The 72,089-nt window shown below is 39.3% G+C and overlaps 1 protein-coding gene across 2 annotated transcripts; it reads right to left on the bottom strand.

Annotated features, from left to right (window-relative positions):
* Positions 1–22,055: 22,055 nt before the first annotated feature.
* On the bottom strand, positions 22,056–64,435 carry PCDH9 (protocadherin 9). 2 transcript variants are annotated; one of them, XM_088457360.1, is made up of 3 exons: positions 63,415–64,435; positions 59,614–62,779; positions 22,056–22,963 (listed from the first exon to the last, which is right to left on the bottom strand). In XM_088457360.1, exons 2-3 carry the CDS (start codon positions 62,644–62,646, stop codon positions 22,943–22,945), a joined length of 3,054 nt encoding a protein of 1,017 aa, XP_088313486.1. In that variant the 5' UTR covers positions 62,647–62,779; positions 63,415–64,435; the 3' UTR covers positions 22,056–22,942. The 2 variants fall into 2 exon arrangements, with proteins under 2 accessions (XP_088313486.1, XP_088313478.1); XM_088457352.1 differs by lacking the exon at positions 22,056–22,963 and having other exon boundaries at positions 59,034–62,779.
* Positions 64,436–72,089: the final 7,654 nt, after the last annotated feature.

Genomic DNA, 72,089 nt, shown 5'->3' with positions numbered 1-72,089 from the left:
ATTTGTGACTATACTCGTACAGCATATCACAGTTTTAACTGAGATGCTATATTTAACTGATTTACAGTATGTTCCCTACTAATGTTTAAATGGTTTTACCCAGAACAGATGGAACTCTCTTATGATAGCAAGTGAAATAAACCTAGCTGTATTACATTACACAGGTTAAATTAGGTAAATGTAGCAAAAAATAAATAAACAAAACCAATCAATTACTGTTCCCATAGTTATATTGATCCGATTAATAAAACCCTTGGGAATTTATAAAAACTACAAGAAAGTTCACCAAAGTACAGGAAGACCAAACATGCATATGGTGGAGATGACCTATAAAATATGGTGATTATATTTTTAATATTTTTCGATTCCATTCGGGTAGATTTTATTCTTAATGTTTTTTTAGGGAGTCTATCTCTATTATTTAGGGTTCTCTATTATTAATAGAAAGTATGGTGGTCGCTCACATCAGCTTAATGATATTGTTCAGGTGCTTGTAAAGGGCGGGGTTTATACTGAACCACAGAAAAAAGAAGATTCCCTCCAGCACACTGCAGCAATATTAGCAAAAATACTTGAATCCTACATGATAATAGAAATTCAGACGTATTGGTTGCATACATTTGCAAATATATGATTAAGCGCCAGGCCAGCGTCAAGGCTCCTCTATACCGGCGTCCCTAACATTAAGGGGTTCACGTCTGAGGTGCAGAGCAGCCCAAAAGAACCCAGCCAAGGACCACTCAGAGGGCATCACACAAAAATTGGAAGAAAGGTGATAGTGAAGTGAAAAGTATAGATGTGTCAAGATAATCAATAAGTTACTGTATCAAAAATATACCCGAACACGACGAGTATACACCTAGCTCTCACTCGGTGTTACTAGTCTAAAGGGTTAGGCAGCAAGGTACTAGAGAGATACCCCTTGTATCTCACGGTCACTGTAATCAAGAAGTAGTATGTGTAAACATACAACAAAGTAGACCTGTGCCTGTAGTATAGCAAACATAATTGATAAATTAATGTCACATTAGTGGTATTGAATCTAGTTTAATAGTTGTATAAAGATAAAATTGTTAATAAATAAATAGATAGAGTTGGAGTACAACTGTATCTTTGCAAAGATAATTAGGGGCGCTGAGGTAGTGCGTGTAGTTGTCCCCAAACGTAATGTATATATAGATATATATATGAGGACAGTGATGACAGTGCATGAGAGTGACTGAGGTCTGCATGTCAGTATTTTTCCTGTCCAAATGGACAAAACGTCATCTGTGTGTCGAAACCAGGGGACCAAGTTTGCCCCGAGTTCATGCTCCGACTAGATGGTGATCTAACTCAACACGATGTGGATAGACGGCCGAGATGCGTAGGAGGATATCTACAAACTCTACTCCCCAGGACATTTCCAGCAAGAATGGGTAAGTTGAGCGCGCAGTCAGTTCCGTAGCCGGATCACCTCAGGCTTGCGGGGTCCGCCGACACCGCTGAGCCGGAAGTGACACCTGTTCCAGCGACTCTGCGGAGACCCATCGGCAGCGACCAGGTGCACACAGACTGGCGCTCACTGCGGCACATCCAGAGCCGGGTGCTACCTGGCTCACAGTGTCTCTAGATACTGTGTAGCCGGTAGCGGCCCAGGCTGGGAACCACACCATAGAGAGACGCCGTGTGTGAGCGCATGTGCATGCTTACTGAAAGCAGGTCTGGATCAGCAGCAGGAAGTAGACGCCGATGCAGGACTACTAAAGACAGGTGAGGCCTCATCTACTACAAAGGACTTTTTGCATTTTACTTTATTTATCCAATGGACGAGCAACTTTAGTAAGTGACAGGGACACCTGCCCTTACAAATTCTACTTATTTTCATATCCTGAAGTCTGTCAACACTGTCCTCATATATATATATATATATATATATATATATATCTATATATACATTACGTTTGGGGACAACTACACGCACTACCTCAGCACCCCTAATTATCTTTGCAAAGATACAGTTGTACTCCAACTCTATTTATCTATTTATTTATTAAGAATTTTATCTTTATACAACTATTAAACTAGATTCAATACCACTCATGTGACATTCATTTATCTTTAATTATTTTTGCTACACTACAGGCGCAGGTCTACTTTGTTGTATGTTTACACATACTACTTCTTGATTAAGATAATCAATAAGTGTTAATATAATAAGAAAGAATTAAAATTACATAAATAATAAACAAGCAAATGGAAAGGTGATGAAAAAATGTCTATGTGAAGTAAGTAGCGATGCCCTGAAAAAGGCCCAGCCGGAGCCACTCCAGGGGCCCCTTGCCCAAACGCTCACCCCAAAATAATTATAGCTACAAAATAGTAGCACCCACTCTGGGTCATATAATTACAATTCATGTACAGCATGATAACAGCACATGAGTCAGCTGAGAGCTGACTCACCTAGGAGGTACCCCAAAAACCTCCAAATGGCACTATACGGACCTAGCCTCGGACGTGAACCCCTTAATGTTAGGGACACCGGTTTAGAGGAGCCTTGACGCTGGCCCGGAGCTTAATCATATATTTGCAAATGTATGCAACCAATACCTCTGAATTTCTATTATCATGTAGGATTCAAGTATTTTTGCTAATATTGCTGCAGTGTGCTGGAGGGAATCTTCTTTTTTCTGTGGTTCTCTATTATTGCCAACACTGATAAACAGCACTGATAAACTGTATCTAAGAGTATATGAAATATCAACCTTAGTTTGATCTAGCATGAAATTGTATTCTTGTTTTGGAAAGAAAGGGAAGATTTCAGATAGCACTTGTTTTTAGTGTTGTCTACAGTGAACTGGATTCCAGGATGCTAAGTAAAAACCCCTTTCAGACAGAGAATTTGACCTGGGAATTGCCAGGGCAAGCCAAATCTTTTCTCTGTGTGAAAGGATCTACCTGGGTTCAAAATGCCAGGCTCTGACTCTGACACTCCCAGGGTTATTGCTAGGTCCGACCCAGGTTGCCTGCTATCTGAAATGGTTCAGACTCATCTTATTCAACCCAGGGTACAGTAAAAGTATCTCTTTGCTGGTTCAGGAGCGCTGACACCCACTTTTCATGACTCATATCTTTGTGAGTCTGTAAAAAAAGGTCCACTTTTAATGACTCACACATTTGGCAGGGTTGACACGGATTCTGTGTGAAAGGGGTCAAGCCAAAAAAAACCTGGGACCAAGTAGGGGTGTGAAAGGGGTTTTGGAGCTGTGGTCTAGATCAAACCAGTGTTCAAAAACCCAGGAAAAACAGCCGTGTTCAAAATCCCGGCTTCTGTCTGAAAGTGGTATAAGTAACATTTTATTGGTCACCTCCTATGTTATTAACAGCCTTACTCAGTGTATTGGGCTAGACATGATTTGTGTGACTACCATATTGAGTTAGAAATTGGATGGGCTATGAACAGAGGGCCTGATTCAGAGCTGAACGCTCTGACCAGAGCGCTCGCTCTGAATCAGGGCCCTCCTCCATGAAAATGGAGCGTCCTCCTGGATGCTCGCACAGCTGTGGGTGACCACCCACAGCTTATGCAAGCGTCCATGATGATGGTCGCGATGGTCAAGACCATCACGACCATCTGGCTTGCGACGGAGACCCTGCGGTAGGGTCTCACTGCTGCAAGCCCTGGAGTGATTTTGGCTCTATCAGAGCCAAAATCACTACCACTGACATCACTAGTGATGTCAGTGGGGCCGGCTTCAGATGGTAGGCGTTCCCATGGGAACGCCTCCATCTGGCAGCCACGCCCCCGGCACGCCCACCAAAGGGGGCGTGCTGTCAATCAACATCGACAGCACGCCCCCTTTGGTGTGAGACCCAGAGCGACGGAGAGCCCGTCGCTATCCAGGTCTCGTGCATGCGCATGACGGAGATCCCTCCATAGTGCGCATGCACAGTGGGGCAACATCGACCCGCTTGCGAGCATCCTGCACTCGCGAGCGGGTCTGAATGACCCCCAGAATGTCTTTATTTTGAATATACTGGGTATTTAATACAGTAGTAATGGATTGATAGTATGGGGGTTATGGAGAGATTTATTTATAAACAGACAGTGATGATCAAAATTGATCTCATTTTAAAACCATTTGCACCTTCTAAGCACAGTAAGCACATCCTTTACTGTTAGTTAGTGATAGTATGCGTGTGTATGTGTGTGTAGTCACACAGAAGGGTGGCACTCCAGAATTTATAGGTACAAATTTGTAGGTATATACACACACATATATCCTTCACCCCTCCATCCCTCTGTCCCCTCCCCATGCTCGTAGCCCACAAGCCACTCTGCCTAATCATTTAAGCCTTCCCCACCTCTCTCCCTCCTCACACCTCCCTCCCACCCCTTGTCATTACATCCAGCCTACAACAGGGGGCACATTGTGGGGTCAGTGATATGATGTCATCTAAGCTGCATGTGCCCAGTGTGTGTGTCTCAGCGCTGCACTATGTCTGTCACCCCACAAGGAATAGGGGGGAGAATAGTGGGAGACAGGAGGAATAGGGGAAGTTGGGAGGAATAGATGGTAGAATAGGGGAAGATTTGAGGAATAGTGAGGGAGGAGGGAATCGGTATGAAATCCCAATGCAGGAAGACCAGCAACTGAAAATCCTGACAGGTTAGTATTTTAACTGTTACTAACCCTACACCCCCAACCCTCCCTTAGGGTTGCCTAACCCTAACCTCCCCCCAAGTGCCTAAACCTAACCCCCCCTGTAAGTGCCTAAACCTAACCCCCCCTTCCCCGCAGCCTAAACTTAAGTCTCCCGGAAGGGTGCCTAACCCTAACCTCCCCCCGGGGGTGCCTAACCCTAACCCCCCCTTCCCGTAGCCTAACCCTAACCCTTCCTAGGGGGTGTCTAACCCTAAGTTGCCCCTGGGAGCCCCTAACGTAACCCTCCCCCCCTGCGGCTGTCTACGCCCACCACCCAGCTTACCTTCGTTCGATATGCCAGGCATCGGGCTCCCGGAGTAGGTAAAATGACAGTCGTTGGGATTTTGATGCCTGTTATTAGACCCCTGCCGGGATTAGAAAGTCAGGAAGCCAGCGGTCTGCATTTTGACCATCGGCTTCCTGACTGCATCCTGGGAGGAGAATAAAAGATGGGAGGAAGAGGGGGATAAGGATTGAAAAGTGGCAAGAATAGGGGGTGATGAGAGGAATAGGGATAAGAGAATAGGGGAAGGCAGGAGGAATAATGACAAGAATAGGGGGAGAAGGCTGGAATAATGGGAAATGGAAGGAAGAATTGTTTGAGATGGGAGGAATATAGGAAGAGAGATGGGAAGGCGGGGGGGAGGGGAAAGAGAAAGGAAACAACACATGCACAATAGCCAGCAACCCAGCATATTATGGGTCCAAAATACCAATATATATATATATATATATATATATATATATATATATGTATAGCTAATTTTCAGCAGGAACTCAGTTCCTGAACCCCTCATTGACTATGACATTATGTCCTGGGCCAAAATCTATTTTCCATAAGATAAGTTTTATTTTGTCCTTTCTGAGTGGCTTCTTTTCTAAATACCTCGTATATGTATTGTATATATAATATATAAAATTGTTTTTCCACCCCAGTAGCTCCACCCAGAGTTCCTGAACCCATTTTTTTATATATATATATATATATATATATATATATATATATATATATACTGTATTTATGACAGGCCTAACTCCTGCCAGCAGCAAGCTGTTGATAGACCACATGCCATCTGTAAGAAAGTAGCCCATTTTGACAGGAGCAATTAGAGTGTTCCCTGATTACATCAGGTGCCCAGGTACTCTCCTTACTTCTTTCCATATAGGTAGCAAGTTGTTACTCAAGGGATGCTCTGCCATCTGTTGCTGAAATAGGCTTTTATCATACATGCAACATACTACAAGTGGCCTGCTTGCCCTGACAGGAACTGATATCAGGGTGACCCATCAGTTTGGGTTGATCACTGAAACACATATGTATAGTAGAAACACATGGACAGGGAAGTTTGCCACCATTCTGAAATTTATTTATGCTAAATTACATTGGATTATCAAAAATATGTGGATGTGCCATTGTGCTGAAAAGTAGGGCATGTTTACCTATATATGTTGAATAAAAGCACTTTCTGAAGGGCTCCTTTAAAACAATTTTAAATTTGCGACATTGGATCTGAGATTTCTTTTCCTTTTTCAGCGTTCCCTGCATGATGTGGATTTATCTGATCCTCCAGAAGCTTCAATTTAATCCTTCACAAGCAAATTATTTCTTGCTTTGTATTTCTAGAACACATATTAAATTGCTCTTTCACAAACAATATACACAGTATTTGTCTGGTGGACTAGGTTACGTGACTGTTAACAGTTTATTCTATTGTATACAATGGTGATTATTACATAAGGGTTTAGCTAACATATTCTTTATAATTATTAGTAAATGATTTAATTTATACGCATTCACCCTTGAAATTCACACATTTTGTCTACTAATCCCTAGAGAACAACAAAAAGATAAAAAAAAAAAAATGTTACAAAACAATGGAGTGTTTTACAGCGTTTTATGCAGTAGTTCACGGTGAAACAATGGTATTTGACACCTGACAGACCTCTGAATTGCAGCATGAAATTGAACTTGTTTATGTGATATGAGTTATTCTACTTAGTTTTCACAGACATTGACATATTTCTAGATTATGTATTATATTTACATGCTCAGAATTGATATGCATGTAGACAAAGTTATGACAATCTAGTAAATGCTCCTTCCATATGCTTCTAATTGAACCTAAAAACAAATCATTTTGTTCAGGTATTTTAATGAACTCTTAGATAGAACTGACCATCTTGCAAATGATTCCAGATTTTTTGCATATGTTAATTAACCTACCATCACACTAGCCACCACATTTTAGACTAGACTTACAAAGTGGCTACTTGCAAGCCCCAGATTCTCCGTGGTTTTGAACCTCAATTTTAAAAATGCGCTGATATTAAATGCAAAACATGCCTGGTTTTGCATTTAATATTGCCTTTTTAAATTTTGTTTTCACAATCACTGAGAGTCAGTGGTTTAGAAAAGCTGCCCCTTATTAATTCTAGCTCTTCCTCTTTTAGGTTTTGTTCAAGCGCACTTATCATTGTTTAATAAAATGTTTTAAAAAACAAACCAATGTAGCTTCATTGGCGCAGTATTTGTTTTGTGAAACATTTTAAAATGGAGAGAAAACGTGGCATGTGTATACATTTGCCAAATATTTCTTGCTTTATTTGTGAACAATTTACAGTGAAGCCAAAATGTTGGTAAATCACTCAGAAGGTAATGCAAGCTTATTATGTTTATTATGTTTATTTTGGCTGCCATGTGGGTGATCAAGATAAAGGTAGGCACCACATATGTGCTGTACAGTATAACGTGCTCTGTAAGTCCTATGAAATGGATGAAAGGGAACAAGAAAAGTATAACTTTTGTGGTTCTAGTGGTCTGTGGAGAACCAACCAGTGACTTAGAAGATTGTCTTTTTCTGTCTAATGGTGTGTGCACACTAGACGACAGAGGAACGACTGTACGATTATAACATTGTAATCGTACAATCGTTCACCTTCCTGTGCAGTGGGATAATGTGCCTACACTGAATGATTTGTCGTTCAGTGCAGACACCCTCTTTCATCCCCGAACATGCCCAACCTGTCGTTATCGGCAGGTTGGCCTGCATGTCCAGACGATGATAGATGTCAAAAACGACCATCAGAAGCATGCATCACTGGTCATTTTTGACATTTTACTGGACGATTTATGAACAATTAATGAGCGATTGAATGATAATGATGTCGTAATCGTTCAGTCACTCATTTTAATCATCTAGTGTGTACGCACCTTAACAAAAACTAAAGGATTTTCAAAGAATATTCACATAAGCATTGAATATCTCCCGTCTACAGAACACTGCCACATACACATGAACTCCTTATTCCTGTTTCTCCATTAAACTGGGAGGCATTTACCATTCCAGAAGAAGAGCAATAGTCACCTGAGCACGCTGCTGGTACTCCTACGTCTTGCGAACCCAGCTGTAGTCCTGACCATGCCAAAAAAAATACACTTAATTGAGAAAAGTGAGTTGATTGACTTAGGGCCTGATTCAGCAGCGATCACTACTGTGATCGCAGCTGCGAATACGCACGGAATGCAGCTGCAAAAATATGCTAATACTTGTCAAAAGCACCACTGACATAAAGACGTCCACTTTTGCTTTCTCACGTCAGTCCACTGTTGCTCTTCTGTGTAAGCATCGGTACCATCGATGTACATTGACCACTCACACAGCATTTACACCAGGTCTGACCAGACGCAGACACTGCTAGTCTCTTCGCACGCAGTGGGCTCTCATGCTGCGTATGCAATCGCAGTGGCTAATTTATGCACGCCCAAGCAATGGCGTTCAAAAGGACAGACACGTCTGCATTTTTCCGACCACTCCCCTGTCACCACCTCCAAATGCTCACAGCCTGTCACTCACTCTGCAATGGATTCCTCTGTGCATCCGTAATCCCAGTGCCATCGCAGTAATTGCAGCGCATGTGCAGTGCAGCTTATACGCATGCACAATGGCTAACAATCGCTCAATCTGTGTATGTAGTTGCATTTGTGATCATTGCTGAATCAGGCCCTTAGTTAGGGCTTTGAAACTTTCCAAACAGGCCGAAATATTATGATCCAGGTTACTCCAATGGAATTTGCTTGCTAAAGACGCACTGATTTCTGTGTTTAGAAAACAACATAAAAACCTTGCATGTTACTATGAAATACATGGTTTCCTTTGTGTCTATAAAGATGTAAATAAATTGATGGCTGAACTAGGCCACAGTGGTTCTCAAACTCGGTCCTCAGGACCCCACACAGTTCACATTTTCCAGGTCACCCAGCAGGTACACAGGAGTAGTCATTACTCACTGACACATTGAAAAGATCCACAGGTGGAACTATTTATTTCACATGTGATTCTGTGAGGAAAACTGGAAAACATGCACTGTGTGGCGTCCTGAGGACCGAGTTTGAGAACCTGTGAACTAGGGTTTTAGTATAGCCCAGAGAAATGTATATTATTCATTGATTCTTCTAAACTGAGTTTAAAATCTATGTTATTACATAATGGGAACGCCAAACTGTCTGTACCAATGGCTCATTCGGTAGCTATGATTGAAATTTACGATACCATGCCGGTCTTGTTAAATGCTATCAACTGTAATATATTTTGCTGGCAAATCTGTGCTGATTTGAATGTTATTGTTTTGTGGCTTGGACTGCAGTGTGGTTTTACTAAGTATTGTTGTTTTCTGTGCTTATAGGATAGTCGAGCAACACAGCAGCATTATATTGTGAAGGACTGGCCCATCAGAGATGTTTGTCCCCTGATAGCACAATAACAAGTTGCACCTTTAGTACAACCTGAAATTGTTCTCCTTCCACTACACATTAAGTTAGACCTCATGAAAATTTTTGTAAAGGCTATAGACAAAAATGGTAAAAGTTTTGAGTATTAAAAATGTCAGTTTCTAAATTTAGCGATGCCAAGTTAATGGAAGGTATATGTCTAGGGCCCAAAATTACACTACTTTTAAAAGATAAAACCTTCAAATATAAACTAAATGTTCAGAATTAGCTGCATGAAAATCCTTTAGATCTGTGGTTGGTGGGTTTTTAGAAAAAAAAAAAAGAAAACTATAAAGAGCTGATAACTGAGTTACTACAAAAAGTTAGGATGCCGTATACCATTAAAGAAAGAGGAAATTTTTTACATTCTCACCTGGGGGCCTATTAATCATCACTTACTTTTTACAAAAGCAGGTGAAAATGCACATTTTCACCTGCAATTGTAAATTGAAGTTTTCGGGCCATTCATCAAGAAAGTAAACCAGGAGATATCTCAGATATCTCCTGCTTACCTTTCTCTTGCATACATTAGTATGGAGACAGAATTTATCAAGCTCTGAAAATATTATTTTTTGGAACTTGATTGTGGTAGCATTCACCATTCGCCATCCCTCCACCCCTGTCCAGATCCGTCTGCCGGACATCGGGGCTCTTGTGCACATGCGTGACCTCAAGGTCACGCATGCGCACTGCTCTCACGAGGAGTGAAAAGATTCACTGCTCCAAAAGGAGCCGTGAAGCCGCTCACTTGGACAGCGGCGAGTCAGTGTGTTAATTATCGGGTTCCGTTCGGACCTCGATAATTAACAATTTGAATAGGCCCCCTGGATTTCTTTCTAGGTAATTTGGGAGCTTAGGGTGATGAAAAGGTGGAAGATACCATCAAGATCAAGGGAGATGGGATTCAGCGATGATGACTGATTATTGCTGTTTTTGATAAGGGAGGGCCACACTACTCATAAGCACAAAAAACATAATAAAGTAGTATATTTTCCAATTTTTTTCCATTCACCTTTGTGGGGATTTTTATTATTTCTATATGTGGGTCTAAAAAATGCTTTTTGTTATCAAATTGTTTTTCCAGTATTATCACTGCTTTAACCACTTAACTGGCTACTATTTAATCCAAAAAATGTCTCCAAAATTGTTGATCGTTTTTATTGTCCAGTCATGTAAATAATAGCTATTTAAACCTGATTCAGTATCATTTTATTAACAAATATGCAGATTTTTAAATACAATTATATTAAATCAGGGTTAATAGAAATTATTTACATAATTTGATCATTTAAAAAATCCAGAATTTTGGGGTAATTTTTGGGGAAAATAGTAACCAGTTTAGTGGTTAAAAGAGAGATAATACTGGAAATACTGGATAACACTGGAAAAAAACAGGCATGTTTGAAAATGTAAAAAAAATAAAAAGTTACATTTATATATACATAATCATATAACCATATTGTTTTCTAAATTAAATAAAGCATTTTACTACACTTTTGGCAGGATATTACAGAAAAGCAGTCAGCAGCAGGTTGTGATTATAGTGATCGGCTATGACTCTCTGCTGGCTGGGAGGGGGAGAGAGCAGTCAGCCCAGGCTGGTAGGTGATCCTAAAAGGATCCCCCTGAACCTAGGCTGCATGAAGACTGTCTTCCAGCAGCTGCAGATGGTGGCAACTCAATTGCAGGCATGTCATTACTGCTTTGGGGGGTGTCTTAGCCTGCCACTGCAATCCCATACACAGTAAAAATGGCTCCGGCATCCCAGTTTCAATGGGCATTCTGAGTAGCCATAGGATTACTCATAACTCCGATTATCGACTGATCTGCAACCTTCTTTAGTCTGAATTTGAGAAGCCGCTGGTGGCCGCCTCAATACAAAATCTGGCAACTGCGACATTTGCATATTTTTCCACAACTGCTGTATACAAATTTGCAGCAGTGGAGTGATTATTGTACATCTCTGAATCAGATCTACACCCCGGCAGGCAGGAAGAGGCTTGGGGAGGGCAACCAAGGAGCCGGCCGCTTGGGATTAGTCTGGCAGCTGCCGGAAGATTTGCTTCCAGCACCCACCTGCAGGTTCCTCTGAAATGGTTGCAGCAGATGCGAACATGTCATGGAAAGCCCAGTGTAGTTGTATCTCATATGACCACTCCAGGCAGGTGGTTAAGCCAGTGGTTCCCAAACTGTGTGCCATGGCACCCTGGAGTGCCTCGTGACACTTGCAGGGGTGCCTCAGGTTGGTGGTCCAGCACCAAATCAAATTCTTTATGGTCAATGTAATGTAAATATGTGGACAAACAGAAATGCAAACCTGTCCACCACCACATTACTGACTCTAAGGATGACAGGTCAGCACAATTTACTTCACTACATTTTTTTCTGAAATTCTCAATAACAAATTTTGGTTTCGGGGTGCTGTGAAAACAATGCTGATACTCAAGGTCACCATGATTCAAAACAGTTTGTGAACCACTGGGTGAAGCCATTGAGTTAATTTGCATAAGTAAAATTGTAAAACAAATTTACAACAAACACATGACTATAAAATAAAAATGCGATGTGTTGTGAACTTTTTACTGCCAAATTTGTGTTCAGTGTGTATGATGTAGTCAAAATCACCCCTTGTTTTTTATGTTGTTGAAAAAAAAGTTTTACAATGTTGACTATTCTTATGCCTTCCTATGCATGGGCTAGGCAGGGTCGGACTGGCCCACAGGGGTACAGGGGAAACCCCCAATGGTCCCCACTGCCTGATGGCCCACCCCCTCCTCTAGGGATCAGGTTCCAGAGTGTGCACTTGAATTATACAACACAGGACTATTATGTATTTTCAATGCACTACTGTTATTAATCTGGTACATTATCATACATTCACTAGCAGTATTTACTATATATATATATATATATATATATAAAGGGACCCACACCCAATCTGGAGGCTGGCCACACCCATAAGTATGGGCCCCTATCACTGCATTCCTCCGGTGGGCCCTTCATGCCCCTGTCCGACACTGGGGCTAGGCATTATGAGAGAAAACATTAGCTTTATTTTCTGTACAACCCTAAGGGGCCGAACTCTTAAAATTATGTTAAGTGCCCCAAAAGCTAATGTTTCTTATTACCAAGTTGCTATATATGTTCCCAAGTAGCGACTTGGGAACATATCTCAGGACTATTTATCGTTGCCATCAAATCAGGATGCTGCTCCAATAAGCAGCTGCCCCAGCAATTACTAATAATGACACATTCGCTGTTAATGTCAGCGGTGGAAGTTTACACTGCTGGCTTCTGTCTCCATGACCTCAGGTCATGCATGTGCACTGTGAGAGCCAGAGGGGGCGGAGGGATCTAAATGGAGCCTTTTTGCACTTTGAAAACTCTTTCCAAAGTAAAAACTGTGCTAAATCCATGTGAAAATATCTGCAATATTTTACATTACAGGCTTTATAAACAGTCATTTCTTTTAAATTTAGAGATAATCATAAGAAAAATGTTGTTTTTGATTACCTGGGCGCATGACAAATAGTCTGCTTAATGTTTGCAGCTTTGTAATCCCCTAACCCTTATACAGATGGAGCACATCTATTTTAGACATCCAATACAATTAAGCACTTCTTGAGATTTATTATCTTCATCTCATTGTTATCCTTTAGACAGACTCCATTTGTCCTTGTAAAATGTACACGTTCTGTATCTGCAACCTACTGTACTAGTGATTACAAAACCATTTCCATTATATTTGGGCTTAATCAGTTTGACTTGCTTAAAAATTTTGGATCAATAAATTAAGTAATCTCTACAAACTAGCATGCTGATTTTTAGAGGTATATTTACTAAACATGCGAGTTTATAGAAGTGGAGGTGTTTCCCATAGCAACCAATCAGATTCTTGCTATTAACTTATAAAAGGTGCTAGATAAATGATAAGCAGAATCTGATTGGTTGATATGGGCAACATCTCCACTTCTATAAATCTGCAGCTTAGTAAATATACCCCTTAGAGCAGGGGTCAGGGAACTATTTTACCTTTTACCAAAAAATATATTTAACTACGCTGAAGTTACCCCCTTGATTTGAAAGGAAGGAAATCATATAGCAGTGCCCCTATATAATGCCCCGGTAGTAGTGCCCCCATGTAATGCCCCTGTAATAGTGCCCCCATAGTTATGCCCCTGTTGTAGTGCCCCCATATAGTGCCCCTGTAGTAGTGCCCCATATAATGCCCCTGTAGTAGCGCCCTCATTTAGTGCTCCTGTAGTAGTGCCCCCATATAATGCCCCTGTAGTAGTGCCCCCATATAGTGCCCCTGTAGTAGTGCCCCCATATAATGCCCCTGCAGTAGTGCCCCCATATAGTGCCCCTGTAGTAGTGCCCCCATCTAGTGCCCCTGTAGTGCTGCTTGTGCAAAAAAATAAACACTTACCTTAATCCCCGCTCCTGCATCCACCGCTGTCTTGTCCGCCCGGCTGCTCCTCGGAACTATGGGAGAGACGTCATGAGGTCTCTCCCATAGTGCGCATGGAGAGAGGCAGAAGCTGGAGTTCAGAAGAGAACTCCAGCCTCCAGCTAACGCGGCGCTGCAGGGAAGGAGCCGGGCGCCCGCTGGTAATAACATCTCAGAGGGCGTCCGGCTTAAAGCCTCCCTGCGGCACAGCCGGGCATGCATATGAATAATTCTATGCATGCCCGGCTCTCCGTCCATTACCCCCAGGAAATTCATTCTTACCCCATGTGGGGTAATTTACCCGTTCCCCGACCACTGCCTTAGAGTGAAGTTGTAAAAAAGAAAATAACTTTTGTCATATAATTGTTGACATATCATGTTGGAACATAAATTGCCATTTTTACACTTAGTTGAGTCTAATTTTACGGAAGATAAATAGTGAATAATTGCTCAGAAGGTGATGACAGCATGTTTAGTGCTAAAACAAGTATATCATACTTAGAGGGAAATTCAATTAGACCTGGTCATTTGAATTGCCTTTGGACAATTCAATTAGATCCTGTTTTATTTCACCCCAAACATTATCTGGTTTCGAGCAAATACATGTAGGATCCATGATAAGTTCACGGATCCTATGTACTAATGCCGGCACCTGTCTGAAAACAGATAGTTATCGGGATTTTTTTTTGGAGCCTGCTGAGCACCTGAAAAGAAATGCCCAATAACTTGCTTGTCAGCAGCCCAGCACATGTTGCTGTGTGCTGGGCTGCAGTGGGACCGGTGAGACTGCTGCGGGGTTTGGGAGAGTGATTACACTGATCACAGACACCCCTTCCACCCCACAGCACAGCGGCAAATAGTTTTTCTCTTTTTTTGCTAAAGGAGGCGAGACCAAGACTCCCGGAATAAGTGCCTGTTTTGGGGGCTAATTGAATTAACCCACGTATCAATCAACTGGCGGTAAAGTACTGTTTCTAATTAAATTCCTCTTTAGGGCTCCAACAATTTGGTGCTGTTAAACCAGAATACCCATGTGCCTGAAAATGTGCTCATTACTCAACAAGGAATAATATTTATTGGAGCCCAATGCTACTTCTCCTAATAATTTGGGTGCTCTAGGGATCTCTAACATGAAGTAGTAGTAGTAGTAGTAGTAGTAGTAGTAGTAGTAGTAGTAGTAGTATTACTATTATTATTATTATTATTATTATTATTATTATTATTTCAATATCTTCCAACACATGACATAAGACATTATATAAGTATTAATCATTGAAGGATTCTATATTTAAATACTACATTGAAGTAAATATTTTTTATTCTTTATGAACTTGAATCTCTATGTTATACTGTCTTTTTAAAGATTCCAATTTTCTATGATAGATTCTCTTTAAAAGCTGGACTTCTGTCAAGTGTGAAAAATACATTGATTTATGTGAGCAGTATGGCCTTATCTAATACATAATAAGTAACTGAAATACCTTTCCTAGTCTACTAAAAAATAAATTCAAAGGAATTTAATATTTTGAGCATAAAAATTCTGGATTTCTTGCAAATTTAATTGGGGAAAGGTCTGAGTATGAATAATCTTGGCAGAACTTGCAGAAAAATGACCTTGGGGTTCAAATGTTAGTTCGGTCTGTACTGTTTTAGAAGCTATTGCATTAGATCAACGTACTTGAGTGTTTATTAAAGTCATGATGAAAGCTAATCCATGAAATAGAGATTTAATATTACACCGAGAAGTGAAATTGCTGCTGGAATCATGGAGAGAGCACATGTTGAACTACTAAACCTATATATTCCAATATGGAGACAAATAGGAACAATTAAGATTAGTGAAATGGAAAATGTTTGCTTAAGTTTCAGCAATACACACATTACTGAAAAACATCCAAATAAAAATTAACATAGCACAGAGCTTGTTACAGAGAACTACAAATTCAACATGGTGCAATGCCTTGAATAATAAATTAGACTACTGCAATATATCACATGCCTCCAAAATTACATTTGTTAACTGTGATGGCTTATAATTTGTCTTTTTAAAAATCTCAACCAGGTGCAAAACAGTGACATTATTAATTGGGAGATATTCTGTAAAAAGGGGAGCTGGAAAGTAAATAAATATAGAATACAATGCTTATATTTGAGAATATTGCCCCTACCAGGAGTGTTGGGGGCCCAAAAGCAAGATGCTAAAGTAGACAATCCCCTCACTTATTATATAGGGTACCATATTTAAAATCTGTTCAGAGATGGAAAAAGACTAATGCACCACCCTCTACTGTATGTGCAGGGAGTGCAGAACAGAGTGCAATGGAGATGCCCAGTAAAGTAAATGAGAAGGGGGTATCTACCCCTGGAAGTCTGGAGAACCCATCATTATTTCACTATGGTGCCCAAAAGTTCTTGCTATACCCCTGTAATATATAGCAACAAATTATAATTTTACTGCAAATCTAGCTGCAAATATTATCAGTGGTATTCAATATGGGTGCGATAACATTGTTTTTGCGTTATTATCGGAGGTATGACGGCAGTATCGCAGGTTTTACTTTTACACCGTATTCAATTTCAAAGACTTATCGCAGTTTTGAAAAGACTTTGATAAAAAACGGGGATAAGTTTTCACCAATGAATTCAATATGGTGTCGAAAAAAAGTGCAGAATTGGGGTTTAGGGGTGCAGGCTTAAAAAAAATAGCCTGCACCCCTGGGAATGACATTTAAAAAAGAACTGTGTCAAAAAAAGTTAAAAAAAAAATAGGGACACCCCAAAAAATGTATTTAAAAATTGGGGTGAAAAAAAAAATGGGAAAAAATTGTTTAACAATAGGGAAATAGGTTCAGGGCAATTCTGCAAGTATGCGGCAGATGTTTTCTAGAATAGAATTATAGCGGCAGGTGCACAAATGCAGAATTTTTTAAAACTTACTTTAGGGACATAAAAGTATGCTAGTACCCATTTTCATGTACCTAAAATTTGATGGGACCACTTAAAAAAATGAAAAAAATAACCTAAGTGCTCTTCTGCATCACTTCTTCAATGTCGGAAAAAACACCTGCTGCTGCTATTTAAATCCCCTACTTTTAATTGCTAAAACGGGGGTACCCATAGTGTTCACCAATGTTTTTACTACTTTAGGGGGGTCTTACAATTTTTTTAAGGAAAAATTCGTAACTTTACGCAAATCCAATTTCGGAGTTTCCCGTTTTTGTTAATTTTATATTGAATACGGGTATAAGCGGGAGTGCGCCCGATACTTTAACGCAGGTAAAAACTCCGATATGAAACGTTAACTTCGACAGTGAAGTTAATGTTTCATATTGAATACCACTCTTAGTGTATACTTTTTCATTATACTTACATAATTAACTTTAAGATACTGGTAATTTGGACCCGGCATATCCTGGGCCACCCAAGCCCTGCCCCAGCTCACTATACTTCTCTGTGCCCTGTGGTGCAGAGGGGGAGGGGTCAAGTACTAATTACCCAGGTCTAAGCCCTTTGGTGGGGCCTGGCCAGCTGCTGACGGAGTCAGATGTCTTCCTTTGCAGTATGCAACTTTACTTCCCGATGCAGCGCATAGTATTTTGCATTATTTTTGTTTCTGGAGGGGGAGTGGCCACATCTCCCTGACTTGGCCAGTCCCCATTCAGTACCCAGGCCCAGTGCCAGCGATTATTGTATAGATTTTTGCTTGGGCACTTCATATATACAGTACAGTCATAAGATTTTGCCTTTAATTTAAGTGATTATTAATCTCGAAGGGCAGCATCCATTTCATCTCTAACTTTTAATTTTTACCAAATTCTTCTATCACAGGACTGTAGCATAATGGATACAGGGTGCCTTGTTTTGGTGAAGCATATTTGCTTAATTTCCAGAAATGTTTAGGAGACTACTGAATTTCAAGGCGTTTAAGGGACCAACATGGGTGTTACTGAGAGGTATGGCTTTATAGGTTTTGTATGCAATTGTTGCATTTCCAAGGGGTTTATTCATAGAGATTTCAGAATGAGAAGCATAGGATTTCTTATAGCTTTGCATGGCTGCTCCCACATTTTTCAAATGTTTAAGTTGCTTTTCAGGTACACTGTTACATGTTGTGATTGCCTCTGTATTCTGTGCCCCTCTGTGAAGCACTCAAGTGCTGCGAAATGTAAAAGACTGCAATAGTAACTCCTTATGATGTGGTGTGCACATGCACCAGTATCTTGCTGACGTGAGACACTAAGCAAGAGCCAGCATTGCATGTGATGATATGTATATAGATCTACAGTATAGATATAATCTTATATATTTTTATATACTGTAGACATATGTTTATCACACAAATATGTATATAATACATATACCTCCAGGGAGAAGGTGGAGCAATGAGGACGAAGCAAGAAGCGCTTAATTTTGTAGGGTTTTCTCAAACAATAACTGAATTTTGAGCTAGTATGCAAACATTTTTATCTTACTATTTTGGAAGGTTAGGATTACTGCATCTCTATGAAGAGCATGCTGGCCCCTGACCCATTTACAAACAGCACCCATGCGATAAAAGTAAGGCGAGTGACAACCATGAGAGAAATCTAAGATTTTTATGTGGTAAAGCTCTTTATGAATAACATGAAGCAGGGAAAAAAAAAACGTTATCTTTCTCCACTTCCTTCTGAAAAGTGTTTCTCAGCTATATGAATAGAATCCCAAGTTTAATCTTTAGCTTTAATAACATAATCATACATTTACAGTATCCTAGTTTAGGCATTCAGCAGAATTTAAATATAGCATTCAGTAGCAATAAGTTTCCCTTTGGTTTTTATGAGGCCATGATTGTTCTGCCTATATGTATGAAGACATCTGTTTAACACAGTCTCTTAATGCACACACTAATGTATCCATAGATCTTAAACAAACTTCATATGAACAAAAATAGTCCTTATTTGTAAAGCTGGTGGAAAAAACTTACATTATAAATGCAAGCAATGTAAATTGGGCCATTATTTATCTATGAAATATTTAGAACATCTATAGTACTGCAATTTCTAAAATAAGAAGTTGCTTTTCAAGTACATAACAATGTGAGCACTAAACATGCTGAATGGTCCTGATATGCTGTGTTGTGATGGGTGAGCCAAACATTTACGCTAAGATAAAGAAAAGGCATTTATTGTATGTGGGAGATGGGGAATTGAATGACCCACCAACATTTCTTTTTTACAATGATAAAGTGACAATTTAAATATTTATGTGGCAAAGTAATTGTGTATTTTTAAAAGGTAAGACACTAGTCTACTATTCTATCTGAAAGATTTATTTTGTATTTTCCTATGCATTTGACCTACAGCTCTCACAAATAAACAATGGATATTGATGTTCTAAAGATAATTCTACATTCTACACAAAAGCACATCTAGTCAGCATGGAATGTGAATTTTGGAATATTTCTTTCTTAGGCAGAGACTTTATTTTGTCCTTTTTGTTCTATATTTGTGTCACATTTCAAGCAAAAGTAAGACAAGTAAGGGTTAGGGTGAGGAAGGGGATGTTTAGGGTTAGGCCCTAGGGGGAGGGTTACAGTTAGGATAGGGTTAGGTTTAGGCATTTGAAGGAGGGCTAGGGTTAGGCACCAGGGGTAGGGTTAGGCACTAGTGGGAGGATTAGGATGAAGATTAGGTTTAAATTGCAAACAAAAGTCAACTTTTTTGTGTCAACCATATGTGGTGACTTTTTGTCTCTGTCAATGTTTTGTACCTGTTGACCATTTGCACTGTTGACAATATGTCTGTCGACCATTTGTACCTGTCAACCTATTGTCTGTCTACCATCTGCTGTCCATCTATTGAGTGTCTATCTAGACACTGTCAATCTTCTATACCGCACTCCCAGTTTTCTACCACCCTTCCCATCTCTGTACTGTAGTTTCTCAGTACTCTAAACTACCCCTAGTGTCATCTGTATAAAATAAATAATCAAACAAATAAATAATATCCAGTACTGGAGTACCAGTCATTATAAATAATCATCATTATTTTTCACATCGGCAAGCAGTCACAGGGTGTGGTAAATTCTTTAGGGTTGGCACTGATACTGAGTAAACATTAATAAAAGAAGAAATTTAATCTTTGAAATAATGTATGTCTTCATGTCAATACTTCACTGACACATACTGCAATTTATGAATAGCGAACCAAATCTTTAAATTTTACCCACAGACTAATGTGAGGGCAATTAGGGTTCTCTATTAGGTTCCCTTGAGCACAAGGGAGGCAAAAGCTCACCTGCAATACTGCAACCGTGCTCCCCCATGAATATACAAAATGAAGTTTCATAGCTGCACCCTCTCCAATGGTCAGACCCCCACAGTACCTGGGTCTGCCCAATGCCTCAGTATCCCTTATTACAAAATATTGTACTAAATAGGCCAAAACTTGCAACCTGGCATTTGCTAGAAGTGTGCTGTGCTTGATATTCTCTGTGGGCTGGTCTCAACTCCTACTTTTATTAAATTAATAGACTTTTATTGCAGATGTTTTGTTTGTTACCCACTACTGTATTGGATCACTCTTGTTAGAGGCGGATAACTCGGATGCCTAACAAAAGCCAGCCACATTTTCCCCACTGAATGTTATACTGCTAGCTTCTGTATCATGTTTGCCAAATCTCTTAGATTGTAAGCACATTTGAGCACGACCAAATTCACCTTCTGTTTTATGTCACTGTAAGTCACTCTGTCATGTAATTTACAAAACAGCATAATTTGTCAGAACTTTAAAATCAGAAAGAAAATAGCCTTGGGTCCCCCTAAATTATCATTCTGCACTGAATGTACATTAACTGTCAATTATCACCCAATACCTGCCCATTAACAGAGATTTTTTGGGGGGTCTCAGGAAACCCAAAAAGAAATCCCAGATAAGTGGGACTATCTGAATACGGATCAGCATTCAATTAGCACCCATTCAGTTGACGGGGCTAATTGAATCCTGTCCTACAGTAGGTCTTACTGCACGCTATATTGATAATAAAAAGATATAAAAAAAAATTAAGAAGAAGACACAATTGGGAACTACCCAGTAAATAATGGAAAACCTTCAGAAAGTATTAGGATGAAAACATAGTTTTTGGCACTTAAACGGCCACTCTCACCTCCCAAGAGACTGCTTTATCAGCCTTTGCCAGAGTTTGTGCTGTGAGCACATCCTAGGTGGGCGTGGCCAAACAGACCCTTAGGCTGCGTGCATAATTTCATCATCACACTGCCTATAAGGAGTGGTGCTGCACTCATTCTTATAATTATATCTCAGAGAAAACCAAACAGTTTTAATTATTTTAATTCTTTTCATTGTTATTTTGTGGATTTTTGGTGTTCAAAAATGTATGTGTGCTAATCTAATTTTTTTCCACTCCCTATATGTATCCCTATGTACTGTACTTGCTGCAGAAAAATATTATGATCCACATTTTGTACATAAAAAATATTCTAGTTATTCAAAAACTGCAGATACTGAATCAAAATATATTCATAGTGTTGTACATATCATTTTATCTAAATAATTTATAATTATAATTTTAGCAATGGACATACTATTCCTATCTTAATTAGTCTGTGGTATTTTCCTAGAACAAAACACAGATGCTTGCACAAAATGTTAAGACAATTCACTTCAACTGCAAGATAAATATTAAAAAGCAGACAACAGAATATATTTCACAGAGTGAACAGTTTATATGAAAAAGAAAATTGCAAGGGAAAAAAAAAGATTGCTCCCTTAATTATAGGTCTCTGCAAGGTGTAATAACAGTCATTTTTGAGACTATATTGTAGGTAAAATTAGAAATGGATAATTATCAACACAACATAGCTGTTTTCTCGAGAAGCAGTTGTACAGTATAAAGTAACTGCACATTGCCTGTCAAAGGGTATTCTATTTTAAGGCCAATGCAGTATACCATTCAGATAAGCCAGCTAGGGATTTTATACGTTGACAGTCTAGAGAGAAAATAGAACTTCACATAGTTAAATACATTATTGTGTCCATTAAAAACAGACCAGGCTAGTTGTTTCTTATCATTGGATGTCAGGTGGTACAGATACAGTGTGCTAATTTTGAGGAAATGAAACTCATACATGTATTTTTAAAATTCAGTTCTGTTTTTAATTATTATAAATATTGAATAGAGAAATAACAATACAATTTGTATATGCTTTTCAGTGACCAGACCAATTTCCACAGTATTGTTAAATATCAGCTTCACTTAAAATAACTCTGTTATCTCTTAGTCCACATAAGTAAATTTAATTAATTTTCTTTTTTTTACAGGTTGGGATTTGTTGTGGTAACAGAGTGAAATAAATATCTATTCATAAGCGTGTTGTATGGGGAAACAAATGAAAATAAAACATTTGCGGACTATTGCCAATATTGTTTTTACATAATTAGTGCAACACTATTCAAGTATTAATGCATGTAACTGTACATGGCTGTAAAAAAATAGCATGCCTTAAACATGATATTTATAAGTGTCATATAGTTGGGGTAAATTGTAAGTGGTAAATTGATTTAATGCGTGACATGTCATATAATCAACTTATTGTTACACATAAATCAATGTATGATGCATATAAGAACGAACACATTTATAGCATTCCATTTATATTGTTTATCTTGACTCATCAATTACTGTAGCTAAAATTGTGCTTGGCATTTCCTGGACATTTGTGGACCCAGATAATAGGGAAAATAAAGAAAAAGTCATACTAATAATACAATTCCATATATACAGCACATCCACCCTCAGTTGTCTTATACAATTAATGTATATTGTATTGTAAATGGTAAATGTATACAGTAAACACAAAGTTTAGTAATCCCAGTGGTGAATTACAACTTCCATCAGTCCCCAATCCATGATGGTCAAGTCATTGGTCCCCAATCCAACGCTCCCAAAGTCCTCTAAACATTCATAATTCCGTAGAATACACTCCAGCTCACTTATCGTGTAGAGCAGTGGTTCCCAACTCCAATCCTCAAGTACAACAGGTCATGTTTTCAGGATTTCTGTCTGTGGAAACAGGTAGGATAATTACTGACCCAGAAAAATAGATAAATGCACCTGTGATTGATTAAAGAAATACTGAAAACATATCCTATTGGGGGTACCGAGGATTGGAATTGAGTTGGTGTAAAGCAAGAATCATATAGCAAGTAATTGTAAAACAAAGCAACAACATATCCTATAGGTTCATTATGTTATCCTTTATGCCTCTTACCTCAAGCTCACTTTACCTCTATTTAAGGTCAGAATTGAACCACTGAGTCTTACGGGTCTATTCATTATCACTTATTTTCTACAAAAGCAGGTGAAAATGAACATTTTAACCTGCTTTTACAGAAATTAAGTTTTGGGGTCATTCATCAAAAAGGTAATGCAGGAGATATCACAGATATCTCCTGCTTTACCTTTCACTTCCGATGTGGTCCTCTGTCCCAAAATACTAGTATGGGTACAGAAATTCATCAAGCTCTGAATATGCATTATTTTTGGAGCTTGACTGTGGGAGCATTCACCATCTTCAGATGGTGTTTGCTCCAGCACTCGGCGCTCCACCCCTGTGCGGCTCCTTCCACCAGATGCCGGGGCTTTGTGCACCTGTGTGAACTTTAGCTCACGCAGGTACACTAGCACCGCTGAGTTGACTCAGGAGTGCAAAGCTTCACTGCACATTTCGGAGCAGTGAACCTGCTTCGGGGAGAAAGCTGATTTTTGGATCAGCTGTCTCCATGCCCGAGCAATTATGAATTGCTCCAGCGCTCAAAGCGAGTTAATTATTGGGGTCCGCTCTGACTCTAATAATTAACATAATGAATAGACCCCTTAATGAGAATGACTTGTGCTTCATACTGCTCTGTTCTCCTGGTAACTGACTAAAACACCCTTATTATAATCCTCCACTTATGGTTCTGTAGCAGAGTTCTCCATACACACTGCATGAGGCCACATGCTATGATAGGTAGTACTTTGCTTATCACATGGGTGCCCCTGGCATGGCTATTGCTGGCACTATCAATGCTGTCACTGTTAGAAAGCATACGTCTGTCCAGCACAGGAGAGACGGTGGCTGCTGATCTTGTTGGAGCTGATTGAATTCCAGTCAGGTGCCACAAAAAGCAGTCATTGACCTGAATCCAATGGAAACAACAAAGCCTTCATGATTTTATCCATTGATATCATTAGGTTTCTGCTCCATAGTTTTAGCCAATGCATTATATCCACAGTGGGCAATAAAACTGCAAATTAACTGAAATGTGAACATTGTACCCATTTTGGTCAGAGAAATACATAAACTTCATAATGAAACATTTAAAGTATAGTCACTGATTTATGCTTGCATAGTGATGTGCCATTAAATAACAGTTTGTGATATGTAAAGTTAGACATAGAATGTAATTTTAATAAGAAATAACTAAGGGGTATATTTATCATTGGTGGCAGCAGGGTCATATATTGAATTGATAAGCAATTCTTTTAGGGGGCACATTTATAAAATAAAACCTGGCTGAGACAGGGTCTCCCATAAGAGCCTGTCCCACAGAGGAGGTTGGCAGTAAAACGCTATCTATCAATATCACCTTACAGCCTAGTAGGACACTGTATTTGCCTGGCCAGCAGACTCAGCATAAACATAAGAAAAAGTCATCACAGGGATAGGGGGAGCAATTAAAGCTTCTATACAGGGATTCAGAAGATCCCTCTCATAAGGTGCTTTCCCATAGGGACAGAGCAGCCAATGTCACCTAAAGATGGCATGATTAGTATGGCCAGCTATGTTTTTTGGAGCTTGGTAAATTGGTCCAGACTGCAGAATAATGAAGATTGCGGTATCCTGTGTTACTTATCTCTGATATATCCTGTATTCATCCCTTGTTAAAGTTTTTCCACATAGTTTTACCCCTAATAAATAGACCCCTAAGTGCTCCTCACTTCTGTCAGTTTTATCTTTAGATTTATGAGACCACCATCTGGGAATGAAAGTGGATACAGTGACTTTTATGTACCTGACTCTGATAAACATGGTTACAAAATACAAATTTGCAATTGTCAAGTGAATAAATAAGCAGCAAATGGTAGAATGGAAAGAAATATATCTATTCCAAAGAAGACAGAACTAATAAAATATGGAAGACAACCTTTACTGGTAGACAGTCACATCTATGTACACATATAAAATAATAGATTTATTTTATTACAGCTACATTATTTACAAGCTTGTTTTAGCTGTTCTCTTTGGGGAATATCATTTTTTGTAATAGTGTATCTATATTACTTTACTGCTTGTAGTTTAACGTGTTACGGCGTTTTCAATATACTTTTGTAGCTGCTATATATTTTGAGCTTTTATATACACTCACATTTCATTGCTATTTTGGGAGCATCTGTTCAATAATTATATATAGCTTATAACAAGGGTTATTTATCTGGTGTGCTCCATGCCACATATGACCAAACAAAACATTGTTTTGGACCTTATCTCCCCTTATAAACTGTTATATAAATATTTTACATGCACCAAAATGATCTAAACAAAGGTATCCATATAAAACAAAGCACAGTAGTAACTAACAGCATATTTTATACCTAAACTTATAGCCTTACCTTGAGGTTATTTTTTGTTTATATTGTTTTTACATGTAATGTAATGTATTGTACTAGTAATATAGTTTCAGAAGTGATAAAGGTATAGTCAGGGCCGGCGCTACAACTAGGCAAACTAATGGTAAATACACACGGTCAGATTTTCCTTCAGAACTGTAAAATAACGATTTTAAAAATCATTCAATCATTCATATCTGAGGCTGGGTACACACACAAAGCTTTTCTGTCCAACCAGCCAACTAGTTGATTGGTGTGAATGAAAATCTGGTAAGGTATGAAAGCAAATGTCAATCAGCAATTTGCTCCCAAACGCCAGAAAATGGCCAAAAATGTTGTTTGAACAAATTGTTTAGATCAAACATTTAACAAACTTGTTTGACGACCATTTTCATCTGTTTTCTGGCATTTAGGAGCAAATTGCTGATCATCATTTATTCCATACGTTACCAGATTTTCCTTCCAACTAATCAACTAGTTGGATAGTTGGACAGAAAATCTTTACATGTGTACCCAGCTTGAAGGAAGATCTGATATATCTGACATATTTGTCAGATGAACGATGCGTGTTCCTGTTTGTCAGATAACGATATTTGACATCTGATGTGATTGCAGTCAGATTTGGACGATTCCATTCATTTTAATACAGGCAAAAATCGTTCAGTCATTCAAATCGTTCAATCGTTCATCTGACATATCTGACCGTGTGTATGCTCCATTAGGCAGCTGCCTAAGAGCGCCGGCTACTGCAGGGTACCTCTGGATTGATGTGTAGTATGGACCACACATATTTGCAGTCCGCACTACACTACTAGTAACAAACACACAGCCGCAGGCGCCTGCAGCTGTGTGTTTGTTTTAGCAGTCAAAGAGAGTCAGACAGACTCTCATCGGCTGCTGCCCCCCCTGCCGAAGCCAGGCTGGAGCTCACTCACGAGCTCCATTTTCCAGCTCCCACAGTGGGTGTTGGGAGAGACATCATGACGTCTCTTCCATCATGCAGAGTGGCCCAGCCTCGGGGGACAGAGGAGCGGGCGCCGGAGTGGGGATTAAGGTAAGTGTAGTTTTTTTTTTTAAAGTGTGTATATTTCTGGCCCTGGGATCACTGCTGGGGGTACTGATGCAAGTGGGGACTACTACTGGGGGCACTGCTGGGGGGGTCTACTACTGGGGGCACTGCTGGAGGGGGACTACCACTGGGGGCACTGCTGAGGGGACTACCACTGGAGGCACTGTGGGGAGTACTACTACTGGAGGCACTGCACTGGTGGGACCACTACCTGGGGAACTATATAAGGGGCACTGCATAGGGGGACCACTACCTACCTGGGGGCACTATATAAGGGGCACTGCATAGGGGGACTACTACTCAGGGCACTGTATAAGGGGCACTATTGGGGGTGCTGCATAAGGGCTTGTGTGGCTATCCAAGGGTGGGGGGGAGGGTGCAAGGCTGAAGAAATGCCTAGGGTGCCAAGAAACCTTGCACCGACCCTGGGTATAGGGCCTGATTCAGAGATGGATGTATTTGCAGAGTAGCACACAAGTAGCTTTGTAAATCCGTTCATCTCAGATGCAAATGCAGATGGAGGTGTCAGACACCTCCTTGCTGCATTTGCGATCCCAGCACTGCAACCGACGTCACAGGCTGGGATCACTATCATGACCATTGCAATCGATGGTTCTTCCTTTGGTCAGACTGCAGGAGCTGCAGATTCCCGCAGTCGGTGCTTGGTCATGCAAGAGGCCAGGATTTTGCATCTGCTGACACAGACCCTGGCCTCATCCCTCCCGGAAAATGGAAACGACACGCCTTGTCTGAAAGTCGGCGCACGTGACGCCACGCCGCACCGTTGAAAGAGAGAGGACCCACAGCACGGCATGGTGTCACGTGTGCCGGCTCTCAAACTTAAAAAACTTTATTGCTATGCGCCAGACCGGCAGTAGGAATGGGTGAGCGGTAGGTTATAGTTACTATCGGAATGGGCAGGTGGTAGGTACAGGTATGGTCCCCCCTCTCACTGTAATACTAGGTGGTAGAAGTGGGTGAGAGGTAAAACAGGTGGGTGGTAGGAGCGGGCTCCCCCCAGTGTCCATGTGTGTGTGCGTGCCCGGAACTCCAGTCCTGGCAGTCCCCCCCTGATGGCAGCCCTGGTGACCAGGCACACCCTCGCTCCACCCCCCAAACACTGCAGCATGTCAATCAAGCTGTAGCTTGTGGGGGTCTGCAAACGATATCACAGGACCCATTCTGCACAGGTGTAGACACAGACCCCTAACATCAGAGATGTGTGTTCATCCTCAGATGATCATACACCTCTGAATCCGGCCTATACCTGTAGTTCAGATTGTAATTGTCAGCAACTTTTTATTCTCAGTGTGTTTGTGTTTTATGGTGTATTGTGTGAGAATTAGTAGTGTGTATTTAGATGTACAGTACACATTACAAATATATAGTATCAATGTTTGTTACATGTGTTTTATTTCATGAAATAATTCATTGGCCTAAGAGTTCTCATTTTGGGCCATATTCTATTAGTTTCGCACCCGCAATACTTTTTCTCATGCCGCACTTTTCGCTGACTTTGTGTGTTTTAGCTGTGGAAACTTATTGTGCGCACCCCCGCTATTCACCATATTCAATTCCAGAAGATGCGAAAACGCGTCTCGGCGATACTCAAACAGGCAAAAAGTGCTGTTAGAAATGGGGAAATCAGCCTGACACCCCCCAAAAGATGCACTAACATTGGGGATCAATATAGATGTACCCGATTAGCGTGAAGAATAGCATTAAGCAGGGTTTTTTTGTGGAAAATAAGTAGTCCTGTCAAATTTGGGGTACTTGAAAATGGGTGCAAGCATGATTTCAAATCGCTAAAGTGAAGTTTTAAGTTCCGCCAAAAATGCACCTTCAACAAGCACCTGCAATCAAAAACACCTCCCACATACTTGCAGACCCCCCCTAAAGTCTATTTCACAAATTTTTAAGTTTGTACCCCAACTTTGTACTTTTTTGCCCCCTTTTTCAAAATCAATTTTTGGGGTATTTTAATTTTTTTTAGGATTTTTTTGACGCAGTTTACCTTTGGGGACCTGTCCTAAGGGTGCAAGGTTGTTTTCCCAACTTTGCACCCCAAAACCGCAATTCTGCACTTTTTTTCGACAGTTATTCATCGGCAAAACTTTTTTGCCGGTATAATGCATTGAGTTTTCGCACCGGCGAAATGACGCCACAATTGAATACGGGGCTAGGTTTCCGTCTGGCAAAAAGACACAATCGGTGAAACTTTTTTGCAGAAAACGGCTTTTCGTTGCGAATTAAATACGGCCCTTTGTGTACTAATTTGCTGGAGTCACACAATTATACTCTCTGCAACAAATTTCATGTTCTGTAAAAACCTACTCAGAAGCGTTTGGTGCACATTACACATAAGGAGAACCAGCTGCATGTGTATGTATGTGTCTAGTTTTACAGTGATATTGTGACAATAAGATAACAAAAAACAGGAAAAGGGAGTTGTGAGCACTAATGACTACAAAGTTACAGATTCAAAACTATTTTTATAACATTATTTGTATAATATTTATATAGTACAGGTTCAGTCTCCCATATCCAAAATGCTTGGGACCAGGGGTATTTTGGATATCGGAATATTCCGTATTTTGGAATAATTGCATACCATAATGAAATGTTTTAGGAATAGGGCCCAAATCTAAACACATAATTAATTTATGATTCACATACACCTTATACACACAGCCTGCAGGTCATTTTATACAATATTTTCAATAATTTTGTGGCTCAAACAAAGTTTGTGTTCATAGATGAAATTCATTTATGTTTCATATACACCTTATATGCACAGTCTATAGGTAATTTTTGTGCCTTAAACAAAGTTTGTGCACATTGAACCATCAAAAAGCAAAGATTTTGCTATCGCTGTCATGCTAAAAATATTCCGTATTTTGGAATACTTCGTATTTCGGAATATTTGGATATGGTTGACTTAATCTGTATGCAAAAACAGTAAATAAGGAGAATCTAGATAAAATAAGGCCTTTGTTCACTGGAAATATTAGGTTAAGTGATACTCAAGCCCAAACACAAGGCCTTGTGCACCACTTTATGGCACTTTATTGCATATCTAGGTTACTATAATTAACTTGTTTAATATTATGTATTATTTCATGTTTGAAGAGTAATATTCTGTTACATGGAAATACTAGAATTAAAGATCAACCTATTTTTTTAAGTATTTCTAGTAAATTGTGTTACAATTAAAAGCACATAAAAATAAAAGGGCTTAAATGAAATGTACTTATGTAGTATTTTCAGACTGCATCTTAAAAAATGTAATCAATGCATCAAAACTCCAATAAAGTTTGTAAAAATAAGCAAAGTAATTGCTTAACCTGTTGGAGAGTAGTGTGTTGCACTTAACCTATTGGAGAGTAGTGCGCTCTGCCACTGTCTCTGTTATATTCAGGGACTAGGGCCCAGAGAATGTGGGAGGTGCAACCTCTGACCCGGCACATGCGCGGTCTGAAGTGCGCTACTTTATAGAGTGTCACACTACTAACATCCACTTTCACATTCCGTTTGTCACCTATTGTGACAATCTATATCCCATTCAATAGGTTATAGCAATATATACCACTTTACAATACAAATGATATATGACTGAATTTAAGGAGTTTGCATGCACAGTGGTTCAATGGTAAATTAAATTTGAAAAATAAACTAAAAATTCCAATCTGATGGTGCCCTTGGGACGGCACCATCACTGCCCCATGGTATCTGCATGTTACTTGCCCTGCAGCAAGTAGCACTATTGTAGAGCCGCCTAGAGCATCCAAAAGATGCTCCGGGCATGCATCATGCAGCTTCTAGAGCTGCACGGACCTCTTCTTCAATATACTGCCAAGGTACAGGCTTTCCATTAAAGTGGACTAATTATCTTGTGCCCTCACTTTATTTATTTGTTTTGCTACACAGTACTTTATGCATCATGTTCTTCAAGGAGATAACATTATATCCAGCGTTATATGCACACTACTTCCAGTCTGCACAGTATAGGAGCTGCAATGTATAGAGGTAGCCAAGGGCCAGACTAGGGGGTAAATTTACTAAAGGGAGTTCTATTAAGTGATGTTGCCCATAGCAATCAATCAGATTCCATGTATTATCTTCTAGAAGGTGCTAGATAAATGAGAAGTAGAATTTGATTGGTTGCTGTGGGCAACATCACTTCTTAAATAGAACTCCCATCTTAGTAAATTTACCCATACGAGTATGGGGGTCATTCAGACCCGGTCGTTAATGCCGATGCGCTCAGACCGGGTCGATGGTCCCCCACAGAGCATGCGCACGACGGCACTGGCGCCGTCGTGCGCATACGTGAGACCCGCTATGACCGACGGCGACCTTGTTGATCTACAAATTGTGATAAATTAATAAAATACATTAATATTTGCAACAATTGTCTCCTATATGTGAAAAGTACAACCACCCACCTACAGCTATAAATGTTATTTCACTATCATTATGCCTCAAGCATACCCCACTAGTAAGCTTGTTTGGGTAGTGCCATCTATACCATCTTATTCATTTAATTGTACAATATGTAATATGTTTATATTATGAGCCTCTCAGTAAGCACAACAGCATCATACATTATGTTGAAACTTTAATAATAATAATAATAATAATAATAATAATAATAATAATAATAATAATAATAATAATAACATTTATATATTATTAATTATTGATATGTGTAGGTCACTCATTTGGACAATGTTACTTGCAGAATATAGCACTAGCTGGTGTTTACACAATAAATATTTTCCTTTTATAAATAAGTTTCAAACAAAATACTAAAACAAAAAGGTTAACAACCTAAATTTGCATATCTTAATACAGCAAAAACATATTTGTATCTAAGATCTAAGTACTTTTTAAGTGTTGTAATTTCTGCCAGTGTATGCTGTTACTAACGCTATCTCTGCATGATGTCGTCTCATTTATGCTATGCCTCTTAACTACACAGTCCTTTCATACTTTTCAATGTGAACAGTTGTGACATTTGCAATGTTAATATTGAAATCAAATGTTTAAAAGTCTTGTACTCTTTAAACAGTGCATTAAAATAATTCTGTATACAAACAAAACATTATTGCCAAGATCAATGTTTACACTTAAATCCACTTTGTGAAAGGGCTTGGTAATGTTCTTCATTTTCTTATTATCTTAAAAGTGTGTTTAGCATTTAGGAGTTTGTTCAATAAGAATGTTTAAATAATATTGTTTATGTTGTGTGACATTTTCCTAAATAGTGCTGAAGTAATTGTTAATTTGTTGTTACACAGAGATCAGAAAACAAATAACTGTAAATGAGCATTTTAACTTTTTTATGTAGTCACAGCCATTAAAGCTATTTGTATTTTACAATACTTTAAAATTCTTTATTATATCCATTTTTTTATTTTGAAAATGTTGCAAATGTAAAATGCACAATAAGTAGGCATATATATATATATATATATATATATATATATATATATACTGTACTATACGTTTTATTGATATTCAATGCATTCTGCAACAACATAAACATAATAGAGGTATCAGTGGTGACTTGTAATGTAAATAATAATTTATGTATGAGATTAATCTTTCTAATACAAGTTTTCATTATTAAGACTGAAGTGATGACATCAGGACTCACTGTTTGAATATAGGGCCTGATTCAGAGCCACTCGTAAGCGGCAGCTCGTTCGCTCCGAGCGATGTTTGGCCAACTGCGCATGCGTACGGATCGTTATACGCATGCGCGAACCAGTCAGTGCGGCCGAAATTCATGTGCTCGCAAAATAGCGAATGCCTGCTAATTTGAGTGACAGGATGAGGCGTATGTGGGTGGTAACAGGGGAAGGTGTTTGAAAACGGGGAGTGGAGATCTGATCGCAGGCGTGCTTAAAGGTCAAAACGGGCGTTTTATGGGTGTGCAGATTTAAAACAGCAGCGTCATTGACCACGACACTGGGTTTTTTTTTAGCCAGAACTGCTCGCAAACTTGTGGTAGCAAAAACCAACCACAAGAATAGCGAGCAGCTCATACCCTGTTCGATGTACTCGATTAATCTAATAAATAGCGGACATGACGTAGGATGCGAGCGGCCAGGGGGGCGTAGTTTCCCAAAAAACGACCGCAAGTTTTGTTCGCTCGTTCAGACCTAGAGGCGTGAACAAACCGCAAACAGCGAACGGTTCATTTGAATAGCCACCCCTATTTTCAGGACAAGCGAGCGCTAGTTGCGTCCGGCTCTGAATCAGGCCCATAGTATTTACAGGAATTTATACTTATATTCACATAATCTGCGTAGTATAACATTATTATTATTGTTATTAGTATTATATTATATTATATAAATATACTGCACATGTATGAATCACTTTCTTTTGATCTTCAATTGGGAAAAAATATAAGTAAAATCCTGATTAATAATCTGCTACTAGAGGTCATACGTTGGTTGGTCTTTATTTAATATAATTAATTACCATGCTTTAAATGCAAGTGAAAAAAGGCTAACAATACTGTATTGTTACTAATGTGACAGATCAATTTTTTACATACTAAAATCTATGTGAATGTCACATGCACTGTTGTAAACATTGTAAAAGACTATTTTTCTTTTTGTCTGCATTACTTCATGAAATAAATCATTCTGGAGATTCTTATCCCAGGTCTCCCCATAGACTTTAATCACATTTCTGAAGCAAAATCCTTGTGGTAAATTTATCACAGTAAAATCAAATCTGTTGTGTTTTATCTAGAATTTTCATTTTCACAATATCAACATCTATTGAATATTTTCGACTGCCTCCTGTTTTTTTTTTTTTTTTTTTTGCTTACATATTATATCAAATAATATCTACAGTATATGAGCTTTTGGTACTTATTCCATAGATTTGTTTTAGAAAGCAGTGATCTATCTGTGACACGTAAAGAGATAGCAGAATGAAACCGCAGCAATGTCTATATTCATAAATATTCAGCCTGTACTTATTTATTATTATATAAATACTTTAGTTAGCTACAACATCCATTCTATATTCAATATAAAGTCCTGTACATTATAATAAATATTGCATAGTGGACCGAAATGGCCACAACTGAAATCAAATATTGGTAACCACAGAGAGCCGGATCCAGTGACGCACACAAAGTGGCCACAGGCATTGTGTGCTTCAAAGTAAAAGCAGATCTCAGCCTCTGTTCAAAGTTGGCCATATCTAGGGACCAAACTGTCCCCATACATCCGCTTATGAAAGTAAAAGTCATCAGTGTCACTGCACAATTACACCAGCCATACAGTATGCTTGGTGTGAGAGATCAGGGTGAATCAGATGCAGCTCAGTTGTGTGCCTTAGACGCATGTGCAGTGTTCAAAAATCACAGATGCAGTATCCTTACTCCATTGAATCACACTCATTATTTAAATGGTTATTTAATTTATATCTAAATAATAGTCAAGCAGACAACCAGTAATGCATATTGCTGTGTTGTATATTTCCAGTATATTTACATATTCATGATGATAACTCACGAATACATTATTTTTAGGCTATTTTATTGACATCTATAATAAATATTATAAGGAAAGATAAGCTGCCTATACACACACAAACAACAAGAGAGAGAGAAAGCAGGACGCATCAATGCTAGAAATGCAGTCAAACCTCCAATAATGCAGTTTTCGGGTGTTTGATTGCATTGTCCATATGCTTGGACCTGATAGACAATACCATCTATACATGGCATTGCCAAAGAGAAGCCTATGGGCTTCTTATTGGAGTTTTCCTTGAGAGGGATTAAATAGGATCCCTACCAGGGTCCCCCATGGCTCATGCATGCATTGACCGATGCACAGAGGGACTCCTGGGTCATAAAACCGGAAGTCCCACACACCACAAAGGACAGCTGTTATCGGGAGAGCTGTCCTGGTATTCATGCAATAATTGGTGGGAAATGCGAAGCTTGGTGCATCTCGCCCAGATGAAAGAGAGAGAGACTATTTATTAGGCAGAGAAGGGAAAACAATGGTTGGAAAGCAGTAATTGTTTTCCTTTTTTATATATTCATAATTATGGGACACAAATAGATTATATGCTATGATACTTCACTGATGGTATGTGTTTGGCGTCCCGGTGATCTGGGTGCCGACGCTCCTATTACCAGTGCCAAAATCCCGATGCCGTTCAGAAGCCCAGCGCTGTCATTCCAACTGCCGTGATACAGAAGGAAAGTATAGGAGGGGTTAGGAGGGTTTAGGTTTAGGGTGCGGGCTTAGGATTAGGCACTAGGGGGAGGGTTAGGGTTAGGCACCGGGGAGGGGGAGGTTAGGGTCAGGCACTAGGTACGAGGTTAGGGTTAGGAACCAAAAAGGGGGGGGGGATTAGAGTAGGGAGAGGGGGAGGGTTAGAATACAGACCAACAAGTGTCGGTATGATAACCCTTTTGAGATGCTGACATCGGGATTCTAACTGCCGGGATCCTGAGCACCTGCATCTCATACCGATTCTTTCACTTATACCTACATTTGTGAATAGTGAATGAAGTCTGTGGTAAAACCTATACATTCTCTGTAACCTGGACTGATATGGCTGGAGACTGTTATATCAGAACAGGGTATAAGTAATAGATGGTTGAGGCCTAAGGTATTAAAGTTTGTGTGCCTAAGACTCTAATGATAATTACAGCCTTGTGTATATGTAATTTTTTAAAATGTTTTGATTCAGTCTAGTACCATTTCTAGAGCATCATAGCAAAGGCAGTTTAAAATAGGGGGGGGCATGTGCAGCCTCCATGAGGGTCCCCTACTTTCCAGCAGCACAGTAGACTTTGGCATTCATGAGTGTTCAGGAGCATGGCATCTGCACTATGTTCCTGGAGCCTTCTCTACTGCACAAGTGCAAATCTATGGGGAAATGCCCACTGTGCCATTTTCCCAGTGATTTCTGTCTACAGCGCCGGCTGATGCGGAACTCCACAGAGAGGTAAATATAATAATATGTATGGATGGTGTGCGGTGAACCCAAGTGCTGATGTGCACCGCACACCCTGCACCCATTATAGATACACCAATGCGTCATGGATAAGTGCTATACTTTATATAAACCTGCAGAGAGGTGAAGGTGCATTACAGTATTATTCAGAGGAAAGCAAATACATGTCTTAATGCAGTTCTCTTTTCTCTTTTTTTTGTGCTAACTGGTCAATGTTGACATTGAATTCCTCTTGAGTGTCCATGATCTCATTACACAGTTTCTGAATGTTCTAGCACATAACGGCCATTTGTATTCATGATATAGTTTTCAGTGACTGCTGTAGGGGTTATTGTTAGGAGGCTAGAATCAGTCTTATTAAAAACTGTATTTTTTAAGCACTGAAATCTTAAATGATAAAAGTTTTAGTTCATATTGTTCCTTGGGCAAATCAGATGATTAGTATTTAATGCCTTGTAGCATGCGGTGTGTTTCTTTTTTTCTCTCCAATTATTGGTCTATACAGCTAAATTTTAATTGGATCTCTTACCCATTGTGAAATATACATTCACCATGACATTATGAACTGCCTAAATCCACAATAAGATCAAGCAGTATAACACCTTAACGGCACATGTATTAGTTAAGCTGAACAATACAATGTATATATTACTTTTATTATTCTTAGCTGCCAAAAATAAAAATTAAAAAAACAATAAGACTGATGGGACCCTTTAGGTACATGAGTTTCCAATAAGTTGAGGTTCACCTTTCCTGTTTTCTAGCAGTAGCAATTATATATGCTGCAATTACTGTAGTTAAGACTTTTAATTAGAAAAAAACAACAGTAAGGGGCTTTACACATACCTGGTCTTAAATGCCAACTGTTATAATAATATAATATAATAATAATTTTCTGGGAGACATTTAAGGGTGGGAGGGGGGGGCATTTAGTGCATCTGATTGGTTGTAAGCCTTTATAGAGCACTAACTACCACCCCCTCCTATTCAATCATTTCCTGACTGTTTGCTCACATACATTTATAGCAAGGAATGTGCACAAACCATTTAATTATAAACTTCCTGTAGCATTTTAACCTAGATGAGTTCCTCAAGAAAAGAGTCACACTTGTCAACACAACTTACAGTCAGCAACAATAATAACACTGAATTTCAACCAAGCTTTCATAAAGACTATCTCAGAACAGATTTTATTTATTTGTTTTGCCGTAAAATTAGATATTGTTGTCCCCATATTTTTCTAAGAGGACTTCAGTTGAAAATATTCCTCAATACAGTTATAAAGCATGTATACATCACAAAGCATCCTTGCAAAAAAATGTGCCAAGAGAAAGCCTATACAGTTTGTGGCATTAGATAATATGATTTCAGGCTTTTATACAGATTTGGACAGGACATATTCAACAGTGATAGCTCTGAGAGTGCATTTTATTACATGAACTACTGTATGAGAACAGCAATACAGAAATTCTACCACTCAGAATGGATGGTGACAAGTATTATTAATTTACTTTATTAATCCAAAATCTGCAAGAGGGATGTGAATGGCATTCAAATATAAAGCTTCACGTGGCCCTCAAGCATCAAGGAGATTACATATATCAAGGGGATTGAATGCTATTTGATTAACATCCAATTTACAGTGCAACATTATCAGTCATTTCAATTGTAACCATATGTTTAATGCTTTTCATGACAATGTTTACTGCAGAAAAAGTATTGTTTTCTTTATTATTATTTTGCCCGTATTTATTAAGTATATAGTGCTATGCTTTATTTTTTAGTTATATATTTTTGGATGATTGAAAACATGCATTCAAATCAGTGCATGCATTTAATTTATTACAGCTCTCTGTACACATACACACACACACATAACTAGTAGCAGTCGGCACTCCAAAGCTCCTGGTGTCCTCTGTGTCCACAGCTCACTAAGCACAGCAGTGTGGCATAGAAAAACAGCAAGTATCAGCGGCACTCCAGGGATAAATAAAACACACTGCCAAGGAAGTTATTCCAACATTTCAGAGCTTAACTGTCCCTGACAAAAGAACAATTAAGTTCTGAAATGTTGGAATAACTCCTTTAGTGTAGTATTTTATTTGTAGAGCTGATACTCACTGTACATATACACTGATGGTGTAATGGTTAGCATTACTGCCTTATAGCACTGAAAATCTGGGTTCGATTCCCACCATGGTCTTAACTGTGTGGAGTTTGATTACTCTCCCCCTGTCTACGTGGGTTTCATCTGCATGACGTCATGTGATATCATGACGTCGGGCACTCAGGGCCCTGGCTGGCACAGGGTGCATTTGAACCCTGTTACAGGGCTGGGTAACATTACTATTACTGCTGCCGTGATTATCTTTTCTTTTTTACAAATTGCAGAAAATCTTCTTTCCTGTGAAAACTTAATAAATAGACCACCTAAATCTGTGCTCTGTGTTTTCTGTTCTATCATCTGGAGGAAGCAACCATTATTCAGTAGTGTTGTGCTTCTATATCTTGCAGCTGTGCACAACTACAGATTGTGAGTGTTGAAACATCTCTAACATCAACAGAATGTTACTAACTGTACAAGCTACGTGTAGATTAACACACAGTGCCATAAACAATAATGACAAACAAAGCTAAATGGCAAATGCTTTTTGCCATTTAGCTGTTTTTATACTGTATTTTTTATACTGTATTAGTTACTCTTAAGGTGCCTACACACATAGCGATCTGCACACGATCCAACGATGTGTGCGATTTCCCCTGAACTCTCCCCAGGCAGCTCCCCGGCAGTCCTACACACGATTTGGAGTAAAAAATGTCCAGTCTGACTTAAGATCTATCGTGCATCCAGTGCATTGTGCCCCAGATTGGCAAATCTGCCCTAAAGCACGGCAGATCTGAAGATGCGATGTGCGACCAGCGGGTACGTGCATTGGCATCGTGATCGTGAGTGGACACTCGTGATTTGGGCATATTTTAAACGATTTCTCATCACGATTCGTTGAAATCAGGCAAATCGTGTAAAATAACGCTATGTGTGTAGGCACCTTTAGACAAGTGTCCTAAATATATTGGACATAGCATTAGCTGTCTGTAATGGGGATGTAAGGAACTGTTAAAGCATAGGTGCAATGAGAAACTTAGGTAAGCCTCAACAATGAACTTTCTCTCCATGGAGTGTAGGTTTTATTTAAGCATAAACACATTGCATCTATCCAGTCCTTGATACACATTCATTTTGAGCTATATTTTTTAGCAATAATTCTGTTTACAGAGCTTAGAATAGCTCAAGCATTACGATCAATTATCCAAACTGCAGCTGACCAATGTTTGCATGTTAAAGATTGGCATCACTGTCAATGTACGCCCAACGAGAGACAAAAGGTTAATGGGATTTTTTCTGATAAACAGGAACATCAATGTGCCAGAATTTACAAATGTCACTCACATAAAAATGCTCTGTTTATTAAAGAATTAGATCATTGTATTTCTGTGTATTAATTTTAAACAGTTTTACATAATAAAACTATATCTATTTTTGTCTGCTTTCAACAAACCTGCTATATTCATAAGGATGAAAATACATTGTGTATATATATATATATATATATATATATATTACATTGTATATAAAGATTGTAATGTCTGTTCGAATTAAGTTTGCATTGTATTATACTCAGTTACATTTTACATTTAGGCAAAATAAAATTAGAAATACAGTAAATCCTGGTATTGCTTTTGGTAACCCTCTCATATCTGGAAAATATGTAACTCGCCAGAAATGAACAATATGACAATATTCTGAGAAATAAATAAATATGGCAGAGAGATCCAATGAATGATTTAAATCCATGCATTTTACTTGTTGTTTATACAGGAGCTTTCTGCCTCAATCACTTTAAACGTGAGACTGTATGCAAGCTGCTGACATGCATCGCTAGTTAAGGAAACAAAAGTAGAGAAGCATTTTCACATCCAATTCACATTATAGTGAAAAATGTTAAAGGCAAAACTATGATGGATGAACATGATGCTTAAAATGCTGCCATTAAATAGGACTTGTGGATTTCTAGTACAGCTGTTCCAATGGATAGACAAAAGCAATCTCCATCACAACTGCTTTATCAATGGGGGCATGCAGCAGCTAAATTGCAAAAAATGCCATCTAGTGAAAGACAAAATGTCCTCGTATTCTTCTGCCATGGATCACATTTAATGATGCAGTGTGCACTGATATCTCCTTTCCTACATGGGATTAAACTCTCAGTAGGAGGAAGACAACACTATGTTTTCCTCCTCTGCTGCCCCCTCCAAGATTGTCAGACATTGAAAAGACAGAGGAAAGAGTGGTTGATTTGTGTATGGATGATCAATAAAGTAGTTTAGAGAGCACTGAAAGTTTTACCCTCTTCCAAGCACTTGCAAATGCTGATCGAACAGCTAGCAGTAGCTGTACCAGCACCATATGAGATGAACACTAATTAATGTTTGGGAAGGAACACTAGTAACAATAATTTGAGATCTAATGGTATAATTAAACACTATGCACTGGGGTAATATTCAGGCTGTTGTTTGTCAAACGTTAAATACTATGGGCAAAGGTGGAAGTGTCTCACATGCCAGAAACAATAGAGGTCAAATATTGTATGAAGTTACTCAGGAGTAAAATACAATCTATAAAGCTGTCAGAGTGTGGGATTGAGGTGTTTATGAACTTTTGGATATAGTGATCGAACTATAGTTCAGCGAAAATGCAAGGTGGTAAAAGAACATGAGACTTGCATATAAAATTAAATTAGGGAAATAGGTATAGAAAGAGGAATGCAGACATATGTCTTCTGTAGGTATATGTGTAGTGTCTGGATTCAATAATTGTTCAGTGGACTAGAAGCAACACTGAAGAGAGAGGGGAACCATGGAGGATTGTATCACTTTCATTTCTCGCCAAGTTAACATAGTATCATTTTATAAATAAGGGTTGGGTATGGGATGCCAGCACTCGGGATCCCAGCAGTCAGAATCCCAATGCCAGCATCCCTACAGGTTTAAGATACTGACACCTGTCGGGAGGTGTCCTACACCTAACCCTTCTCCCTGCTTCATAAACCTCACCTTCCCCCCAGTGACTAAGCCTAACTTCCCCCTCACAGCCTAAACCTAACCTCCATAGTGCCTAACCTTCCCTCTGGTTCCTAACCCTAACCCTTAGCCTTACCCTAAATCCCCCTAACCCCACTATTTACCTTTGGGATGCCAGCGGCCGGGATGCCGGCATCAGGCTCTGACTGGTGTCGGGATCCGGTGCCGGCATTCTGAGTGCCGACATCCCGCACTCTAATGTTATAATAAAAATAAGAATTGCTGTGCAATGTGGCAGCAGGAGCAGCAGAAGCACCACCAACAAGAATAAAAATGGCTCAGCAGCAGGTTATTAAGGGTGGAGATGGAAATAAGTATATATGAGGGATGATAATATTAAGAATAAGGGGCTTACAGCAGTAATGATTATTATGTTTTACTATGAGGGTGAAGGAGTTAATATTCTTAATGTGTTTATTAGTATGAAGGGGTTGTCCTAATGAGACAGAGGGTGGTTATTAAAAGCTTAATGAATACAAATGAATTTAATTATGGGGGTTAATTGATATTGGGTATCAAGGAGTTAAAGAATACAAAAGGGGTAATTTTGTTGAATGGGGTTGTTACAGTGATGCTGCAGGAGTTTATTATTATTTCAGGATTGGTCTAATAATGATGCCCAAGTATTATTTGAAGGTGCCTAAAATACCTCACTCCATCTTCCATTTCTTGCATTTGGTCTCATCTAACATCAGTGTGGCTACAGATGCCACCTACATTTGTGTTGGTTCCTCTAATAAGCTCCCATGGTATCACAATAAATTGAATGGACAATTGCATTTCTAGATCACACATAAGTGTCTAAGAGAACATATGGGAAAAATGTGGGTACTCATAAGATGTAAGTGTTTTAAAGAGTGTGAAATTACAACATGTTTGAATTAACTAAATTCTGTACTATAGGCCTGATTCAGACCCGCTCGCAAATGCTTGAGCGCTCACGAGCAGATCGATGGTGTGCTCTGCGCATGCACAACAGCCGCACTGCGCATGCGCAAGCCCTGGAGCGAGTGAGAAATTGTCCCGCTCCGTGGCTCACTTCAAAAGGGGCGGCTGTCGATGTTGACATCGACAGCTCATGTTGACATCGACAGCTCATGTTGACATCGACAGCTCACCCCATTTTGTAGGCGTGGCGGGGGGGTGGCTTCACAAATGGAAGCGTTCCCATGCGAACGCCTGCCGTTTGTGGGAGGCCCCACTGACATCACCAGTGATGTCAGTGGGAGAGCTTCCGGCTCTATTAGAGCCAGAAGCTCTCTGGGGCTTGCAGCCATGAGACCCTACCACAAGGGTCTCATCGCAAGCCCTGATGGTCGCGATGGTCTTGACCATCGCAACCATCATCCTGGCCGCTCGCAATCAGAGCGAGCGTCCATCTCTGAATCAGGCCCAATGTTCCTACTCAATATCACTGTGGATGTTATGTGTTTCATATATCTGTGGCTGGAAAAAGTCCATATTTAAAAATGCTGTTTGACAAAGCTCCAATGCTGGCCAAACACGGGACGATTTTTAACACGATTTTGGCATTTTCTACAGGTTGGTCAGACCAATCGTTGCAAATAGTTGTATTTTGAGTCTTCTGTGACCCCGATGCGCGTCCCTGCCGTCATCTAGTTGGATCGCAGATCAGATGGTTTTGCAGAGATCTCAAATGATCGTGTACGATGTGATACACTTCTATTCATCTTATCCTATGATCTTAATGATCAATCATACACCTTTAGCCTACTTTCAGTATAAAACTGTGATGGTCATACATTATGTAGGTAGTAATTAAATATAAGTAAACAAAATATAAATTCCTTTTGAGTACACTGTCATGTTATCTTGGCTGTAAATTGCAATAAGACAAGGTGAAAATGCATATTATGGCTCTTACAGGAATTTAAGCTCAAATGACAAAGCACAGCACCACAATCTTGCTTGGAGTTATTCAGGAATATAATTTACTGCCATAATTTACTTAACTTATATAGTAATGCCCAGTAATGAGTTTGAATGCTCTTTATAGGAGAAATAAAGAAAATATATCTGAGACCTATAATTCTAATTTTCTACTTGTTGTAATTGTAAGTGCACACATATATCATCCCTACAATAATATATTTCACATGCAACAGACACTGAAACCGAGCTCAATGAAATCTCCAATTTCGAGCTAAGTCTTACAGAATGCATGAGAGATTACAGTGCATTTCCAGAGTTCACATTCACTTGCTTAACCAGTGATTGTTTGAGTGTGGTTGTTAAGAAATATATATATCTAATGGATTTTATTTGGCCTGAACTTACCGCCTTGGATATTTATAAATATAAAGTGACAGGCCAATACATATTTGAGCACTAGCTCCAGTGCTTGTCTGAAAGCATAAACCCTAAATCTAGATTGCCATCTTGACCCAAAAAAACAAAAGCAAAAATGATAAAATATTGCAATGTCTGAAGCTGAAACAGCATAGTCCATTGCACATTTCACTGAAAGGAATAAATCTAACTATACCTAAGACTTTTGAACCTTTACTTGGGATAAAGCTTGCTAATGCACAAATCATGGAAACGTTGCAAATGGAATATTTATCACACATTGTACAAGCTTTCAAATAGACATATACAATCCTTACTACAGTAAAAAATAATAGACACTATACCAATATAGTAGAAGTGTTTGCCAAGCTTAAGATACAGTGGTAGGCAGACAAAACTAGATATTTTATAACTGCATCAGCCATATTAATTGTGTATCATTAAATGTGATGCAATTTTGGTATTAGAAGAAAAAAAGGCAACAGTTTGAAATTTACTTGTATTATATATGTTCTCTTTGTAGCAATACAATATTAAAGATACATCCAAATCACTGTTTTATTTAAGCTCATAATAGATTAATGAATAAGTCCATCTGGTTTCTGTTCTATGCGTTATGAAAAATTGGAAATATCTACCAGTTACTACCAACATTCCCTTTAAATTGAGTGATATAGGGGTTCATTCATCAACACTAAATGGCCCCTTACACATGCAGAAACACTAGTATCCTCATATTTAAGGTAATGGGCCATTTATAATCAGGGGTCCGATATGACCGCCTGATATTCAGCAAACTCTGAAAACTTAAAGTTTTTGGAGTTTGCTTGCGAGAATAAAAGTAATCTTCAAATGGCGCTTGTTGTCAGAACCCCGCTCCTTTGTAGGGAAAGGAGTTCCGGGGATGCAAACTGGGATTTCCATCACCTTATCACTGCCTTCCCTGCAGCTTTGTTTGCGTATGAGTGACTTAGGTCACACATGTGCACAAGCCATCAACAGTACAAGTAATTAATGCTGCTACAGAAGTAGAGAGCAGCTGTCCCTGCATCGGAGCAATGCTGAATTGCTCCAGTGATAAGTACCCCCACGGTGAGGTGGATACTTAATCATCAGTGCCATACAGTCCCCAATGATGAACAGACCCCTTAGGAACAAAAAAGTTAACTCTAATGAAAGTTCCAACCTGAACATCTATACTGGGAGACTGCTGTTCTGTACAATTCTGCTAAATTATGTTTGACTTCATACCTATAATTTCCAGATATTTCATCATAGAGGAAGCAGTGTCTAACACACATCAACATTTTGTTTAGCTTATAAAAAGAGTATTGACTCACCACTAGGTTATAGTCTAAATCAGAAACAAGCAGGGGGTAATAATGACTAAGGGGCCTATTCATTATGATAATTAAGTTTCTAGTACGCTGCAAGCACCAGAGCAATTCAACATTGCCCAACAGCTGATCAAAAGATTAGTAGTGGTGAAATTTAGCACTGGCAAGTCTGACGCGTCAGTGCTACTTCGCAAACTAGGGTTCAAGCATCTACAACTTCAGGCGGAAGGAGCCAAGTAGTGGCAGGGAAAACTGGGACTCCTTCCCATAGGAAAGGAGCAAGGTGTGGGAACAGGCACCATCTGAAGATGGTGAAGGTTCCAACAGTCAAGCTCTGAAAATGTTGTATTTTCAGAGCTTGATGAATTTAGGTCCCCTTTCTAGTGTATGTGGACAGCAAGCCAGATATCAGTGATATCTCCTGCATTACCTTTATAATGAATGGCCCAGATACTTATTTTCTGCAACAGTAGAACAAATGTTAATTTTCACCTGCTATTGTAGAAATTAAGTGATGATGAAAAGACACCTAAAGGAGTCTTATGGCAAGTTTTAAAGGTTCCAGATACTCTCTTCACTTACCACTCAACACTGCTCAATAACAGCAGAGTTTGTTAGCCACAAACACCGACTCACAGAATGCTTTGTGTTTCAGGAATTTAGCACTTACGCTGCCTGTTATGTACAGAAAAACATAGCAGAAAAGTATAGTAAGTCCTAGGCAAATGTTTGTGGGCATAAATAGTGCCTTTAGCCTTAGGAGCCTTCATTTTAATGTACCCCCTATTCCTCCAGGCCCATAGCAGCTAAATGGAATGCTATGAATGTTGCTATGCTACTGGATACAACTCACATTAATACAATAGGAGTATTATTGCGCTTTATTGAAATACGTAAGCCTGTTGATGACTGCATTTTGTAATAATTAAATATAAATCCCAAACACATTGCTTCACATCTTCTTGACACCTAGATCATAACAATACAACCTGCAAATCATTATTATTATTTTATTTTTACTGCCGTGTGCATTTCCGTGTTTTCAGTATCCTGACACAGTGGATGCCAGCGCTTAGAAAACCGGCGCCGGAATCCCGACACCTATCAGAATCCTGGCACCGGCTTTGGAATGCTCTATAGGTTAATGTTTTCTAAAATATTTTATTATGTTTAGATCTGCTTTGATTCTGCAGTCTTTCTGTGTGCTGTAACAGTAAGTGAATAAGGGGGAGGAGAATGTGAAAGCCCAAACTACTGTAATACGTTTTCCTATGCAATTGAAATGATTACCTGGAAAGTGGATATGTTAAAAACTGCCAAATGTGGTATATATGCACAAGAGGGAAGAATATTATGTTTTGTTCATTTAAAATCATTTTTGAAGAATACCACTGAAGAGAATGTAGAGGTACTTTAGTAGCATATAAGGAGTGCAGCTGAAGTGTCAAAATGCTTGAAACTCTTAAAAAAATAAGTCTGTCTGGACATACCGTCAATGTGCTTATTATCTTTGCTTCTAAATGGTTATCACCTTTACTAAGGAAAATGGCAAATAAGAGAGGTTTCTCTGCATGCAGTAGACCCTCAGGTCCTGTAGTGTACAAAAGCTGAGAAAAAACACCCACATAATATAAGAATCAGGCCTAGCACACTGCACAACTCAGAAACATTGCCTGAATATTTCTCTCTACTGTTCAAAAATAAAAAGTCTGTACCATCACCTAAGGCTGAGTTCAGCTGCCGGTAAGCTTTTCTTTTTTGGCGTGTTACTTTTGGACATATTGCAACCAGGGAGAAAGGGGCTATAGCACCAAATATTTTGAACAGTTTGTGAAATTATATTTACTTATTGTTCTGTGTCTCCACCGACTGTACATAATTAAACTGTAGGATTCTGAGACAGGGATCTCTCTTCATTTTCATATACGTGACAGAATATGTTGATGCTCCCAATTTGTGTGCAGTATATGCTGTAAAGTGCAACATAGATTGAGTAGATTCCTATAAATAAACTTGTACGAACAGTAGATACATTTAAAATAGAACTTATTTTGAGAGCTTGCTATTAACCATTATATTAAATGAAGAAAAGCACTGGAGGCACAACTGTTCTTCTGAAAATGAGCTTCACCGCCTATTTGCATTTATTGTAAAGGAGAGACTGACTGGACCTCATGAATGATCAGAATCTTATTTTAGCATGCTACTCTATAAAATAGAGATGTAATTCTACTGTGATACCAAAATTCATGTATTCCTAATCCACCTAAATAGCATTAACAGTACACTGCCCCAGATTTATCAATGAGTTATATTGTTATCACTCATTACGAGTCTTAAATGGTGCTCCAACCAATCAGCTCCTAACTGTCATGTGATTGAAAAATGACAGATAGGAGCTGAACCATTTAAGACTCATAACAAGCGATAACAACAATATCACTCATTGATAAATCTGGGCAATTGTGTCCTAAATAGCACTTATTAGGTAAAAAGAATAGTGTGAGTTTGCCATTGTTTGTTTGACAATTATAAAGACATTAACACATTTAACATTTATAAAATAATTGTCCCTGCCAGAAACAGTCCTATTTTAACTCATTAATTTCTTTTATGTGTGCTGTATGAATAAATGTGCTGTTAGCTAACATTAATCTTTCAGGTAAATCTAATGTTGATTTCCTTTGTGCACAGATTATTAATCTCTGATTCAGTCCTCTAACAAAGTTTATGGTTTCCCAACTTTATATTGCAGATCACCTCAATTAGGGTCCTAGGAACATCTTTTAGGGTTACTGTATAAACTTTGACAGTTGAGGTCCCAGAACAATGGCACGCTGATGCCAAAGGTTCTCTCTCAGCTTTAATGTTCAGGTCACAGCTGGGATAAAAGAACTACTGAATGCATCCATTGTTTTCAGATTATTATCATAACTGAACATATTGTAGGAGGTCATGGAGATCTAATATGCCAAAATGAGTTTCTAAGATGTTGAATGTACCTGGTATGGCCTGGAGCAGCTTAGGTTCAAAACCCAAGCAATTTTGAAAAGTGGAACTCCATAGAAACAATTGTTTTAAAGCACAGTTAATTATATATTAATTAAAAAAAAAATCTATGTAATGAAAGTTATTCAACCCAAGAAATCCATCTGTGTTTTTATTACAGATTTGCGGTTTGGTTCTACTTGGTTCTTTTCGCCAAATTAGCACAAATTCGAGTTTATCTAATTGGCTATTTAGAGAGCTAAAATTGCCAATAAGATGCCTTTTTTTAGATCTGAATGTAACTAAGTCTAACCAAACCACTCATCTCTAGTTTTGTTATTAAGAATACATTCTGTAAATAGCTTCTGCATTCTAGGAATCCATTACAGGTTCTAGGAATCCATCACAGTTTTATGGCATTGTATCTTTAAATAGGTAGTCCTTGATGCGGAAAGTTGATTAGCTGTGACAGCACAGCTCAGTGTGCAATGACTGCGGCTGAGAACTACATGTACAAAGGTGCTTTTTAGCATCTGTCTGTCATCTTCTCCATTATCTTGAAGTTTCTTGCAACATGGTTGGGGCAGCTTGTATTGAGATATGTCCCTCAGAGGGATAATGCAATACAGATAATGTGAGACAAAATTTGCTTTAGTCATATATGAGGGTCCAGGCACTGTTATGTTGCCATACATCATTCCAAAAGAGTCAGGTCATACCTGAAGCTAGGCATGGCTTCATTGCAGTGAGGGGGCCCATGTGCAAGTTTTTATGTGGCTGTGTCCCACACATAATGGTGTAGACACATGTGCAGAAGATGGCAATGACTCTGACACAGTGCCAGCATCCTTGCCATGTTCTGCACATGCACAGTATATTCGGGGGTGCAGGGGGTGCAATGTAGGTGCCTATGATCCAGGAGCCAGTGTGCACCACACATCTGCACCCATTACAGATACACACCTGCTTCATAAAAGAGGTGGTGTGGTTAATCAATACATGGCTTGGGTGGATGATGGGGGATGTAGTCAGCATCCTGGTGGTCGGGATCCTGTCAGTTAGAATACTGGAGCCAGAATCCAGACAGCAGTCGGAATCCTGGCTCTGGAATCCTGACAACTGACATCCCAATGGTAAGTATTATGGTTAGGGGGAGGATTAGCTTTAGGGTTAGGCACTATGGGGAGGGTTAGGATTAGGCTGCGGGGGGGAGAGCTAAGGTTAAACTTCTGGGGGAGGGCTGCTGTAGGCTATGGGAGGGGAGGGTTAGGCTGCAGGAAAGGTGGGAAAGGGTTGGGGAGGGTTAGGGGTTAGGATACTTACCTAATCCTGTCAGGATTCTGACTGTCAGAATGCCGATGTCGGTATTCTGACTGCCGGCATCCCAACTGCTGGGATCCCGGACCCAACCCGATGATGAGTGTAGCTTAGAAGTCTGTGAATGTCTCTTTATATATCCAAAATTTACTTAGGGGTGTATCCAATTAGCTGCAATAACGATAAGTTTTCTCCGGAGAAAACTGGTCACACCTATGGCTTGAATTTGCCGTTTATCGCATGTATGCACGCTCTCATTCATTGTGCTATCCTATTGTAAAACTGGAGCTAACCAATATGCACGATAATTCTTGCATGGATGACAGGCGATAAGTACAGATGAAAATTAAGAAATCAGCATGTACCCCAAAAGGTACAATAAGGTAGGGTAATGGTATAGAAGTGTGCTAGTGGCCATAATCCAAGGGTTTGGGGTTCTTTAATTGTGTCCAATGGCTGTTAAATGCATTTTTCTCTAACAGTGAAACAACTATAGAAAGCAATATTTTTTTGGCCAAAATAAATGCTGTAGTTAAATTAGGGGTACATTAAAATGGATGTAAGTATATCTTTGTGCCATTATAGGACATTCTTTTTCAAATGTTAAAAATACACCTGTCACTTGCACCTGCAATGTTTAAAAAACCTGTCCCATCCATATCTCTAAAACCTGAATTGTTGGGGAGCCTTGAAGACCGCGTTTGGGAACCTCTGGGATAGCACGATATCTATTTTTGTAGAAAAGTTTTCACCGCAGAAAACGGGTTATCGCCGCTAATTGGATACCCCCCTGTCTTTACAGTAAAAGTGCTAATTCCAACAAATCAGTTTCTGCATTGTGCATAATGTTTCTAAATTTGGTGCAAAGCTTCTACTACTATATACATATATTCAAGTATTCATCCTTAAACTTAAAGCGGTGTTTCCTCAGTCCTCACTCCTCAGGTCCCATTTCAGCTCAGATTTTAAAGGTATCCAAGCTTGAGTACAAATAACTTTATTAGCACCTTTGTCATTTTGAATTAACCACCTGTGCCCAAGCATGGATATTCACAATATATATAATATTAATGGGGACTTGAGAAACGTGTTTGGGAAACACTAGCATAATGTGAAGGTTCTAAAAAGCCCAGTTTTTATAAATCTGCTTTTGATATAGATGCTTTTCATTGCATACTGGTTTTAGGCTTATCCTTGATTATAGAAAGAAATTGCATAAAAAACTCCAACAAAAGTCCATGCATACTTTAGTTGTCATTTCACGTTTTTTGTTTGTTTTTGCTAATCTGACAGAAATTATGCAAAACATACAATTTATAAATAGACAATTTTGGAACAACACTACCAATATAAAGTTTATTTATGAATTAAAAAGAACACTATAATACACTGCTTTGCAATTACATACTGATATATTCATATTACACAGAGTTTAGAGCACAGTAATTACTGAAACTATTTGTTATACAATAGCACCAGTGACTATCACTTTAAGATTTACAAAATCCTAAAATATGTTGACTATAAAGTATAAACAGGGCCGGATTAAGGGGGGCGACAGGGGTGGTCGCCCGGGGTCCCCACACACAGAGGGGCTCCCACCTCTAGTGCACCTGCCAACATGGGGGTGGAGCAAATACTGTAAGTTGCCCACCCTCATGAGCAACCAGAAGCTCCTGCATGTAAGTGTGTATGTGTATTGTTTTTATGTGTATGTAGGTTTTTATGTGTATTTATGTGTTTGTGTATGTAATGTATATGTGTTAGTGTGTTTGTATGTGTTCATGTGTGTGTATACTGTATTTGTGTGGCTTGGTTTCCCCACAACTTGGTTGCCCCAGGGAACCCACAAGCCTAAAGCTGTATTACCACCCAACTGGCAAAAGACAACAAGCTCACCACTGTAAAATAGCTGCAGATGGGGAGGACAATAAAAAGCTACAATTTGTGGTTCATCTCTTACCCCCCACTCAAGCATCGCACAGCCACTGCTGTTAGCTAGGTGTGTGAGACAAACAGAGAATGTAGGAAAACATGGCTGAACAGAGTAGACAACAGGGCTCTGATCAATGGCACACCAATACTCCAAGTTAAATTTTACAGGATTCTACCATTTAATGAACGACACAACATGTGTTGAAAGAAGTACATTGATATAACTCAGATATTGCATTCATGCATCATTGCTTCCTTCCTGGACACTTATAATGACTTGTATGCAGGTACTTGTATGCAGGAGCAAAGAGCTCTGAGTTAGGGAGCCTTTTTGCATGTTACATATGTACAGTTAACTTTTCAGCAACAATATAGTTAACATTTACACAGCACATAGAAAGGAAAATGGAAATGCCATCTGATTTCTACCTGTGGCACAACTACAGAATATGTGATGCCAAACCTATAAATATTTATTTACATTAATATTGGCTCAATTTTCTTCAGCAACCTTCCTCTAACCTCACTTAGGGCTCTATTCAGCAAGCAAAATTTTACTTAAGTCAAGCGGAAACAAACATATCTGCATGATTTAAATATCCCAGCTATGGGCCGTATTCAATTAGAAGTGAAAAGTCAGTTTCAGCGATACTTTTTCGCCGATGACATCATTTTTGCCGATTTAAACTTATCCCCATATTCAATTGTAGCATCTTTTCGCCAGCGCGATAACGAAATGCAAAGTAATAGGCAAAAAAGTTTCACATATGAATACCCGGCAGAAAAAAGTGTAGAATTGGGGTTTAGGGGTGCAATGTTGCAGGAACCATCCTGCACCCTTTGGACACCCGGCCTGATGCTAACTGCGACAAAAAACCCCACAAAGGACACCCCAAAAAAGCACTTTGAAAAAATGGGCAAAAAAAAATCAAAGTTGGGGTACAAACTCAAAAACTAGCAAAATAGCCTTTGGGGGTCTGCAAGTATGGGGGAGGTGTATTTTTGATTGCAGGTGTTTGCTGAAGGTGCATTTTTGGTGCTTTTTAATGCTTGACTTTAGCAACTATAAAATATGCTTGCACCCATTTTCATGTACCCCAAATTTGATGGGTATACTTGTTTTCCCTCAAAAAAGTAGCAAAATGCTATTCTTCACCACTTGCTCAAAGACGCTAAAAAAGCGCCTATTGAGACCTTTTAAAAACCCCTAATGCCATTAGCAGGGCTATTTGGGGGTACCCATAGTGAACCCCCATGTCAGAGCATCTTTAGGGGGTGTCAGGCTTATTTCCTAAAAACTGACTGATCTTTTCGCCTGTTTGCGTTTCACCGTGTCCCGTTTTCTCCATTTTCAAATTGAATATGGGGATACGCAGGAACGCGTGCAATAATTTTTTGCACCTGAAACCAGCGAAGACGGCGAAAAGTCTGGCAATGGACTTTTTGCTTCTAATTGAATATATGTAGGAAAGTCTTAACAGGGAAGATAACAAAATTATCTTCTCCATTAATGCCAGACTCCTATAACATCGTACTGTAGCGAGCAAGCCATTGCTCTTTACAGCGTTTAACGTTTTTCTGCTACTCAGGTAGCAGAGAAACGTAAAAAAAAAATCCTTAAAGGATTACCCTATATAATGGCATCTGAGAATGGCGTTATAGGAGAAAAATCCTTATTTCAGCTGAAAACTGCAGGGGCAGATGGATCTTGTCCAATCAGTCCCTGCAACTGGATGAAGCTCCGCCCACTTATTTTGCCTCCCCTCATTTGGTAATTACACTGTCAGTGTTCTTGGCAGTGTAATTACACAGCTTTGTAAAAATGCATATATACATAAATGTGTAAAATTATATGTACACTATATACATAGCTCTTCCCGATGCTTGTCTACCTTGAATTCATGCTTCCCCCCCCCTCATTTGGGAGATGGAGAAAAATGTGTTGGAGGGAGCAATATGAATTTAGAGCTAACACGTGCTGGTATGAGCTATATATATAGGGTACATATAAATATATACTATATATGAACAGAGAAGGGGCATGCACAGTGCAGTACAGTCTTTTTGGACCACCGAAAAGACTGCCTGTGGGGACTTCACAAGGACAGCGTGTTAAAGCAACTGCTATCTCTGAGAAGTGTATTCCTGCATAGCGGAGAATATTTTGGAGAAAATAAAAAAATAAATATTTGTGCCAATATTGAAAATATTGCTGAATAGAGCCCTAAAGTTGGGTACACACGTAAAAATTTTCTGTCCAACCATCCAACTAGTTGATTGGTCGGAATGAAAATCTGGTAAGGTATGAAAGCAAATGATAATCAGCATTTTTCTCCCAAATGCAGGAAAATGGACAAAAACTGTTGTTTGAACAAATTGTTTAGATCAAACATTTAACAAACTTGTCTGACTACCATTTTCATCTGTTTTCTGGCATTTAGGAGCAAATTGCTGATCATCAGTTACTCCCATACGTTACCAGATTTTCATTCCAACCAATCAACAAGTTGGATGGTTGGACAGAAAATATTTACTTGTGTACCCAGCCTTAGGCTCATAGATAATTCAATGAGTTGATAAAGAAAACCCAGAATGACAAAATTCACAAGGGGTGTAATAGATGGGGAAGGAGGTTTTGGGTAACAATAAATTTTGATTGCAATTTTCACTGTAAAGTAGAAATAAGTTATGATGATTTTTCAATAATTGGGAGTGGGTGGAGGAATTTATAAGCATTGGTAATACTGTATTATACAATAGTTTGTATAAGTGAATATAAAGAAATTATCTACATTTAGAGTAGGTAATACTGAAAAATATGCAAATTGTTTTTAGCTTTCTATATAGTTTAATGTAGTGTACACAATTTACTGCTTCTTCTGCGCCTACAAACGCAATTGTATATCCATTGTTTTTCTTCATTCAAACATTGCATTCATTATCCTGGTCAGTTGTAATTTTACATTGAAACCAATAGTTTATATAGTTATATAGCATACATTTACTGTATTACTATAAATGGGATGCAGTTAAGATGCCAGTTGTCGGGATGCTGGCAGTCGAAATACCAGCATTGGAATCCTGATCCGCGGCCAGAATCCCGACATCAGTTGCGATGCCCATGTCCCGACAGCCAGCATCCTGAACGTAAGTATAGTGGGACGGGTTAGGTTTAGGCCGTGGGGAAGGGGGAGGTTAGGTTTAGGCTGCAGGTAGGGAGGGTTAGGTTTAGACACCCCCGGGTGGGTTAGGGTTAGGCATTAAGGGGGAGGGTTAGGTTTAGGCACTAATAGGGAGGCTAGTGTTAGGCTTTGGGGGGGAGGGTTAAGGTTAGGATGCAGGAAGGGAAAGGGAGGGTTAGGGGCTGAAGAGGGTTAGGTTTAGGCATCATCGGGGAGGTTAGGGTTAGGCTGCAGGGGGAGAGGGTTACGGTTAGGCACCAAGGGGGAGGGTCAGGTTTAGGCACTAAAGGGGAGGGTAGGGTTAGGCTGTGAAGGGCAGGGGGAGGGTTAGGGTTAGGATGCAGGAAGGGGGTTAGGGTTAGGGATGAAGGGGGGAGGATTAGCATACTTACTGAGCCCCTGTCATGATTCTGAGCATCGGAATGCCGCTGTAGGTCTTCTGACTGCCGGCATCCCGACTGCTGGTCTTCCGTATGTATTCCCTAGCTTGCTTTACTATTGCTTACTACAAGTATATATAACTAGCAAAGCAATATTTGTTTGCCGTTTCTAATGTCAGATATTTAATTTAACAAAGATAATTGAAATGTAGAATAACTGGGAAATGCAAAACATTATGAACTGTTTAGTAAAATTGGTCAGTAAAAATAATATGTTAAAGCTGGGTACACATCTATACAGTTATTGGGCTGATCAGCTGATATTGGCTTCAAATGCTCCAAGGGGTATATTTACTTAGGTGCAGGTTTTTTAGAAGTGGAGATATTGCCAATAGCAACTAATCAGATTGTAGCTATTATCTTCTAGACGGTGATAGATAAATGTTGCAAAATCTGATTGGTTGCTATGGGCAACATCTCCATTTCTTAAAACCCACACTTTAGTAAGTATACCACCTACTGTACAATGATTGGATCAAGAGTTCAGAATTGTAATCTCAGACCTCCCACTTCCCTTGAAGAAAGCTCACACTGAGCTAAAAATAACTCACTGTATACAGGGTGCTCATTTATCTGATAATCGCTACAAAGATTGTAGCAATTATCTGATCTGCAAAGTGTGTACCCAGCTTAACCCACAGTCAGTTGTTATCTGTTGTTTGTTTTCCCTTTCTACAATAAACTAAGAAAATGTTTACCAAGAGCTGCAGTATTTTTGTTGCTGTTTTTCTAAATATTCCAAGTTGTTTTGTGGTTGATAAATGTTGTTTGTAAGTATTGTAAAACTGTTTACTGTTTCTTATGGATAAATCCAGAAACAAATATAAATTCAACATTATTGTGTCAATCCTATTAGGTGGCGAGTTTCTGCAGAAACAGCGTAGAAAGGCCAGCAACATCACCGCCCCCTCACGGCCTCATCCTGCTCTGGACTTGCAGATTTTTGTATGCAGCCCTATGAGGCTGCGAACACAATCAGCGAGTCCAGAAGTACCATAAGTGCGGTACATAGCCTTACTTACTTACTTGCACCAGCAGAGAACTCGCGGCAAAAAGAATTAACCCCCTACATGGGCAATTTTAGCCATATTTAAAGCATTTATTTTCATTGTCATCGTCAATAGATATCCAAGTGTTAAGATGCAAAACTGCATTACCACCTAAGTGACAGTACTTTCCAGTTTTCTACTTTGAAATGTGGAGTGAGGGGTGAAGGGTGAACGTATGGACCAATCAGATGCTGCAGTCTCCATGACTGCAGATTTTTACTAATCATCCTTATTACATACCCCCTCTGCAGTGTCATACAGTTGTGAGATGGGTGAGCACTTGGAACAACAGCTGCATAGAGCATTCCGCAGTCTGAAGCAAAGGGAAGTACAGGTTAGTCATATGGGGTAATGCAGCTTTAGAGCAAATCAAAGGGACAGATTCAATTAAGTGCGAGGTCCAGTTGTAACCTCACTTGATGATGAGCACATTTCCAGATATTATGGTACTGAAAGCATAGTGTATTTTTGCTTGTACAAATAAGCAATGCTCAGTACCAGTAACATCTTGCGCAGACGCACCACATAAGTCTCAAATGGAACTTTGAGCTTAATTGAGTTTGCCCAAAAACATAGATAATGATAAAATACCCTGAACAATGGATCTTTGACCCTGGCCGTTGTTGCAAGTCATCTTGTAGGCAGCCTAAAAATGTCCTCCCTAATAATAATTACTGCTCACTATTATTGCCTAGCTTTAGATTTTATCCATGACATGTATGAAAGTGTGATGTGACCTTCCATTTACCTTGAGAAAATGGCACTCAAAATTAATTAAAATAACAACATTTTTTAAAATAATGGCCAAGACAGTTTTGCATGCAAAAATAAATTATTATTTTAAACACTTTCATCATTCAATTTACAATATGTCACCTACGTTTAAAACAGGATGGTGCCGAGCTGTTACATATGACATTTTCCTACATTAACAAACAAAATTATAGTATTAGAAAGGCAATTTATTTTAGCTTTGTGAACTGTGAACTTGCTGGCACTTCAGAGTATAAACAAATAACAATTACTGACAGTAACATATAACTTGCTATTTTTCAGATCAGCAATAACTGTTAACCTTCTAAATACCAAGGGCCTGACATCCCACAAGGGTTTATGCTAATCTCCAGTGAGACATCCATCTATACAACCGTAGAAGCAATTTTTATTTTACATCCCTTGACATAAAAAACACTCACTTCACTCAGTGCAACAGGAACATGTTGAGCTCTAAGAGGGTTAAATGAGTGCAACCTAAACAATGTTTTGCCTTTCATTTTTGCACAGCTACAGTACATAGACTTTTGTAGGGAGAAGACAACAAACAAAAGAACTAGGACAGCGTGTACATGTTCCTGTTAGTGTCTTTAGTAGTTCATTCAATAATAAATTGTACTATATTCTGTTGCACTAAGCTTTATATATAACGCTGCTACTGTTAGATAAGAGTTATAAAAATAACCATCTCTTACAGCTGGCTTATCTGAGCAAACGTATTATTACTTATGAAACAATGATATATATATATATATATATATATAATATATATATATATATATATATAAATATATATATATATATATATATATATATATATATATATATAAAAAGCAGCTGGAAAATCATATTTGATTTGAGCAACGTACTCCTTTCTGATTTTGAATGCATCATGCACAAATAGTGCTGCAATGCCGATTTAGCAAATAAAATGTAAGTCTAACATCTGTCAACAAATATGAGATCAGAATTATATTTGCATATTTTAGTTTTCTATAAGTATATCTGATGTATTTGCATATAGCCTTGTTTTCGGCTCTTGATGTCACACACACAGGCAAAATGATGTGAACCCATCAAGCTTAGAATTGTGTTGACACTGGACATAAGGAAACATAGCACCAGTCATAACAACTTATGTGCCAGAGTTTTACGCCCCAAACTCACAGTTCAGAAAATGAATGCTTGGAATGAGCTATGTAATAGTTGTACCATATAAATGGGTCTTTGTTACATATCTTAACATCTGTTGTTTATATCCAAGAAAATTCACCAGGGGCAAGAAAATTAATTCCCCAATTGCTGTCAACAGCGTTAGGGAACCGCAATAAACAGCTTACTGTAAAGCCTCTAGCTACAATAAAACGGCTGTCAATAAAGCGGGCCTGATATGGTAATGCTGTACTGGGAAAATAGATCCTTTGGAAATTAATTACTAATACAGTAACCATCAAATCTCTTTTTACCCTTTATACATAAAGAATGAAAAGAAGTCAAGTGTTGCCCAAAGTAACTTAAAGATCGTAATTTCTTTTTGTTTTTTCTGCAGTAGACAGGATGCATCATCAATATTTAAGACCACTATTGTAGTGCCAGTTTGGTGCCTGAGCTTGAAGCTCGTGCATAAGTCCTAGAACAATCTAAACTATGAAGAAACAATATGTGTGTGGTATGCGATTTATATGCATGTGTATTGTAGCAATATGGATAAATTTTACTTTAATGAACAATCAAACTCCAGAAGCAGCAATTAATAAGACTGCAACTTAATATAATATATATTATAGGAAATGTTAGAGTACAATTATAGTATCTATACTAAAAACATGACAAGAGCCCAAGTGACTCCGTCAGCTGTGAATCATCACTCTCTGCATTTTATGCCTTTCAAGTCTACCAACTACTGACTGTCAAACATCCACAGTTTTTAAGGCCTAATGCCAGAAGTTCCATTACATATTGGGGATATGAAATGAAGATTAGAAAGTTGGTGCAGTACACCCTATCCATCCTGTATCTGCTTTACAAACTCAAGGACTGGTCGCTCCAGTGCAACTGTCATTAAATAAAAGGTTTCTTTGGCTGTAGAGCCAGTCTCATCTATTCCTCTCCCCCCCATCTCTAATACACTGCAGGCTTGGCATAGAGCCAGCATAGACCACATAGTACCTTAGTGCCATCTACAGGCTGTTCTATCCGTCTAATTTAGAGGCAACAGAAAGGTCTCAATGAAATAAATTAGACAGCTCTGCATTTAAATCTTTATTAGTAGGGAATTATTGGACTGAAAGCTAATGCTGGATTTTGTAAAATATGAGTTTCCCTGCTCACTAATCCCTCTTTAGATGGCAAATTTCACAGCTAAAATGAGCTTTGACAGATTGCTTTTGCTTTACTTAGATGAAGAACTATTTACAATGGATTGATTTTGTTCTGCATAATTTTGCTCTAATTATTTGAATAAATCCATTTCCTCAAAGTCTAAGTTTGCTTTATAGGAACACACATAATACAGTAAATACTCAGTGATACCAGTTCCAACACAGTATTTGTACATAATAGCTAAACTTTTCCATATGACATATGTGAAACCTGGGGGCAATTCATATCTATAACCCTGTAGGCTTATACATTCAAGATACTACTATCTCATGTTTTATAATGTAGTCCCTACACATTAGGTCCCAGAAGGTAAAGACAAGTGATTCCTTTAAACAAAGTCATGAATTTTACTTAAAGAGGGATTTACACAAGAAAGAGATCATCTAAAGAATCATTATAGACAATTTATTTCATTTTGTGATTTTGTAGGACAGAAAATAGCTTAAGAACCTATTGTGCAGCTAGAGAGACTAGCAAAGGCATAGCACTTATAAGTACACATAAAACATCTATTTAGCTACAAGCACGTGTTCATTAAAATGTTTTAGCATTACTTATAAATATATATTTAAAAAAATAAACAAAAAACGAACAAAATAACACAATTTCAATTTCTTCAGATGTGAATTGCACCCAGTCATGCATTTTCTCACAATTTGTATTTTTATGCAAAATACATCAACTTATTTCTCAGTAAGAGTAAAAAAAAGTTAACCCCTTTTTGTGACCTTTTAATTCTTGTCCCTGAAATAAAAACATTAAAAGCAATCTTCTGAAGGCTGCACGGTGGAACATAGGTGACATGTTCATTGTGAAAATAGAAAGTCCTGGGGAACACTTCTTATTGTTTTAGTGTAAAAGTAACAGTGGGGCTGTGAAAATTAACATGCACATTTAGTACAATACAATCAAGAATATACATAAGTATATATGCATACACATATATATGCATATATATTCTAGACATCTGAGTCATCAGAATTTTTACACTACTCAGTGAAAAAAAGGGGTTGATTTTTTTTCCCTCTAAGTAACATGAGCAAGCCAAGAAGACCATATGAAGACATACTGGCACTTTAATACTGGTTGATTGGGCACTTGTATGCAGTACTTATAGACCAGTAAAAGTGCTCGTTTACCTGTCTGGTGTGTAAGGGACCTTTTGTCTTGAAGCCTCCCTGGGAGCTGCACTCTGAGGCACTGAAGTGATCTGAACTAGTGGAAGAGCGTTTGGAGAGGGTGTCGCAACCCCCAACAAAGGTGTTGTCCAAAGGGAGTTCCTGAATCACATGATGCTTTTTCACTGATACCGGAGTATCTGCTTTCAGATGAAAAGCAGACTGCGGAGAGGCAGATTTGTAATGCTTAGCTAGGTCAGGGCTGTTAGGCTTGAAGGTGGTTGGGGGAGCTGTACCCCAATCAAAGCGTCCAATCCCTTGCTCCTCCAGCTCGGCTGGAAGACTAATTGTCCCGTTGATAGGTTCATGAACAGTGTCATCATGTTTAGATTCCTCTATGGTAACAAAGTTCAGAAGAGAACTTTTAGGAGACTTTCTTTTCTTTCTTTTCTTTTTCTTATTTTGCTTGCTCTCTTGGTTTGGTGACATCCACTCTGCCCCCTGCTTGCTCCTCTGGGCTGCTTTAAACCTTGATGCATGTCGACACCGGACAAGGACAGTAACAAAAATGACAACAATGACCACCATGGCACCAGCCACTATGGCAATCATAATTGTGAGATAATCCTCATTTTGGTAGGGTTGACTGCTATCCCCAATATTCCTGTCTAGAGGAGTTTCCATAGTCCTGTGGATTAAATCATGAATGTAGGAAGCATTCCCAGCTGTCTCATTGACATATAAAAACACCAATACCAGAGTGTGCAAAGGCTTAGGGTATCCTAGGTCACTAATATTGACCACAAGACGGTGGAGGCCCACATCTGCTGCAGAAGGCTTCTCTTCTAAAGTAATGTTGCCTGTCACTGGATCTATTCGAAACAGACCTTTGTTATTTCCACTTACAATAGTATATTTTAATTCAGCATTCATCCCAGTGTCAATATCTACAGCAAAAACCTCTGCAACCACAGAGCCAGGAATGGCTGAAAGAGGCACCAGCTTAAATGATGTATTGGATGGAGGGTAGATAACTACAGGGCTATTATCATTAGCATCCATTATATTGATTGTTACTTTTGCAGTGGAGGAACGTGGAGTCTGCCCTCCATCTACAGCTTTAACATCAAATGTATAAGAACTTTGTTGTTCTCTGTCAAAAGAAACATTGGACTTAATCAAACCGGAATATGGATCAAGCACAAAATTTTCATTGTCATTAAGTATTGAAAGGGTTACAGCTTTGTTCTCTCCTGCATCTGAGTCTGTAGCTGTAATAACACCAACTGTGCTGTACTTTGGTAGATTCTCAGATACAAAGAACTGAAAGTGGTTGTGTGTAAACTTGGGACTGTTATCATTCTCATCTAGTACAGTCACAATTACAATTGCTTGGCTCTGCAGTGGAGGAGTGCCATTGTCTCTGGCTGTGACAGTGAAATGAAAACGATCCTGCTCCTCTCTATCAAAAACTCTTGAGGCTGTCAAAACTCCTGTCTTCCGGTCCAGATCGAAAAAAGAAGCATTAGGGCCAAGCTGATAAACAATGTCTGCGTTCTTCCCACTGTCTTCATCTGTGGCACTGATAGTAGTTAAGTATAGACCTCTGCGGTTGTTTTCAGACACTGATAGCTCAATTACAGGCTGGGTAAAAATTGGAGGATTGTCATTCTCATCCTCCAACTCCACTCTCACCAAGGCTGTTTGGTTGAGACTGGGTTTTCCAGTGTCAGCTGCAACTATCTTAAAACTGAATTCTTTGGTGCCCTCATAGTCCAACAAAGAAGAAGTCTCTAGCAAGTACTGATTATCATAAACAGCTTTTAAGTGAAAGGGTACTTCTCTTTCAATAAAGCAGATGACCTTGCTGTTGACATCAGTGTCTTTATCTGAGACTGTTATAAGTGCTATCTTGGTGTTGGTAGGATCTTTCTCTGATAAATATACTGTTCCATTGATAGGGTTTATAATATACCTGAGATCGATGTTAGGTGGGTTGTCATTCACGTCAGTCACATTAATGGTAACAGTTGCCCTTGCAGGTGTGGAACTGCCATCTGTAGCTAAGACAGTTAACTTGTGAACTGCTGTATCTTCCCTGTCCAATGGTCTCTGAACTGTAATTAATCCAGTAGTGTTATTTAAAGCAAAAAGTCTTTTGGTAGCAGATGTCACTTGTGCACCATAAATATATTTGATTTCAGCATTACTGCCTATGTCTGCATCTGTTGCATGCAACTGAACTACAGAAGTTCCTGTGGGAGCATTTTCAGGAATATGGACCTCTACTTGACTTTCTTTAAATACTGGTTTGTTGTCATTTACATCACTTACTGTAACTTGAAGAATAGCTGTGCTGGATTTTTGAGGGTTTCCACCATCCTCAACTTTGATTTTCATCACATAGGTGTCTTTTTGCTCTCTGTCCAGAACTTGCTGCACTATAAGCTGTGGCCATTTCTCCCCCTCTGGTGTCTCAACAATGTCCAGTCCAAATACACTTTGTCCATTTAAAAGTCCATAGTGCTGCACTCCATTGAAACCTGTGTCAGGATCCACTGCGGATGGAATAGGGAACCTACTGTTTATAAGAGTGTTTTCTGGAATAGAGATATTAATCACAGTTGAAGGAAACATAGGTGCATTATCATTGGTATCTGTAACAATTATTTTGATCTTAATAAGTCTGAAAAAGTCATTGGGGAGAATAATTACTTCAATTTCAAAGAAACATTCATTTTCCTCAGAAAGATATGACACAGCACATAGTTTTTCTCTGTCTATCCTGTTGGAGGTTGTGAAGATCTCTCCATTACTGGACACCCTGACCAAAGGAGAATCATTTACTTTAGAAACCAGTCTGTATACTAGGCTATTGCTCGTCCCACTGGCAGCATTGATATGTGAGATATTCAGATCCTTTGGTATGTTTCCAATTGGTACATTTTCAGGCAGTTCCTCTCGTATGGTGTAAATAAGTTCTTGGGCAATTGCAGAATCCAGCCTTAAGCAGGCAATAAGAGCAGCCAACAGGTAAAAATCCCTTAGGTCCATGATAATGTGCTTCCTTTGTTTTCTTGGATTTTAGGATTTAAGTGTTGTCACTGAGAAATGGTGCCGATTTGCAAGAGGAGGCGTGCATGGACTGCAAGATGCCTTACATCTCATTTCTAATTGGAGCCAGCAGCTGTCAACACAATCACACAAACAAACAAATTTGTTTCATTCAGTGAAAGTCTATATATGTATTCATACACAAAACATTACATTAGTACTCATGCAAAAAGTGTCTGCTCTCAACATGACTATTCTCATCTGCAAAATAAAAAAGGTCTAATTTATCAACACTGGCTTGCAAGACTTTGCATGTACACAGAATACAACAGACTAGTTTTTCCTCATTAAGTCAAATATGTTATTCCCACACATTTGTTTCTCTAATCATCCCCCTGCCTGATGTAACATTCACATCATGCATCTATCTGTAGAACTGTTGCCAATAAAATCCTAAGTCCTTACCAGTATTCCTTGTAACTGCACTGTCAGCTGCCAAATACAATTTGTGCTTCATTGCCTCAACTCTAGAGTCATCTCCCTCAGTGAAGCCTATTCCTTGCGTCTTTGGTACTACAGTACAATACTATGATATGTAGAGCCAGAAAATAGGATACAAACGCTGCAGCAGTAACCACTGAACATACTAGCAATCCCTGATAACTAATAGACAATACCTGGGCTGTATATCATGTCAGCATTTTACTGCCAGTATGGCAAGTCTAGAGCATCCTTTCACTTACTATGAATTGAGGTTTTTCAACTTACAAGCCAGTGGTTCCCAGTCCAGATGCGAGTTATGCGTAGCCACGGGTGAGCAATACAAGGTATCAGGACATTTATGTTCCTTCTGATGGCGAAAATACGCAGTCTAGTACTAAAATGTTTGCCCCAGGGATGTTATTTTCAGCTAAAACTCATAAATACTGTTGGTTACTAATGCAGGTAAAGTACAAGGCTCCTGCAGAGATGCTCTGCTAACTGCAGATTACATGGGTGCAAGCACTCCTAGCAGAGACTTTGCGTGAACTGGCCAGTTTCTAGGCACTAATCTCATCTGCATGAGGCTGTATAGCGGCTGATGCCTGGGATTAGTTCCAGCAGGGTGATACAGGCAGGTAGAGATGCAGCCAGTGCTTTAGAAGGGCGCCCTCACACCAAGATTTACAGATACTCGCAAGATACAGCAAAAACACAGGGACAGCACAGAATAAAAGGCAACCATGCTAAACTTCACACTTCCCATCCGTCCCCTGGTTTAGCGGCCCGGGTACTGGGCATCTAGGAATCCATCCAGCAGCGACTGGCATAATTACAAACACAACCAGTCTGTGAATAATAAACCAGAAAAAAAAAGAAAAAGAAAGCTCTTTTAAAATGTGTTTTTCCCGGATGGTGATTTAGCAACTCCAAGCACAATGCTCATTGCTCAGTTAAATTATCCATCATTCTCTCCGCTGGGGCCACCGGTAATCATGTGTTCCTCCAAGACAGTCAGACATGTAAAGGGGACCAGATCCTGTTGGGTAAATCAAGTCAGTTCTATTTTCCATGAAGCAGAAGCGTGCGGTATTTCCATCTGTCACAGCAGCGGCATTAATAGGGAACACATATATAAAACACGAGTGTGAAACTTGGCAACAAGGCAAATGTCAGAGTGGGAGTAATGCTGCTGGCCAGGGCTGCCAGAAATCCCCAAACGAATCGCTCTGAGATGGCAAGGTGTTCCTTCTTCTTCTTCTCCCCTCTTTATATTATCCCTCTCATAGACGTGCACTAGGTAGCCCTCCCTCTCTCCCTTTCCCTCTGAACTGGATTTCTTCATATAACTCTCAATAAACCCAAAGGGAGGGTGTGAGCTTTGCGTAGAGCCGCCCAGAGCCCAGTGGTTGGATGCATAGGAGTATGTGGTTGGCAGACAGAAAGAGGCTTAATTATCATTAGCTCTCGCTGGCGTCGCTCACAGCTCGATGCTGGGGTAAGAGGCGGTGCTACTGCTGGCCAGTGCAGAATGCTTCACAGGCTGCAGGCTCGGTGAGGTCGGTCTTGCAGACAACAAACGACAGCCATCAGGAAATAAGGTGTCTCCTGGACAAATGCAAACTTTCTCTCTCTCTCATCCTTCCTCTCTCACTCACACTCTCTCCTTCTTGCTCTCTCTCTCGCACGCACACACACTAAAACGTTTGCATGCAACGTCTATGCGGATCTCATTCTCTCGCGATGCACCCTCCTTGCTTGTTACATTCCTCACACCAGTCTCTTCAAGACTGTCCACATAGAAGCAGGCACCAGGCAATGTATAAAATGCAGGATGAAAAGATTCACGATTGCTAATCCCCCCCCCCACCACCACCCTCGCCCCTCCCTACCTGCCCCCACCAACAAGACCCCTGGGCCAGTAATCAATCCGTGAGGGGGAAAGGGTTGCGAAGGGCAATGAAATCCATTAAAAGGCCGGCATGCCTTCAGCGAGAAATGATTTTCTGTGAATGTGCTCCCCATTCAGAATCGCGGTTTTCCCTTACAGATAGAGCCGGGCGGAGGAGGACGATGCTGTGGGTGCTGGTGTAGGCGCCGGAGATACAGTGCAGCCCTTCTATAGGGAAGTATCTGCTCAGTAGTGTGCTCACACCGACAGATGCACTGCTGCCCGGCGCTATAGGACGTGTCCATGGTGCTGGTGTTGGCGCCGGAGATACAGTGCAGCGCTTCTATAGGGAAGTATCTGCCCGGCGCTACAGGACGTGTCCATGGTGCTGAAATCCGCTGTAATAACCCTTCACGTCTCTCTCATCCATGTCATGTCATGCACTGCCCATCATTAGCGTGCCTTCCTCTCAAGCAATTCATGTGTTAACACCCCATCTCTCTCCATTCACTTTCATCATTATCAGCACCCTCTGCATTAGTATTATACTGCCAGTGGAGCATAAGCTTTCACCATTGTACGTAAACGCTACAAAATATTCTATATATGTTCTATATACGTGTTTTGTGTTGCTACTGTACAACATAACTTATCAGATTCCCTTGTCAGATCACTTTCCAGTCCTGTATGAAGTCAGCAGTCTTTATTCGGAGCATGTTTCTGTAGAACAGTAACCACTATTGTATAATCACATGTTGGGTGAGATAATGCTAGCTTCACTGTGTCACCCCGTTGAGGCTTATGTCACAAAAGAAGCTTCAGTGTTAAATATAGAACAAGTTGGCTTGTGTTCTCCTACCTATATTTAAGCAGAGTAAACGTGGCTACATAATTAGAGAAAATGTAATTGTTCAACTGGTAGAAGTAATGCAAGCTGTGCACTTGTTACAGGCTTTGCCCTCTGAGCAACAAAATACCGTATTTCTGTGTACCAAATTCTTGATTTGGAGGCTCAGCACATAGCATATTACATCAGACAAACACTACGTTTAATTCAGCTGGTATACTTTATTTACCATCCTATTAAAGCCTGATATTTATTTTGAAGCGACACTTGAGCAACAAGAAGCAAGGGAGCTGTAAATTCAACAGCCTTACATGTCAGACCATCAAACACCTTATAGCCTCTTGGGGGAAAAAATGTTTGAAAAGCAAGTCTACTGCCTGATGTCATTCTAATCGTTATTTGCTTTCTGTAAATTGATGTTATTTCCCCAAACAGCAATCTTTTATTAGTCATGCCTATTGTTACTTTAGTTATATAGCACATTAGCACTTTGTGAAAATTGTGCTTTATTAACTTATTTCTGTGCTTTACTGCAGAGTACTTTGTCACTTTACATTCCTGATTTGTATTTATCTATGCCTATGGACTCTATTCAGCAAGAGTAACAATGTTGCCCTAAATATTATTGGGCAACATTATCACGATTGTTTATCAATTATAAAATGTTATGGATGCTATTCTGCATTATTTATGCAGGAACAGTGGTTGCGCTAACACGCTGTCCCTGCGATGATGTAGAAGGCATTGTTTTTGGGATTCCGAAAACAAAACCTTCTGTTTCTTCTTCTGCGCATGCTCAGTCGTGCGCTTGGGAAAGTTTCCATTCATGCTTTGCGGTGACCTCCGAGGGTAAGTCCAACTCCAGTTTGTCAAAACTGTCTCAATTGATTGAAATGTGTACACAGGCTTATATTAGTCTGTATACATTTCTATTTTTGTGCTTTTATATTTAAAATGTATATATACATTTTAAATATAAAAGTACATAAACTCGGTGGTCATCGCAAAGCAGAGATGGAGACTGGGGTGGAGTTACAAGATCCTGCAGGGACTTATGGGAAAATGTCCCTCTGTCCCCGCATTTTTTCGGGATGGCATTATATAAGGTAAAGATTTTTAGAGTAATTTAACTCTTTTTGCTTTGCTGAATAGCAAAAAGTGTTACAGCACTGTAGAGAGCAATTGCTTGCTCTCTACAGTGCCATACTATGCGATATTGGAATTAATGGAGAAGATAATTGCGTTATCTTCTCCATTAACCTATTGCTGAATAGTGGACATAGATAAAAAATGCAGAAATGATAGTTTACAAGAAAAAAAATCATTGCTGTATAGACCCCTATGTGATTATCTTATTGTACAGGGCTATTTTTGGACTATAATATGTTAAAAGTAATACATCTCTTATCCTTTAAGTAAGTGAATTGTAAACTTCTTATTAAGATAATGTAGTAGGATGTGTATTAAAAATAATATAATAATACAATGAAAAAAAAATGCAGTGATGATACTAATAATAATAATAATAATAATAATAATAATGCTAATAATATCCATCATCTTTATTTTTTTGTATCTGAAATTTATTGCAATTTTGTTTATGTTTGGAGTTTGTAGTGCTGTGCCAATATTTTATATGTTAGCTGACACTTTGGAGGTTATTTTGGCATCTTATTAAAGTACACCTGCATAATTGAATAAACATTATTAGCTGAATTTTAACAATATCTATAACACACTAAGCTTTTTTTTTTCTAAACATAGACTCTTAATTTATCTACTATCATTTAAAAACTATGAAGCTGATTTAGATTTGGATGTGGTGCTAATAGCACTTTTTTGTGCAACACATGTATACAAAAACCTCTTGTGCATCTCTCCATGTGTAGATTTGGGGCCTATTTACTAATCAATTCTGCAATTAAAATATTCAGAAACTACAGTTTCAGCCTATTTAATGCAGAATTAAGTGTTGCGAATACGTAATATAATGTAACAATACAGAAATCAGCTCTCGCATCATCTGTCCCTGCTTTGGGTTCGGTATCTAAAATTATTATCTTGAATGTGTGGGCTAATGCCATATTTAGATGGCGTTAGCTTCAGTGGGGCAGCCCTGCCAGAGAGGGATCATGCAATCACTCTCTGGGGAATTGCAGGATATCCCGATGCCCATTGCATCCTTTTCTCCCCATTGTGCATGTGCCGCTGGAAAACTGAACATGCGCAGTAGGCCGCCCAGTGTCCAAAGGTGGAGTAAAGTGATTACATCACATTCAGTGGTTAATTTCCCATTAGGCACATGAGACACATGCCTAGGAGCACTACTTGTTATGAGGGGCGGTACCTACTTTTTAAATAAACATTTTTAGCTGAATATAACAATACCTACTATACATTAAGATTTTTTTTTAATACACATAGGCTCTTAACTTATCTACTATAATTTCAAAACTATGAAGCTAATTTAAACTTGGATGTGGTGCTAATTACACTTTTCTTTTTTATGCTGCACATGCACACAAAAATGTCTTGTGTATCTATCCATAAGTAGATTTGGGGCCTATTTACTTATCAATTCTGTCCTTAAAGTATGCAGAAACTATGGGCTCAGTATGTTTAATGCAGAATTAAGTGTTGCGGATATGTTATCTAACAATACAGAATGCAGCTCTCGCATCATCCATCTCTGTAGTTTCCTTTGGGTTCGGTATCTAACAAGATCATCTTGAATGTGTGGGCTAATGCCATTTTCAGATGCTGTTAGTTTCAATGGGGCAGCCCTGCCAGAGAGGGATCATGCAGTTACTCTCAAAGCCCATTGCATCCTTTTTTCCTTCCTTCCTTTCATCTGGAAAACTGCACATGCGCAGTAGACCACCCAGTGTCCAAAGGTGGCATACAGTGATTACATATGCGATCACATTCAGTTGTGAATTTACCATTAAGCAACTGCCTAAAAGCGTTACTTATTGGGGGTGTGGCACTAGATGCTTGTTTTAGAACTTTTAGTCTGAAATTTACCAGTAACCACAAAATATTTCCACTCTGCTGTACCATATGCCATCTTGGTATTGACAGGTAGGACATGCACAGGCTGCTATGTGTACATAATTAAAAATAATGTAATAGCTCTTGGCTTCTTTATTATATTAAATTGCCAGTCATACAATGAAGGCTTCTAACCGACAATAAAAATAATAAAATTGGGCAGAGGGTGGTCGGCCATTACTGTTGTGCCTAGGGATGCCCAGACCCCTAAATCTGCCCCTGATCACCTTACTTCTTACTGATCACCAGGATGAGCTTCTTTTAGGGCCAGTGGGGTCTATGTAATAGCCTGCAGACTGCAGACATCGTCGAGTTCCTTGCAAGACTGCCAAATGATTTAAAGTAGCAGTATTTTAAAAGGCATAACCAGGTTGATTTCTCCTTTTAAATGACTGCTGCTTTAAAATATTGGGCAGTTTCGCACAGGACTCGCCAATGCCTGCAGTCCTTAGGCTGTTGCATATTCCCCAGTATCTTGGTAGAGAACAGTGACAAACATTGATCAAGTACAGTAAGGGCAAGTTCATGTTAATACGTCTCATACATAAACCTGTCAGTAGGTATGTAACTTAGGGGTGCTGGAGCCCCAGTGCAAAATATGTACTGATGATGATAATGATGATGACAGCAGCTACTGATTGGCTGTGTGCCTCTTGATGTCTCTCATTGATACTGATTAGTGTGACTGCTGCCATCTAGTTGTTATATGTTTGATACGTTTGATATTTAATTTTTAAAAGGGAAGAATACAAAAGTTTGTAGTTAACTGAACTTAACAAAACATTTGTATCTGTATTTTTTAGTATTTTACATGGAAAATGAAACTTAGTATTTATTAATAACATTGTCCAAACACAGACCGTCTTATGTATATGACACATCCTCAAAGTACTATACTGTTTATGAATTATTTACTGCAACTATAGCATTAACTAATAACTTTGTCAAACCACATCTCCAGGTGTAAATCATGTGCATACATTACTATTTTCTCCTTGCGGAAACCTGGTGCATATAATACTGCTTTCTCCTGGTGCTAACACTGCTTTTATACTACCCTTGCACAGTTGGATGTCATTTTTGGTGCATTTTACACCAGCTTTTTTGCCTACAAATCTGTATCAGCCCCTAAAATTGTACTTTTCTGATGATATTATTTTTTAATGCATGTAACATCAGCTTCTAGAGGGAGGAGACATATATAGCAGCATTATAGCAATGTAAATAGAAAGATGGCCTCTGCAGGTGTGCTTGAGTTATATTCATTATATATTTATGTAATTGATTCAGAGGATGCACTTCTCTTAAAAATAATGTTTACCGAGCAGCGGCTCCTACCCTCTTGCATGAGGGGGGCTGCCGCTGCCGGTCTAGCTGGCTGGTTCCCAGCGTCTGTGCAATGGATCTGGCAGATGCTGAGACTGGCGCATTTGCAAAAGTGGTGGTGGTTTTCCACATGCACATAACACTGGTTTTTAGGGACCGTATTGGCTACAGCCCCTAGAAGCCGTGTAGAGCTGCAGAAAAGGCAGAGCAGCAGCTTCCTCTGGAAGCCCCTCTCTGCTAATCACAGCCTGTCCAGGGAGAGAAAACACCTCCCTTTGGGTCTCCCTGTTCTGTGTGTGACTGGAAGGTAGAGCTACAAATGGGAAGCCACTACCAGTCACTGTGTATCCAGTGTACAGGATGCACTGACTAACTGAGGTGGCAGTTGGGGGGGGGGGTGCAAGGTGGCTGTAGCCTTTGGGAAAAACTGCCACTGTGTTTAACTTCTTTAGGGACATGGGGACTGTACGCTCTTGCCATCTATAGATGGCGTAAGCAATACAGTGACAACCAGCGGTAATCTCTGATTACCACTGTTTGTTAAATATTAAAAGGAGGACATAACCATTTTAGCAAGTGCTAAAAGAGTTATGTCTCATTGATAAATGGGGCACTTAGTTTCAATTAATATCAATATATAAAAAGACAAGATACTTCATATCAAATTGCAGACCATAATATGTCCATTGTCTCACTTATTGCAATTGTGCACATCTAATTATAATGTTGCGGAAATAGCCCTATTACCAGGGGCTGGCTGGCAACTTTAAGCCTCTGGGGCAACAGCAATCAAGTGGCATTAGCTTTTTCACCAGTGCGTGAGTGCCACATGTGTGTGCCCAGAAGCACCAGGCTGAGCCGCGCAATGTGGCTAAACCCACTAAAGCACTGCTCCTGTCTGGGTGCCCAAAGATTTCACATATTGCACATTTCTGCGAAAAGAAATATGTGCATCTGCAGCTATTAGCACCCGAATGGGGCAACAACTGAATTACACCCATTCAGTCTTTAAAGTGGTCCTAGAGATGTGGTGGAACTCAGTACTCCAACCCCCCCCCCCCCCTCACTTCACACAGTAACACAATCTTATTCACATTACACTTTACATAGTGCCTCTGATTCACATTACACCACCTACAGTAGTAGTGTCCCTCTTTCATGTTATGACACACAGTAAGGGCCCCTTTTACACAATACCCACATTAGTAGTGCCCCTAATACACATAATTTCCACAGTAGTAGTGCCCCTTATACACAATGCCCACATTGGTAGTGCCCCTAATACACATAATTTCCACAGTAGTAGTGCCCCTTATACACAGCCCCAGTAGTGGTGTCCCTTATGCAGTGCCCCACAGTAGTAGTGCCCCTTATGCATAGCCCACAATAGTGGCGCCCCTTATGCAGTACCCCCAGGAGTGGTGCCCCCTATGCAAAGCCCCGATTAGTAGTGCACCCAGTGGTAATTCCCCCATTAGTAGTGCCCCTTACACAAAAAGAAATAATAACACACAATACTTACCTTAAGCCCCGCTCCTGCGTCCGCTGCCATCCGACTGGCAGCTCCTCTGAACTATGGGAGAGATATCAAGACGTCTCTCCCATAGTGCCCACTGCAGGAGCCGGAAGCTAGAGCTCTGGAGTGAACTTCATCCTCAGTCTGCCGCTGTAGGGAAGAAGGCGGGTGCCCGCTAGTAACAAAAGCTCAGTGGTTGCCCGGCAAATCCCTGCGGCACAGGGCTGACTGGCCGTGTAAGGTGGGCTGTAGAAGGTTACAATTAGAACTGACGGAATGCAGTTCTGCCCAACTTTAACCCCTGCCCATTACATCTAAAGGCGCACATCCAC

The sequence above is a fragment of the Taudactylus pleione genome, unplaced genomic scaffold (assembly GCF_031769625.1).
Source record: "Taudactylus pleione unplaced genomic scaffold, aTauple2 ptg000041l, whole genome shotgun sequence".
Lineage (NCBI taxonomy): Eukaryota > Metazoa > Chordata > Amphibia > Anura > Myobatrachidae > Taudactylus > Taudactylus pleione.
This window is presented reverse-complemented; position numbering and strand designations above follow the sequence as displayed.

Excerpts from the sequence above, each read along its gene's own strand:
- PCDH9 (XM_088457352.1), bottom strand. The coding sequence starts at position 62,646 with ATGGACCTAAGGGATTTTTACCTGTTGGCTGCTCTTATTGCCTGCTTA.